This window comes from Dromaius novaehollandiae, chromosome 11 (assembly GCF_036370855.1).
Source record: "Dromaius novaehollandiae isolate bDroNov1 chromosome 11, bDroNov1.hap1, whole genome shotgun sequence".
NCBI classification, from domain to species: Eukaryota; Metazoa; Chordata; class Aves; order Casuariiformes; family Dromaiidae; genus Dromaius; species Dromaius novaehollandiae.
Genome location: NC_088108.1, coordinates 14,518,015 through 14,588,611, shown reverse-complemented (window position 1 = coordinate 14,588,611; position 70,597 = coordinate 14,518,015). Strand labels below are relative to the sequence as shown.

Below are 70,597 nucleotides of genomic sequence, written 5' to 3'. Positions count from 1 at the left end.
TGGGTACATGCCTGGCCTGATACCTTCATTTGAATAGGTTCGTCTGCAGGGTGCTTGGTGTCTCTTCTCTTTGCTGTGCTGAGAGCATGATGGGTTGTGCCTTGCAGACAACGGACAGGCGCAGGGGCAGGAGGTGTTGCGGCTGATGGCCTGCCAGGCCCAGCCAGCCCATGGTGGGTCTGACACAGCCATCCTCCCTGGCCTATCAGGTCTCTGGACATTTGACAAAATATGATGTATGTTGCATCTTTGAAAGTTTGGATGTTCCAAAACAGTTTCTAACAAGCAGAACTATCCTCCCTGTATCATCCCCTCCATAATGTCTTGTTGGCACAGGGAGCAAAGTTGTGGCTTGACATGGGATACAGAGGGCCAGAGAAAAGAAGCCTTTGCAGGCGCCTGGCTGTGGAAAGGAACAGGTAAGAAGGTGGAGAGTGATCCGAAGGGATGGCCTGCAGAGGTGTGCTCTGCCTTATCTGCCTTGGGATAAACTTGGCTCTTTTCACGAGTCGGTTCTTCTCTCTGGGCTTCTGTTTTCCTGTTCCTAAAGCAAGTGGAGGAGCATTCAGAGCCCCCTGAGTGAGCAGTGGTAAGAAGGACCCTCTAAGTGCTCCTTGTATCAGTGAGAACCAGTGGGTTACTAGCTACTACCATTTCCAAATCCTGCTCTGCTGTAAAGCATGAGCAGGGATCACTTGTCTCCTCCTGCCTGCTCTGCCTGTGAGGAGTCCCTCCGTCCCTCTGGGGTGTGAGTATAGCACCCCACCGGGGATTATTTCTCCTCTTGACTTTGCAAATTGCCAGTGAACCCACTGGGGTTTCTTTGGGTTTTCACTTGGTCAGTTCCTCCCTGCTGTGCTGCTGAACTGGTGGCACCAAGGACACTTATCCTGGGTGTTTGTCCCCCAAAAGGTTGCTCTGTGGCCTTGGGAGTCCCAGGGCCTTGATAGCGCCTTTTCAGGCGATGACTTCAGGTTTCCCAGCAGTGCGACCAAGGTTTCTCTTCCCTGTTTTCACCTCGCTCCCACCTACCCTGGCAGGTTTCTTCCTGCACACAGGTGCAGATGCTGCCCACGAGAGCACTTCGTGCACTGCCATTTTCACCAACATGCTGACGAGTAAATGGGTCACAGCCATCAGCAAAGCTCATTGCCAGGGCGAACCTGTGCTGATGCATCTGGCCAGGTGGCATCTCAGTGGAGCTGGGCCCATCAAACTGCAAGTACCTTTACAGAAATAAAAAGGAAAAACAATGAAAAAGTATAGAAAAAAATACACTTGCTTTTAAAGTCTGAATCTCAATAACACTGTGAGCTAATTCTTCCGAAAATAGGTGCTGTCAGTTGATGGAAACTCTTCCATAAAGGTGTTATGCTCACTTACCGGATCAGAAATATTTCTTATTGGAGAGTGCTCAAGAGATCATGCCTTGATCAGCCAAATTGGGGCTGATTTTAATGTGCGCTTCTACAAAGCCATCATTACATTTCTCTTTAGAATTCAAACGAACATTTCCTCCGTATTTCAGCTGTGCTGAACTGGCTTTGCTAAGACCCCTCCAGGCATTTGCTTAGGAACTGGTGAAATTACCCTGCCTAATGGCCTCCAGAAGTTAAGTTACCCAAGTGGAAACTGTGCCACGCAGATCCCAGGAGCTGTGTGAAGCAAACAGCGCGTTGGTTTCTGTGCCAGTCTCAAGGTAGCAGCTGAAGCATAAATTGGGGAAGCAAAAGGACTTAATATGCTCACTCTTTTCATTGTTTTATTTTGGAGGGTTTCTTTTTTGTTTGTTCATCTATTTGTCAGTGCTGTTCCTGGAAAATGCCTGGGAGGAGCAGCGTTTGTCCCTCTGTTCTGCTAACACCTTGGGTCGGGAAGGCTGGAGCACCATCAGCAATTGCCACGCTCAGAGACTGAGGTCATCGCCATGGCTGGGACTGGGTTAGCTGTGCAAGGGTGGGGAGACACTCCTGCACCCTCTCTGACCATGGGACCCTGGAACAGAAGTGCCCCAGGCTTCTTGCCTATAGACAGGAGAGATTTAGCAGTGCAGCCAGGTAGATTGAACCACATTTAGCTGTTCTACAAAGATTTTCCTTTGCTTGGAAACTGGTTGGATTAAATCCACAGGCATCAACCGCACAAATACCTGTCAGCTGGATTGGCAGCTTCTGACTGTGGCCAGATTAGTGGCTGTCTCCCTCCCAGCCCACCGCAGGCGGAGGAGCTCTCTCTGGGGCTAGCACCAGCTCAGATTTCCTTCCTCCAGGTTGAGTTAAGCTGTCATAAAATGTAACAATAAAAACAGCCTATATCAACCTCAAAATAACTAGCAGAGCTTCAGATACTGTTTTCTACCAAATTTGAATCAGATCAGCCAAAAGATATCTGAATTAAATTTCCCCAAATAGTCAGGGAGTTCTAGCTAGTGACTTACAAGGTGCTTACACTCCGGTTTGTCACTTAAAAAAAAATTGGGGAAGAGAAATTTTAGTAACCTACATCTTGTGACCAGCCAAAGCAGCTGGAGAGAAACCACCACTCCAAACACACGGGCTTCGCTGCGCTCCACTGGCAGCCACTGTCACCCCATCCACTTCCATGGGGCTTCTCGCACTTCCACCAGTGCAGGAGCAATGCTCTATATCTGAGTGGAGGCTCTTGGCTCTGCGGAGGTTTTTTCGACCTGCTGAGAGCTCCAGGATGTTAATAATGAATTAAGGATGTTAATTATGAATATCCATAGCTTCAGACATTTGGGCTTCTTGGACATAAGGTATCTGCTCTGGAAGGTCTGGGATCCTGTGCTCTTGGACCTAGTGCTCCTACTAGGGCGCAGTGGGACGCCCCTGTGAGCTTGCAGTGATTTTCTCCCTCTCAGTGGTAATGTAGCTGTAGGCTGAAAGGGTGAAATCTGCTCTGCACAAGCCCGCAAGGCAGGCTGCTCCCTTCTTCCCCTGGGTCGCTCAGCTCCCATGGGGCAGCTCCCTGCTTCGGCAGCAGTGACTGGCCCAGGGTCTCTGCCGCTTGGTTGGGGAGTGGAGGAGGTGCTGCAGGAGCAGCTGGCTATGGGTGGAGGAAGGAGGGCAGCTTGCAGGGGGACTTTGCCCCTCACCCTGGGGAGGTGGGTGCCCAAGCTTCCTCAGCGGGGGGCTGAGTGGCCCCTGCTGGTCCTTGGCTGGCAGTGGAGAGGTTAATGGTGGGCAGTGTCAGTGCTCCAGGGAAGGGGGTGGTTGGTTTTGCTGCTGAGGACTTTTTTTTCTTAAAGCATCAGTTGCTTGGGTAGATTTTGAAAGTACTGTTGTGAATACAAAAGAAGAAAGCATGATAAATCATTATTAGCGCAAGGTTTGGCTTATTGGGAACTCCATCACCAAATGTATAGATATGCTCCCCACATGGGTTTATACAAGTAGCTCTGAGTTATTGCAGACCTCTGAGATTTGCTTTTCTTATGTTTACAATGACTAGCTGTAAAATAAGACATAATTTTACTTGTCCTGTGCAAAGCACAAATGAAACGCTTCCCTTTTAAAAGCATTTTAAGATGAAATAATTAACAAGCAGGAAAACAACCGCCAGTTTGGAGCCATGCTACTCTGTTTACACTTCCCCCAGGACCCTTCCTCTTCTGGATCCAATTTCTGCAGCTTCCCTTGCAGTTTATGGACCTGAGCTGGTAAATCACATTCTGTCCTTTGCCTTGCTCCACATGTAGGTAGTGATGTGATCCTGAGGAATAAATGTGGGCCATGAGAGCTTCCTGCAGCCAGGCATCCACCCCAGCCCCCCAGTGCTTGCCCTCAGGCTTGTGAGGACTCTGCTTTTTGGTTTGTTCATCTGTCTTCTCGTGAGCTGTGTTCGAACCCGGGAAATCAACTCCATGGCCTTGTATTTCTGCACCAAATTCATGAGTAAGGACATGAGTTTCAGCATTGACTGATATGAATAGGTCTGCCTGCAGTTAAAAATAGAAAGCACAGAGCATCCTCCCTGCCAGAGCTGTAGTCACTTCCAACAGCAGGTCTCTCGGCAGCGGTTCCCATGGCGAAGCTGCCTTCGGGGTGGTGGAGAAGCCTGTGGCGGACTCTCAAGCCATTATTAGACAAGAGAGATTCCTGCTGGAAAACAGCTCATGAAGCACAAGGCCCAGAGGAAGCCAGGCTCCTCCTGATTTTGAGTTTTGCAGTTTCCTTCTGCCTAGTATGCAGGTGTCCTGCTCAGGAGAATTGACTCCTTGGCTGTGTTTCTCTATGCCTCCGTTCCCCTCTGTTAGGCAGGAGCAGTGCCTTTGGACATCTTGGGGACATTAGAAAGTATCTCAAACCCAGGCAGAGGAAGCCCTGTGACTGAGTCATAGGCCACCTACTACCAACCCATATTAGGGGAATCTGGTGGGGGGAAACCGAGGCACAGAGTGCCTAAAGGGCCTGTGGAAGTTCACAAAACTTGTGCTGCTAACTGCAGCTCCAAAATCCTGATACCTTACAGACCGGGCAGCTTTGGAGGTTGTGCAAAGTCTTTAACAGTTGTGGGGATTAACTTCCTTGCTGCTTGGCTTCTGAGACAAAAAGGAGCACTCAAGACATATTTCAAAGCTCTTCCCTGTACTCAGGAGGGGACAAACCTTCCTTTCTTCTCTCTCGGTCACTGAAAACTGGGTCTCAGGCACTGGAAGGCTGGCAGGCTTGCATGATCCCAGAAGCAGTGTCAGTGGAACTGATATCCAGGGGTTTGACCTGCTGCGTTGCGGCTGTGGCAGAGCAGGGGTGGCAAAGGCCCCATATGCTGATTCTTGGCAACGCTCTTCCCACTGGGCTGTGATGCGTGGAGCTTGAGCACTTCAGGGGCTCTTGAAATAACTGTTTGGGTGCTGCAGCAGATGTGTTTTAACTATGTGGTTTTACTGCTTTCCCTGCAGCCAGGGGCTGGCTGGAGTGCCTGGCCAGGCCAGAGACCTCAGCCCACTCTAGCAAGAGCTCATTCGGCTCTTCTGTCCTCCACTCCTGCCCTGCTCAGCAGCTCCCCCCTTCTGGTTTTAAACTGTCTCCTCTATGTTAAGTGCTTGCTCTCTCTCCCCTTCCAAGCCTAAGAGAAAGACACGTTTTCTTGGCACCCCTTGCTATTCTGCCCCAGCTCCCCAGCTCTTGCCCCTTGGCTTTGCTTGCAAGGAAGTGTTTCCTTCCGCTGTTTCCCTCGGAGAGTTGCGAGGCCAGACATTGTCTGAGCTCTGTAACTCTCCCTTCTGCATCCTGCTGAAGTTATTTCTCTGTTCATTAGGGTTTATCCGCTGTGCAAATCTGCTCCCCTCCCCAAACTCCCCTGGCATATCTGTGCCATCAGTCATGACAATGGCTTATCACAGTGCTGCTAATTGCAGTGAGTGGCTCATTGTCCCCTGTGCTGGAGCATATGGTCTCCTGCCTTAGCGCTGCCCCATGCAAAGTTTTCTGCACAAGGAGCAGCTGTGAAAAGGCTTAGCAGATCTCCCCAGAGAAAGGCAAGTGTAATAGCCACAAGGAAGTGCACTAGACAGCTGTGTGGCACAGAGGCAGCAGGAGGGCAGGGATGGGTCTTGGGAGCTTTGCTGTGATTCCAGAGCATCTCTTGTCCTCAGCCAGGTCTCAGGTGCCACAGTGCCAAAATACAGCTGCCTCTGGGTTGGAAGGTGACAGCAAAATGGCATGAATTCAAAGCTGAAGGAGGTAGGGGGAGGAGGGAATCTCAGCCCCTACTGTTGGGCTGACCTTCACATTTGTACAAAAGGAAAGTGCTGTGCTCCTTTGATCCTCGGCAGAATACCCTCCTCCTGCATCAGCCTGTGCAGTCCCTTGGAGTAGGGGTTGGTTTCTCTGGAGCGGAAGGGAGCTGTCAGGTGGGAGACTGCCTGGGGCTATTGCTTGGACTGCAGCGCAACCTGTGAGGACAGGGACCTTCATGTGCAAGGGTTCTTCATCCCTGTATCAGTGTGAGAGTAAGTGTAAACCATGAGTGCTGAGGAGAGAGGAGCAGTCCCTGCTCCCCAGGTGCATGACCTTGGAGGGGAGGGCAGTGCATGCTCAGGGTTGGGTCATCCCAACTCTTCCCTGCTGTAAGGCAGGCTGCTGGAGCAGCCTGCACGCCCAGGTCTCCCCTGGCTGCCCTGCTGGCGGGCTGCTGGATCCCCTCAGCTCACTGGTGGTGCAAAAGGGTAGCGCAAGTCTGAGGCTGCCTGGTCCCTCTGAGCCTCATCCCACCAACTCACTGACAAGCAGGCAGGAAAACAGGAGTTTTATTTCCATTTCAATGCAGTGCTCAACAGAAACAAACAATCCAGGTTTGGGGCAAAGGCAATCTGCCATGGCCTTTCTTGGCACAAAACATCATCCCCCCTCCCCAACAGTTCTTGGCTGGGGCTTTTTAGGTAGTGAAGTTGTTGGATCACCACGCAGGGGATTAGCAGGAGCTTAACAGGTGGGACTGATTCGACTCCAGGAGGAAAATCCCCCCTTCCTTATTTAATTTCTTTAAATGAGTGAATTCTCTCTCCCCCTACACTGGCCTTGGCTGTCCAGGGTGGTGCACAGCTGGTTATGGCTCATGCACCAGCACCCTGTGCGGGGTGGGAGTCAGCAGCCACAGAGCACTGTGGGTGTCAGGGCCACACTGGGAAGGGGTGATTACGGGCATGCTGTGGGTGAAAGGAGCACTTTAACTGGGATAGGGGCTCTCCAGATCTTCACTTGTCTGCTCCCTGTGTTTCTGGCCTGTTGCCTGTGTCCAGAGAGCTTCTGGAGAGCCCCAGTGCTGTCGCTTTGCCAATGCAAGCAGAGATCTTGCTGCGTAAGCATAAAATCCTCCTGTAGGAAGGCTGTCACTTGGTGTTGTGTTCATGGTCCATGATTTGATGCTGTCTCCTCCGCATGCAGATGAAAGGCAGGATGGAGATGTGCCTGTGGCTGCCTGCATGAGCCCTGGTTGCTTGCAGAGCCATCCCTGGGGCAGCTGCATTCCCCAGAGCCCCTGATGTGGGGCTGGATGCTAAGCAATAGCAGGGCCCAGCTCTGGCAGGGTGGACCTCCCCCGATGAGTGCCTAGAAGGTTTAGCAGCATCTATAGGGCATATTTTGATGCCACTAGAGATCAGGGATGCTACAGAATGAGCTTCTTTCGATTAGCTGTGATGATGGCTTTAGGACTGTGGCTTGCATTCTTTCAGTGAAAGGTGCACTGGGGGATTTTGTGTTGCCTTTTCTCTTGTTCTGCTCTGTTTTCCCTTGCTGAGAGCCTGCATCCTCTCCCATTTCAGATTATAGGGATCAGGCTCTCCAGCCAGCTATGAGTGGGCATGGGGTGGATCTGTGTTCCGGGATCAGCGAATACTCAGCTGCTAACTCCCTGGTGCCACTTCAGCTGAGCAGATACACTGATTTCCAATGCTAAGGCAGTGTGTGAGCTAGTATAACATTGTGATGCTGCTTGGTGTCTGCAAGGAGCAGGGCCAGGGCTGGAATAACAGGGAAGGATAGGCTGAGAGATGGAGAGCCACTTAGAGGCCTAAGGTGGTGGAGCTGCAGGCGCTGCGGGTGCTGTGGCTGGTGGCTAGGTTAGGGTACATGTCTGGGATGAAGAGCATACTGGTTTAATGTGGGACCTGGGCAAATCACTTGATTCTCCGAGTTTTGCATCTATATGGGTAGCTCCAGCAATAGGCAAAAGGTGCCCAGAGCAGTGGACAGCCAGTGTGGCTGCCCTGTCCTGCTCATGACAGAGCCAGGAAAGCTAGGCTGGCTGATGCTGATGGGAAAGGGGCTAGCAAATGCCAGAGGGGAGGAAAAGCTCCTTCCTCCTCTCCTGGGAGGAAATCCCTGAGGAAAAAGGGTGGTCTGGGAACAGAGCAAGCTTTCTGTGTGTCTGACACTGGCTGGTGAGTCCTGGGCTCTGACCAAGCAGTGGGGTCTTGGTGGGGAAGCGGAGAGGTGCCTTCAGCCCAGTCCCTGCTGAGGCACCTGCTGTCATTCTTTGAGCTTGTACCTGGTACGGTTGCCCTTCTGGAAGAGGGGCTTTAGCCTGTACAAACTCATGAGCTCTGTGTAGGAATCACTGGATGAAATTCCCTGGAGGAGCGGGGACGGGAACCAGCTCTCTTGAGTTTCCATCTAGCCTGTCCTAGGGCATAGGACTAAAGTAGATGTTCTTTCCATGACTTTTCCATCCTATTTTCTCCAGTTCTTTGCTCTCCTGCTGCTCAGCTACCACAGGTTCCAGCTGCCAGTCGCAGCAAAGAGCCCAAACCCCCTTGGGTTTCCCATTGCTACCCAGAGGTGGACGGGCAGGTCGGGGCTAGTGTGTGAAGCTTGCAGTGCTTTAGCATCACTGCATCTATAATGTGACTATATCCAGACTCTTAGGAACTCTCTTTAAAGAAGAACAAACCTGATATCATTAAAATTGATCGTCTGTGAGTCCCTCAATCCCTTTGGTGGCTTTGAAGGCTTCTGCTTTTATGGTCAGTTCAAAGAAGTGTTGCTATGCTGCAACTTAAAAGCAGCAACAGAGGGATGGTCATGAGGTGTCTGGGGAGGAACCCAGCCTTTAAACAGCTGCCAATGTAGCAAAGTGCTGTGAGCTGAGCTCTGCTGCCTGTATATGTAGATCAGCATCGAAGTAGACAGAGGCCTGGTTGTTTGCAGCAGTATAATTTGGAGAGCTAATCGTACTAGCTGAGTGCTTGGCCCACTGCATCCCTCTTCCAAGGCTGAGAAAAATGCCCAAACAAAAGCAGGCATGCAGGTGATCTGCAGTCTTCCTCTCTTGTGGGTGGGTGGTGGATTTTTTTTGTTTTGTTTCTGTTTTGTTTTATTTCTTTTGCTGGTGCGTGCTGAAGGGATTTGGATGGCTGACTCCCCTCAGCCTGCTGGCCTTGGCAAGAAGAGTTTAACTTCTCAGTGCTGAATAAGATAGCTGTGCAAGCTTGAGTGTTTCAGCCAGCTTGGCTGTGGAGCTGATTTATTGCTCAATAGAGCTATTGAGGAGCTGGAAATTGGATGTGATTTGTACTCAGGGCCAGTACCGCCTTGCTGCAATGAATTCTGTTCAGGGAGTCACCTGCGGCTGCAGCCTTCCCTCCGCTTCATGTCTAGAGCAGAAATACCAAAGCCTTTCCAGTGACTCCCTCTCTACAGTGGATTCAGGCAACAGTGGGATCCCTGCTGCTGCCCCCACCTTGTTTTCTTCTCCCTCCCTACACAGGATTAGCCAGCCCAGATATAATCTCTTCAACCCCATTGAACTGCTGAGAGATCATGCACTGGCTGCTTTTGGGCAAAGAAAGCTCTTTGCAAATTCTGAAAAAAAATGAAACCAGAGAGAATAATTGGCCAATTCCTGGCATCCTCGATGGCTGCTCTTTAGCAATTATGGGGACTTAGCAACACCCTTATCACAGCACGTTCTCAGAGATTAACTGTCTGCTCAGCTGGCAATTAGAGATGGTTAAATGGAAAGCTGACACTTAGATTTGACTTTGTGGTGGCTGTTTTCACTTCTCCAAGTCAAGCTCCAGACTCTGAAGGGAGGAGTGTGAATATGTATGGGGAGGATTAAGTGAGCGCAATCCTTCCTATGCTGGGAGAGAGAGGTCTGTGGATGGGAGGGGTGATGGCTGGAAGAGAATTAAAGCAATATATTTACTTCTTTGTTACCCTTCTTCTCAGTCAGCCTGGAAAGTACAGTCTGCTCCCCGTTCCCATGTTCCCTCTGGCTTTAGCTTTCCCTCCATATTTGCCAGCAACCTTGGAAAACCACTTAGCTCGCTGAAGCTATCTGTGAAAATACCAGTGCTAAGTGTCTATGTGGAGGCCTCATCTGCGGAGCGAAAACACTGAGCTGAGAGATGCGTGTTCAGCTTTCTGGCCTTGCCGCAGACCTTCTGGGTGACCCTGCTCAGGTCATTAGGGTGGACTGATGTGACTTCTCTGGTACTGAAATGACTTACAACAGTTCCTGCCTTTTGTGCTGTGATGCATGAGAGGATCTGAATACTAAAAAATCCTTCAGCCTGAATTGCTTGGGTGATGGCTGGGCTATTACTTTAGTGTTTAGCATAGCCTTGCTGGCAAAGCCTCAGCACTGGCCTCCCCAGAGCTTTTGGGATAACTGCATTAAGGCCGTACTAAGACTCTTGCCCAGATCCTTTGGTGGGGTTTAGTGTAGTGGATAATGACAGCATTAAAAAACACCTGGAGTACAGAGGCCAAGCCAAGGCCCTTCAGTCCACTTCAGCCCTGTTTGCATGCTGCCGGGAGTGCAGAGGCTCCGTATGGCTCAGGTCTGTGGGTTTGCGCTGCTCGCATGGTGCGTTGCAGGTTGGCCAGCCTCCCTGTCATGCAGAGCTGGTATCCTGCTCATGGAGAAAGCCGTGCTCCTGCAGCAGCCTGCTTTTCCTTGGCTCTAACCCATGCTGACATGAAGGGCTTTGGCAGCTGCCAACTGTGGCCAGGTGCTGGCCACCACTGCTGCTTGCCAGCAAGGCATCGTGTGGGAGCTGCTGGATCAGGCGGGAGCCAGCGCTACGCAGTGCCATTCCTGTGGGCTCAGCAGGAACCACGCGCTTTGGAATTAGCTTCATTTTTTTCTTGCCGATTAATCTTTGAGTTTTCTAGGCCAACTGTCCTCCTTTATTATCCTCATGCTACCTATTCATCTCATCTGCCCCTTCTTCCCGCTTTCCTCTCTCTGGTTGCCTCTCTGTTGCTGAGCTCCTGCCCTCCAGCAAAAGCAAGCCACAGCGGTGGAGCGTGACAGACCCTGTTGAGGACACATCGGGCCAGACAGCTGGGGCCAAGTCAGCAAAGCCATCCCCCCTGCTCACTCTCCCCCTGCAAGGCACCCTGCCTGTGAGTGGGAGGAAATTCCTGAGGTGCCCAGCCATGCTAAGTGCCTTGTCCACTTCAGCCTCCCTCCTGCACTGCTCCTGCCCTGAGTGCTCTGCAAGGACAACTGAGGTGCCCAAAGGTCACAGGTAATAAGACAGTTGCCATGTCCTCTCCCTCCGTGGCATGCTCAGGCCGGCTTCTTTTCTACTCTTTCCTCTTGCCTACACTGCCCGGACCTCCCCGCTCCCAGTTGGATGAAGGAATGAGGGGCTGATTCCAGCCAGAAACCACTATGTTGCAGATCATCCTTCCTGGAATTCTTTTATTATGGCCTGTGGGCCTCTAGATGTGGCCTCGTTGCTGACAGTGTGACCTCCTTTGCACACAAATAATAATGTTCTGCATTTTTATCTCAGGTTCTGGTAGTCAGGGCTAGTGTCAGAGACGGGCTGGAGGGGTGACCTGGAAGAGTTTGGGGACCCATGCAAATGAAATAGTCTTGGCTGTCCGCCCTGGAGTGGCCATGGATGTGAGGCAGCAACCAGGGGCCTATCACTAGGCCAGTCAAACCCTATAAAAGGAGCTATTGTAAACACAGCATTTTTCAGCACTCTGCTTTAGCCTGCCCCTTGCTTCCATTTCTACTGAATTTCAGCTGCCTTGCACAGCCCTGAGGAAAACTGCAGGAATCTTTAAGTCACAGGAGGCCCATGGAAGTAGATGTCTTAAACCCTGTCCCAAAATCTGCTACATATAATTTTGCTCCCTCTTATCCCAAATGCCAGCTCTAGCCCACAACAGAACTCTCATCTTAAAATCAAAGATGCTGATCAGAAGGAGTATGGTTCTTTAAAGATGTCCTTTCATTGAGACTGGAGAGGAAACCAACTCTTCATCGCCCATAGCTGCAGGACACAGATGTGCTGAAGCTTGGCCCTTTCCAAATACATATTGTGCCTGTGTTAGAGCTGTGTTTTGGGAAGCTTGGAGCTTGCATGTGTATTGACTGCCAAGAAAAGCCTCAGCACCTGCAGTATCCCAGGGGAGGGCCAGAGCGCTGACTCAGGTGAGACCTTGTATTACTGCTGACTTACAAGACCCAACCCAAGTGCAAGGGCTGTGCAAGCCAGTAAGGACGACTATGCCTCTGGATGTGTAGCACATCATCAACTCCTCTGGTGAGGAGAACAAGAAGGAAATTGAGATTGAAATGAACTTTCCCAGTCACACTCTCTCCTTCTTCATCTCCCTGGCACTGTCAAAATTTGTCAGGAATCGCCTGACAAAGTATTGGGGTGAAGGGAAGAGAAAGCAAGTAGTCACATTCCTTTTAACTCCTGGAAGCAACAGGAAGGCAGCAAAGCCTTGAATGTCTTGTTTGGCTCAGCAGCCAGAGCTGTTCCACATGCCTCTGACTCATCACAGCTGGAGCAGAGTACGAGCAGCTTCCATGGACCTCAGCACACCCCAACAGAAATACAGCAAGCACGGAGGCATGCAGTGTTCAATCAGCCTGGAGTTTTAGAGGAGTTGCTGAGGCTAAATCACAATGAATTCCATGAAAATCAAGAAAAGCTGTGCAGTGATGGCCCTTGCCTGATGCTTTGAAAATGTAGGGCCCTGCCTTGGATGGGCAGAGAGGGCTGGGGAGAACATGTGAAGCATTTGGAGACATGAGTTGTCCATCAGGAAATGGATAGACCAAGCCAAAAAGATCTGGAGGAGAAGCAGACCTCATTCTGCTGTACTTGTGTTTGCAGGGCAGCTAAAAGTAGAACACATGGTAACTGTCTTCCTAATCTCTAAACTAGGATTAAGTTTGGAATCTGGAGGAGGTTCCCCTGGGGAAGGCTAGGGTTTGCACAAGAGGATTTCTTGGCCCATGTAGTCCGGGGTCCACAACCCAAATTCAGGAGCCCTCACCATTCCAGCACTAACTTCTCATCAAGGATTTAGACTTCTTACCACTAGGCTGGGAATTGTTTTGGACTCCAATTACCAAGGCCTTGCCTCGGCCTGGAGTGGAGCATGGAGGTCGAGCCAGAGGGGGATGTCTGCAAGTTGCCTGCTGCTGTGCAGCTGTTCCCACCGGGCTGCCTGAACTCACCAGAGCCTGCCCAGGGATGCTCTGTGATGAGCTACTCTCCTCACCTTCTTCATGGGCACAGATGCAAACTCAACACAACCCAAATGCAGGTGAGGCTAGGGGTATAGCAGGGAACTTCTTCGCAGTGATAGTAGTCAAGCTTAGCTTTGTGGAAGTCGATTACCAACACGTTCTTAGCTAAAACTGTGAAACTAAACTGCACTGGGGAAATCATCTGGTGCTCTTCTGACATCTGCTCTTACCTGGGGTACGACACAGCAAGAAGTGTAAAAGATCAGGAGAAGAAAGTCAATAAAATGTCTGATTCCATATAAAAGACTGGAGCTGGATCTTTTTGCTGATGGACATGGTGGTCTCCATCCTCAATCCTTAGTCCTATCACCAGAACATGGTGATTTACCAATGCAGTTATCTTTTTGCAGATCACCTGAACATGATGGGCTGGGGCACCTGAGTATTAGCTTTTAAGACAGCCAAACTTCTACAAAAGGGGAGGGCAGATCCTATTTTAGCAGAGGATTGTGGAGGCTGTGGGTACCTGGACTCCTTGGTGCTATTGCCCTGGGTTCAGGATTGTGTAGTAACCACTAGCAGGATTAGAAAGAACATGGAAAGGAAAACCCTGCCTTTGGATTAAATATGTTTGAAAGTCCCTTGTATCAGCAAGCTCTTTTCTCTGGGAGAGATTAGGAGCACAGCTTCTCTCAGCCACACTGTTAATCTGGTCTCCATGGAAACAGGATGATATTTGTGGTGACGCACACCCCTATATTGCTGCTCAGCAGTTGGGTTAGAGGGGGAGTCTGGCTTTAGTTTGTCACCCACACCTGGTTAGCTTGTCTCTTGTTGGTCCCTGACAGCCAGTGGTACTGGCACCAGTGTCCCTGTGCTGCAGGGGAGTTTTGCTGGAGAGCTTTGCAGATTTATGCCTTCACACCTTACTCAGCCCAGAAACAGATGCAGATTTTAAGGTGATACCAATTTTGCTGGTGCTCCTGGATGGGAACAACTCTGGCTCCCTTGCAAATCGGGGAGAGCTGTGTGTCTCCTACCCTCCTATACTTCCCTGCTGACTGAGGTACCTCCTTGTTCAGGGCCATATTCAGGAGATTGCTTAGGTCTGCTGCAGCGACCACTCAGGACTGGGTATTGCACTGCAGCCTATGGACAAGACATCGGGCAGAAGTCAGGAAACTTGCCTTATCCATAGACAAATCCAGCCTTGCAATATCCAGCCAACAGTAGCCACTGTAGCAGAGCTAGTGTGGCTTTGCTTTGCGCCTTGTCACCTGCCTACACTGGGGACAGAGGAAATGTTTCCCTTCTTAGTGATTTGTCCTAAATCCTGGCCAGGCTCTAAATGCAAATGGGAGGTGCTGATGTGGCCATGGAGGCTGAGGGTGACATGGTGGGCAGCTTGTAAATGTTCCTTTTGTCTCTCTGAATCCTGAATCCCTTTTCGTCCTGAGCCATTTGTGGAAGAAGCGTGGGTGAGTACAAGTAGGCAGAGAGGGAGGGATGGGAGGGCTGCATGAATTTGGATAATGAGCATAAGCTATTGAACATAGAGCAAAATTGCTGTTGAAGGAAGGAAAAAATTACTTTCCACCTGAGAGTATTAGTCTTGGTACCAAGTCTACTAGACCTCAGAGATTCTCATTTTTGAGACAGCTCCATGGAGAACTAAGCTTCCCTTGCTCAGTGGAATAGCACTGGAAGCCCATGGGCTTTTCCTTTGAAAACCATTACTTTTTCAGCCTATGTGAAAGTTCTCACAGAAAACATGTCTAGTCCAAACAGTCACTTCTGATTTGTTTTATGAGAGAAGACTTAGGTAAAAAATGAGCTGCAGCAGCAGCACAGTGTGAGCTAGCCCCAGGAAGCCATTTAGAAAGCCAGCCCATTTGGCTGTGACTGAGAGACCCAGCTCTGCACACCCTGCCTGGGTGGCCCTTTCCCAGCTAGTGGCACCACGTGGCATCCCTGCAGAGAAGCCCTGCAGAGGAGTCCTGCAGCCTCGTGTGGTGCTTGAAGAGTCGTTCTGCTCTGCAAAGCAGGCAGCAGCTCCCATGTGTGCTATACCTCAACAATCTTAATTCATCCCACTTCATAAATAGGATGTTTTTCCTTAACCGCCAGGTCCCAGTGACATCTACAAGTCAAGCTGTGATCTCTGTGGCCCGTGAATCATCACAGATAATGGCGATCCTGCCAATCGATTCCTACTTTTGCTAGCTGTACAGCTCCAGAGTCTGTGGATAGTGTCTGGGCCACACTCAGCTCTTATCTGGCTGGAATCAAGGTAACATCTTGGGACTGCAGAAGGACTCTGGATAGACTTTGTCTCCCTCTTCATATATGGAGGTGAAACAAACAGTGGGAATATGTTCTGTTACTAGTGCCAGGAGCTGAGGGTTCATGTGTGTGCTGGGGGCACAGCTTCTAAAGAAAATAATGCTGTTTTTACAGGGGAACAGGCTCCCTGGCCCTTGGAAGGACAAATTAGCAAAAGGGGAAGATTCAGCACAGCCCTGTTAGATGCTCCCTGCTGGATGAGGTAGCATGCACGTGGCAGCAGCTTGCAACAGCTCCCAGAAGGCAGTCCTGCTCCCATCCATTGCCACTCAGCAGAGAAGTCTGCAGTCCTGCCCAGCCTGTGGACAGAAGCAGAGCAGCTGTTGTTAGGGTGATTAGCCAAAGAAGTTGTTTGGTGGAAGTTACCTTCTTTTTTTGTGCAAGAGCTTTCTTAGTCTGAAAGGTTCAAGGGGTTCCTTGCTGGCTATGAAACTTTGCGAGGCAGGGAGAGCTCCCTGGCACCATGACAAGGGAAACTGCCCCGAGAGGCTGCTTCTTCCTTCAGGATCACAGCCCAGACTGAGATGACCTGGGATGGATGCTCTTGGGGACAGAAGGGTGATGGAGCTCACCTGCACTCTTGATGGATGGCGTTCCTGCCTCCCTGACCCAGCTCGGGGAAGTTTAGTTCAGCCTTCCTCTCCCTTAACATTCATGCCTTCTCCTAGCATCAAGGACAGCTTAAGTCTGCATTTTCTTCCCTTTCACCACTAAACCTGTTCTAGCTGGGCAATTATCTCCAGCAAAAAGAGAAAAACTTGGGCTGTTCTTTGGCTTGCAATATCTCCTCATGTTCCTCTCCCTGGAGCATCAGTTTCTTGGCCTCCATCCCTGGGATATTTCCCTGCTCTGTTCAGAATTCAGGCAAGTCCTCCATTCCCTCTGCGCCTCAGTTTCCCCCTTCCCATGGTCATAAGAGCATTGCCCTTCTTCACAGTGAAGGTAGCTTTAAAGGCCATGTGGGGCTCAGCTGTAGTAACAGACACTGGCTAAATCTTGTAGGGTGAGAGACTAGAACCTGTGCATTTGTTGGGGGCAACACTCAGATGGCGCTGGAGGCACTGGCTGGTTGGTGAGGTGTCTCATGTCTTCTGCCTGCCTCTGATACATCAGTCTGGTGCAGCTGATGGTATGTTATTTAGTTGCTCTGTGTCTCCCTTACAGCCAGGATAACAACACCTGGTGGCGGTGAGAGTAGACGGTCACTGGCATTTATTATCCACTTGGCTGTCAGTGCCCTGGGGAGGCCTATGAATAAGTGAGGGGCTCTGATTCAGCAGCAGAGCAACAGCTGCCACTGTGCCCATTTCATGGTGGCTTTAAAGCCTAAACTCTCTTTTTGTTTCGTGTTTTTTTGCATTAAATTTGCAAGAACCCCCTCCATGAGTGGGGCAGGGGAGAGTGGTCTCCTGTGACTCTGAAAAGGGTGGTTTGGAGGTAACCACTGTGGTAACAATGCAGCCCATGAGGCTGATTGCAGGCTCCACCACAGCACCCTCATTCCTTATTGATGTGCACTTGCTTTCACGTTTCTTTCTTCTTCTGTTTGCTTGGGTGGATTTTTCTGCTGTCCGTCATTGCTGGGAAGAGAGAGGCACTAAAAGAAATTGTTTAGGTCAGGCTTCCAGAGAAGCATCCAGGTACCTGGACCTGTTATGAAGGTAGCAGCACTTTTGCATCTGCAAAGACAGCAATGCGTCCAATATGACACTGAGTGATCTGAGCAAAAAGCACAACTGTGTACACCTTGAGGCTCTGAGCAGCAAAACTGCAACTTTGTTTTTGGTTCAGATCACTCAGTTCAGCTTTGCTCATCTAACTCACACGGTGCTTTGGGATATCATTGCCTGTCATGCTCTTGTAAGGCTGCACGGGCCTGTCTCTGCTGGGATGTGCTAAAGTAAAGGTTGTTTTCTGTGTTCTCCTTGTGAAAAAAAGAGTTTCTGGTGTGTAGGAAGTTCTGTCAGCTACAGCATTGAAGCAGCTCTGCTCTCAGTGGCATTTTACAGGCTATCTGCTGCTGAAATAATCCTTGGCTTTGTCTCCATTTGGGAAGGAGGAGATATGTCCCTTCCTCGCATCAGGGTGTAAATGCCTGCAGAGTGTGATGGGGTGAAGCTTGTTGAGCAGAGTTGTCCATTTTCCCAGTGATAAGATTAGGAAGGTGTCCAGTGGGGCAGCGGGGAGGAGAATTGCTTGGTCAAGAGGGATGTGAACAATAACTGTGAGAGCAGGCATGAGACCTATGATGCCGTGGGAGATGCTGGTGACTCCACATGGACCCAACCATAGCAACACCAAGCTCCACCCCTGCTCAAAATCTCCTGGCCAGTCAGTCCCATGACGTGTCAAAGTGAGTTTGCACCTTGGTGAATGAAGACATGCTCCCTCCCCTGGAAGAGAATGTGGGGAAGCAGCCACAGAGGTATCATGCGGACTTCTCGTCAAAGCACAGCCTGTGCAGAAGGAAAAGCTCTCAGCCAGGTCACTCTGTGGCTCTCACCCTTCCTTACAAAGCCGTATTCCTGGGGGGCAGTCTTCATCATTCAGCTCTTCTGCTTTTAATTCAACAGATTTTTAAAAAAGGTAAAAAGTAAAGAGGAGGAGAGAAAGACAGTATGATATATTTTTATGCACACTCTCTCTCTCCCTGTTCATTCCTTTGAGCCATTTTTAACCCAGGCTAATTCAGCAGGAAATATTAATAACCCTATAAGGATGCCACCTCCTTGTAATGAAGTGTAAAGGTCACTTCTGCTCAAATCACACAATTCTTTCATTTTGTTCTCTGCGAGGAACAGCTCCTCTCTTTAATTATTCAGTTTGCTTTTATATTGTAGTCACTGCTCTCTTGTCTCTAATCTGTGACACTTCCCCATTACGCAAACCCCTGGGAGGCTGGGCAACACAGCCTGCTGGGTCACTCCAAGTGCTGGGCTGATGAGCAAGGATCTGGCCAGGCAGCAGCCAAGATTTGCCTGGATGAGGAAGAAGAGGCTGGATGCAGAGGGGGAGAGCTGATTCTTGGCTTTCAGAGTGGGTTCACTGATGCTGTGGGTCCACCAGCTTTTCTTCAGGGTGCGGGCATTGTAAAATCTTGGCTAAGTTAAATCCTCAGTCATAAGGTGCCACTGGATGTGATGGAAAGGAGGGAAGCTGTGCATTCCTGCCCTCTGGCATAAACCTCATGCACCAGAGAGAGAGCAGGAGGAGAAATCACAGCAGCATGCTACAAGCATGAATGCCGCTGGGATGGGCCATGGGGAATCCAGCACAAAAATAGGTGATGGATTTGGGGAGAGCAGTGCTCTGGGAATGATTTTGAGAGCACACTCAAGTTCTTCTTGGACAGGTGCTCAAGAAAGTGCTAGAGGAGAGGGCCAGCAAGACCAGACCATAGCTCCCTGTTGCCTTCAGAGAAGCTTCGGCTCAGCAGGTCCCTGTGGTCTTTCCCTGCTCAGTGCTGGCTGGCACCCAGCGAGCACCCCCCAGGAAAGCTGCTGGCATCTGAGCCACCTGCTCCCTTCTTCCCTCTCATGTGGAAATAGCTCCCATGACCCTCTACCCCAGGTCCCAGTTCAGACATCTGGTGGGTGGCTGGACCTTGGCTGGTATGGTTCCCTTCTGCTGTGTCACCAGCCTTTAATTTTCCAAGGGTGCATTAGGGAGTCTAAGACCACAGGTAATGAGGGAAGAGACTGCCTGGGAATCTGTGAGGCCCTGTGAGATGCTTTGGGGCTGGACAGGGCTATTTCAGTGGCTGAGGTGATTATTTAGGGATAATTATTACTGTAGCATCCTAAATAATTAATAATCTTAATTTGATGGACTTAAGAGAGGCAGAAACAGCTTTTGTGGTGGCCGTAACCCCTCCCTCCCCTGAGCACTGTTCCGTCTAGAACTTCTCTGCTGTATTTTATATCCCTGAATGTTTAAATGACTTGAGTGATGTGGGGTTTCCCCTGTTTCCCTGTGGGACTCTTCATTCTCTGGTCTAATTAGAACACCACTGCAACTATTAATGCCCACAAACAAACACAGGCCCTCAGTAGCTTGGATGAGTTAAGGTTTATATAACCATGTGAAGATTTGAGAATAGAAAAGCCTTCCACTGTGCACTCCATTAATCATTTAAAAGGAGCCTGACTGATGGTTTTTGCATGCATGTATGGTTGTTTTCTTTTTTCCCGCTCCCCATGGAGCCCAGCTGTTGGCTGTGTGTGGTGCACTCAGCACCAGCCAAGCCATTGCTAAAGCCAAAATGATTTCTGCAAACCTGTGTTCACATTAACCTGGTGAGTGCTGGCTAGTGTGCCAAGTCATGGACTGTGCTGGTAGTAAAGCACACCAGAGCCTCTGATGAGAACATGCAAGGGTTTTGCTTGTTCATCTAAGAGGCATTTGAAGCCCTTAGAAGTCTGCCATGGAAATGATGGAACTGGCACGGGCATCTCCAATTTATAGCAGGCAGCCTAGGCATAGAGAGACAAAGCACCCCTGTCACAACCACATGGGAAGTCTAATGAGGAACATAGAACTGACCAGCTCTTTGGCTGAAGATGGAAATGTCCTCTTCCAAACTGTGTTAGTGGCAGGGGTTTGTTCTCTCATTGCCCCTCCTAGACATGCTGTGGGAGCAGTAGCACTCTGGTTTACTCAAGCTACCAATTTAAACTTTGAAGTTATATCCTCTGATATTGCCTGAACATGGGGATTCAACAGCACCAACCTTGATATAACTAGTTGCAGAGATAGTTGTAGCCCATAGCCTAAACTGTGAACCAGCACCCTCCCTCCCAAGATTGCTTCAGCAGACTGCTAGCAGCAGGGCAATGCGCAGGGGTGCAGACTGGAGCAGGGCACAGTTTGCTTGGTGCGAAATCCTACTGATGCAGCTTGGTTCCAGCTGACAGGCTTACATGACCTGGAAGTGCCTCTGTAAAACCTGATGTTAAACATATATCATTCATAAGCATTCTCTAAACCTAAGTACAGCCAGAGCCTGAAGTTACGGTGTAGAACAGTCCCTTTCACTTCCCTCCTCAGATGAACCGATGACACTCACATGTGAAACGCAACAAGGACATAAAATCCACAGTTCAAAAGCTGTAACTGTCCAGAGGTAAGAGAGGGAAAAATAGCTGTGAATTTTTAGTGGAAAATCCAGAACCATTTGACTGTGGTTTGGCAGGTGCAATTCCCATGCTGCATCCCAGGAGGAGCTGTGGAGGGTACAATGTAAGAGCTGACAACTCTGCTCCTGCCATTCCCAGTCCGAGCCCATAAGCATGGCTCATGGTAATGTGATTCAGAGACAGCACAAATTCCAGAAGAGCAAAGGAAAAATGATCAGGAAGAATGTGCTGAAAATGGGGGATGAGGCTGAAAGTGGAGGTAGGGAGGCTGGGGTGGCAGAAATGCCAGTTTCCAGAGTCATCATGAAGGCAAATCCAGTCTTCTGGTTGAAGATGTGGACTGTTTTAATAATGCAGACACTGGGATTAGAAACAGAAGCTAAGAAAACAAGCGGACTGGCTTAGGACTATAGGTAGTAATGCTCTGGGCAATTCGTGTACTAAACCTGTTTGTTTGAAAGCATCTCTGCTGAAACTGATACGGCAGGTATTCCTACAGTAACCATATGTTACTATGCCTTCTGGCCCCAGCCAGAGGCATTGCAATTAAGGAAACAAATGACAGCATTTAGTTTTGGTCTTGTTTAATACCCCAGATGTCTAGTGCGGTAGTATCTCGCTCTTTGGTGGATGGTTCAGGCTGCAGAGTGACAGCCCTCACCTCTGTGCTAAGGCTAAGCTCAAGCATGCAAGGGCTGGTGTAGCTGTCTGTAGCTGGAGGGAACAGATGGCACTGCCTGACAAATACAAACTGCCCCCCTCCCCCTTCCCTGCTCCTTTCTGCTGCAAATGGAGGCCTTAAAAAGGATTGATGGGGCTAACAACCGCCTCATCTAGGATGACTCTTTGGGGGATTAATGACCAGTCGTGGGGGGAAAGGTTTAATGGTCCAAAGAAATCAGCAGTCTTAAGCCAGTTTATTAATCAGCTGGGGCTAAGGCCATTACAGTTTGGCTGGTCAGCTTGGTGGGGGTGGAGGAGATGGGGGGTGGCAGCGATCCGTCACTGCACAGAAACAAACCGAACCAAGCAAGGGCATCCCTGGACCCCAGTACAGAAACTCACTGATTGTAAGGTACAAAGATCTAGCAGAGAAATGCAGAGCAAAAGGGAGTAATGTACTTATTTCATTTTTGCCTGCAATCCACCGCATTCCCTCTCTAACCCAACAGCTCCAGAACAAGCCTGTGGGTTATCCAGTGAGCTTTGCCTCCCACAATGACCACTAGCAGTGGCTAGTGGCCACTAAACCCCATGCTATGGACTGTTGGTGACTGTTACTAGGAGAGGAAATTTCTTTCTAGGACCTTGTTCAGAGATCAGGTTTCTGCCCTGGCACGTGAGAACTGAAGGCCTTATTATTTTTATCACAGCACGTCGAAGTGCAGAAGCTATTCTTATTCATACAAATGTCTAATCCTACTCTCATTCCTCCTGAGCTATTGCATTTGCTTTGATTACATTTCCCAGCTGTAGCTAAAATAAATTCTGCAATGCAATAATCTCCCTTTACAATGCAGCAGTCCCTGGGACGAGGAGAGGAGTCACTGAGCAGGTCCTGTTAGGGACTATGTCCCACCTTGGGCTCCAGGAAGGCTTGGCTGTGTCCTGGCTGCCCCAGAGAAGTTAGGTACTCCCTACACTGTTCATATGGAAGAGGGAGTAACCACTGGGTCTGGACTACCTGTGCCCCCACAGCTGTGTCACCAACAACATATTCTGTAGGTACATTGCTTTCCTACACCTTACCTACTTTCCCTCACTGATGTGCACATCAGAGTTCCTCAGAGCTGGCTTTGGCTGGCCCAGCAGTGTACTTTCTCCTGAGCAGACCAGTAACATTAACCAGATAAAAACTTAACGTGGGGTCTCAATGCCTGAATCAAGTCATTTGCTCTTCAGTTTAGACCCTTTGGAGGTAATCTAAGTGTCTTCTATAGCAGGATATCTGAATGCAGCGTAGGGATGGAGTGATTTGGCCTGGGTCAGCGTGTGAGCCTGCGGTACAATCCATGGGGAAGGAGACATGCTCCCAGGTACTGGGAGCCTCTGGAGCAATATTCAACTGTCTCTGTGCAGTGGGAGAGGGTAGGAGTCACTGCCTTTTGGCTGGGCTGCGGTCTGGGAAACATCACAGCATAGTACGGGCAGGCTGGGGTCATTAGGGTCTTAACCTGCTTGAAAGTGAGGTCCCTGTGCTTCATCCTCACAGAGTCTGTTTTAAGCAGCCTACAAAGAGTTTGACCTTCTGAGGAGAGGTATGGCTTTGCTGTAGAATCTGATCACAGTGAGGATTAGCTTCTATTTTGACTCATTTTTAGGTAGCAGAAATTTCAGATTATTTTTGGATTTTTTTTTTTTTGTGCTCTGCTCTCTCCACCCAAAGTCATGAACTGCATGCCAGGGCAGATGTTTTTCTGCATTTATCAGCTGCCTTTTTGGTTAAAACTTATTTTAAGCTCATATTTTGCTCTTCCTCTGGCTTTCCGTAAATCCAGGTGTCAGCCATATACCTGCCTCTTCCTTGAGATCTCACTGAGCCACTCTTGTTTCCCTCAGGAGGGCTCCTGGGGAATCTGGAGCTCTGGCTGATCCATGAAGGTGAAATACAGAGTACTCTATACTCCAGTGCCCGAGCGTGAACAACAATCATGTACAGCACCACAGTTCTCTCCTGACCTGGCATTTTGGAGAGTCGCAGGGACAAACCCTCTGCTGGAGAACAGCCCAGGTAATCAGCAGGTAAAAACTGTTTCTGCAAGAGCTAGTTGGTGGCAAAATGTTATGGCACTAGTTCAGTTTCAAAAGTGGCAGTTCTTCTTGGGGTCTTGCATCATATGGATGTAGAGCAGGATAAAGTCTGATGGAGGGCTGTAATAACTGAGGAGGCTGTAGGAGCCAACAAGTAACTCCTTAACACCAGACTGGAGTCTTTTGTGTACTTTTTTTTTTAAATATCAGCTTGGAAAAAGTTATTTAATCTTCCTTTTTGATCAATGAAAGTTGATGGTCAAGCCAAAAATTGGAATAAATGGTAGGATACAACAAAGTCGATGCCATTGAAAATGCCTTGTGTTTTGGGCACATAGAGCTGAACAGTTGATAAAAATGTTCTCTGTTCCACAGGCATTGGGCTGCTCTCCTTTCATTTGACTTCATATATATGTAGCCACTCTGGCTTCTTTTGCACTGGTCAGAACTGCTCTTGTCTTCTCTTTGCTGTATTCGTTTTTTTTTTTTTTTTTTTTTTTTCATATGTGGTGTGATGGTGAGTGCTTTGGGTGAGGGAAAGTTGTTTTATTTCATGTACATGGCATAATAGGGCCATCAAACTCTGCTGAGCATGTACAAAGTGCATTAGTAGAGAGAAACTGAAGATGCAACTGCTGTTTCCTTCCATTACCTCTAAAATGAAAATAAAGTCTAGCCTTGTTTAAAAATCCTCTTCTTTCCTCCAGCATAAAGCAGTTTATGCCTGCAGCAGAAATAGGTACCTTCTTGTTCCAGGCTGCAGGGAACAATACCAGGGCTATCAAAAATGTTGGAAAGGGAGAGGGAAAGCAGAGAGGATGATTACTCACAAGAAGTTTCCCTGTCTGTTATGATTTTGCTTTGTCGCGTTGTGTTCTCTGGATGGCTTAGGGAGAGATGCTTTTCCCTCATCCATAATTTGCTGCCATATGAACATACCGAGAGGCAGAACATTGAGAAATCTTGGGAAGTTAATGAGAAATGCCTCATTACACCCAACATATTTCTCCACGGAGCTTTTAGGATTTGGTGGTCCAGTGGTACTGGGCAGCGGGGGCACGCAAGGGCTTTCAGATCATTCCACAAGACTCATGACGTTCCTTCTGCTTTTTGGTTTAGTCTTTCTGCTTAGCCAAGGCACCAAGATCTGAGCTCACTTGGAGATCTAGTCACCTAGCATTGTGCATATTCCTTTTTTAAGCTGTGATATTTGTACCTCACTAAATTCTTCCTACAACTTTTCATTCTTGTGCTTTGCCTTGACTTTTTTCCCTGACCTGTTGCTCTGTGTTGTGCACTGCTTGGAGTTGGCTAAAGCTCTGTGAAAGAAGGGTTGATTGGTGAAGGATACTTATGTGAGAGGAGCAATATAAGACCTCTATTAAGGCAAGGAGCACCTACCATCTTTGAGCTGTAGACTGAACTTCTGTGTAGGGTTTTCTTTTTTTCTGGCCTGACAAGTCACTGCTGTCATATATTCTCTTTCAGTCCACGAGATTTCAGTGGCTAAAATGGGAGAAGGGTGAGGCCTCAGATTCTGCCTTAGAATTGACTTGGTCCAGTTTTCAACATGGTAAAAGACACTTCACTTTATGCTAGGCACAGCTGAAAGCATGGTTGTCAGCAGCCCTGAAGTGTGTGGTCTTGAAACATAGATTCTAGACTGGATGCCTGAAGTGCTGCCATGGGTATTTCTTTGACCAGATCTAATGTATTTCTCCAGGAAGAGTGACATGTATGCAAAGAAGCTAGTATTCCATTCCCAGTTGTGAAGGTTCATCTCAAACTCAGCTCTGACTCAGGCAGTTTTTACCCTGAGGGGATAAAAACACCAAGAAAAGCAGAATAATGTGATGGAAAGGGGTGTTTCACTTCACATTTGGAAGGAGGAGGTGTCCGAAAAGATTGTCTTGGGAGGGTTTGCCAGGGTCAGTAACATGAGAGGCACAAATCAGCCCAATAACAGTCCTGAGGTAGCTTAGCCTCTTCCCACAGCTTGTTGTTCTTGAGTGTGACAAAAGCTATTGTTAAGCTGGCTGTGTTAGTGTCACACACCAGGGACATGTTACCCTCTGTGAGCCTCTTATGCTGGATACTGATGAAGGGCAGGAAGCTTATGGCATTAGAACAAAAGTCATGTTTCAACAATCACAAAACACAAGCAACTATCTTGTTTGTCCCTGTGGTTTGCGACTGGCTTTGAGAGAGCATCCTGACATCTATGGTCTCCATCTCTTGTCTACAGTGGTAACTTTCTCTTGGAGCCCTACAGACCGCTTACTGCATAGGCATCATCTACAAACATCACTCAGGGGCACCCATCATATGCCCGATGGACTTCACATCACTTGCAACTCGTATTGGTAAAATGGGCCTGTGCCTTCTCCCACACCCCAGGCAGATGGTTGGTACATCTTTGATCTGCCAAACATCCAAGTGCAGCAAAGGGCGATCTGATCACAGGAGCGACACTGCAGGGTTGTGCAGCTGGCAGGGTAGGAGTCTTCCCTCCAAGGCAACCAGATGGTTCTGCCATGCAACTCCAGAACTGTCTGCCTTGAAGTATGATGTCCTGCACTTTGGGTAGTCAAGAGGCCTGTGTTGTCTCAAATAAGTGGCTCAGCTTGAAGCAGTGTGGCTTGATGTTCCTGGAACTACTAATCCTAATTAACAGCTTTTCTGAGTCCATTTTAAAGCACTCTAGCAGCCCAAGTGGACTTTAAAGTGAATGGAAATGACCCCATGGAGAGCTCTCTGGAGATGTTGCTATGCCGACCTGCTTAGAGCAACTATTAAGGTTTCGGTTGTTCTCTTCCATCCTGCAGTGTTGTTGTTATCATACTGGCTGAGATGATGCTGGAAGTGTGGCTGGGATGGATGAGGCCTGCCACCATTTGGAAGATGTGGGGAGAGGGTGAAGAAACAGGGAGAGAGAGGTAAACTCATGCCATGCAGAAATTCAAAGAATCAGCATCAGTGACAGGAATAACTATGTAGACCTGAGATTCCTCTGGCAAAAATTTGGGTCCATTTTCTCTTCTACAATCCTTAGAAAACAGATTTTCTTTTCCCAAGCATACCTCTTTGCACAAGGTCTGCAGGCAATAGGGCATTTACCCTGGTTTCCCCACCCAGTCTAATGGGAATGGCGTAATTGCAGCCATGTTGTGCCCCTGACACTTCCCAGAGTGTGCAACTCCCTACCTCCTGACCCTAATGGGCTGACAGGGGTTGTGCTGTGCTGTCAGGTAACTGATGCTATTTCTCCATGAGCAGGTTCTGCTGCTGGGGTGAAAAGCTTGGATCAACTTTCTCCAATAACACAGAGCTGGAGCAACAGAGACAATGAAGGTAATCGTGTGATGTAGCAGTCACGCTGACACAGGTCTGGGATGGCAGCACCCAACTTGAATGATGCTGTGATTGCGGTGGCAAAAGCCTCTATGCCACCCTTCTTGCCTTGTGTTTCTCCACAAGAGCTTAAAAATGCTAGTCGAGCCTATTCTCCTTAAATTCAATCTTCCCAAGACCCATAAATCCAAGGCATTAAGAGAGAGAGAGACAAATCACAATGAATATATTTTAGGAATGCAGAAAGTAACATCTTAATATAGTTTTCTTTTCCTTCTCCCTCCCCTTACCAATCACAGTTTCATGTTTTTAACATTTTGGGAGCTGTCAAAGCTGGAAGTGATATAGTTTGTGCCAGAGAGAGAAGAGAGGTTTCTCCCTCTTGAGGGCTGAGTACTGAGCTGGTATGAAACAAGCCGGAACAGAGTTTCTCCTGTTCTTGTTCGTCCTGATGGAGCAGGAGCAGCTGGACATAGACCTGCCAGAGAACACTGACCACGCATTGTGCCCGCTCTGCTCATCAAGCGTTGGACAGAGAAACAGTGTGTTTCAGCAGAAAGAGGAGCACATTTCTCAGGACTTGTTTCATAAATGGCCTCTGAAGACTCTCAGGTAGGGAGTTTCAATGGTGGAAAAGGGCCCTTGGAGACCAAATGTGAAGGCTGTGTCCTTCTGTGCCCAGGTGCAACCGCCGGAGCTGTAGCACCCATGCTGGTCCCAAGGTCTAGCTTCAGATAGCTCTTGGGTACAAGCCTCCCTGGGGCTGAGGCCAAAAAGCAGTCATCTCAGCAGCATTTACAGACCAGCCTCGCAGTAAAAAAAAAAAAAAAAGTGAAAAAAAAAATCCACACTACTATTGCAGAGCCTTCAGTGCTTGACTTGTTCTTTGGGATATACTGTGGTGTCTGCCCTGGGAAGGGACGCCAAACGCAGGGAAGTTCATAGAGCCTGAGCGATCTCCCCAGACGCACCCAGGAGACGTGGGGCTGAAAGGCCGGGCCTGTGCCCCAGCCTCGCTCGGAGCCCTTGCCACCGCCCCGTTGCCCAGCACCCCTGGGGCTCGCGGCCGTTGCTCAGCTGCCCGGCGGCTCGCGGCCGGCTGCCCCGGAGGTGCCACGGCCGGGGCTGGGTGAGGGCTGCTGACACCGGCACGCTGCGCTCACAGCCGGCGTTAGTCAGCAACCGGCCTCGCGCGCCCGGTGAGCCTGCTCGCTCACTGAGCCGCAGATAAACACAGCTACGCCTCCTGTGAGCACTCGAAGCGGGGTGTGTGTGTGTGTGTGTGTGTGTGTGTGTGTGTTGGGGGGGGGGGGGACGACAATCCCATTAAAAAACACTGCGATTTGGTAGTTGGAGCACTGGCGGCCTAGCGGTTTCCTTGGCGACGGGGAGCTGCCGGGCGGCCATGGGGCCCTTCAGCCAGGCCGGGTACGCCAGACGGGCTCGCGTTGCACGAACACCCAGGCAGCGCAGGTGGAGCGGGGCTAGACGAAAGGCGGGCGAGGAGCCCCCCCCCCCCCCCCCCGGCCCATGAAGGATTAAGGAGAGGCTGTAGCGTGGCGTGGTGGCAGCCGCCCAGCGAGGCCCCAGCCCTCCCTGTCCAGCGGGCGAGGCGGGCCCGTGGCAGCAGCGGCCCCAGCAGCGGGGACATGGCGGCGGTGGCAGCGTGTCCCCCTGCTTCATACAGTGCAGATGGGACAGAGGGTTTCGAGACCAGGCATTCCCAAGGCGGGCCTTGTGGGCTGCTTTGTGTGTTAAGATGGTCTCTTGTAGGGTTTTTAATGTGTTGGGGGGACAATAACTTTTAAATTATCCTCAGCACTCCCTTTCCTTCTTCCTCAGTAGCTCAGCTGCTTCGACGGGTGTTGGGGGGGTGTTGGGGAGCTGCCGGCAGCGTGGCGGGGCTGCGTGCGGCGCGTCGCGGAGGGGGCAGGTGGTGCAGGGAGGGCAGGGTCTGCCGGGCAAGGGCGGGGGCACCAACTGTGGGAAGCCAATTAATTTCCCCAGCATGTCCAACGTGACTAACGAGTGCTGACTTTGAACAAGTGACAGGTTTTACGTACCCTACCATGCTGCGTGGGCCTGGGGATGGGTTTGCAGCAGCATCGATGCTGCTTGCAGCAGCTCTTCACCCCCGGTTCAGGAGCAGGAGGCTTGCTAGCCACCGGTGAAACTCTTTTCAAGAGCTGGGATTTTCCTTTTGGACAGCCTGAGCGTCCCAAAACTCACTGTCATTCTAAGGGAGAACAAAAAGAGCAAAGTAGCCCCCCTCCCCCCCCAATCTGCTTTGTAACTGCAGCATCTTCCTTGCAAAGGAAACGAGCAAACAGACTGAGGAGACCAGGCGCAGGTTTCGCTTGCTTTTGAAACACTGATCTGAAATGGCAGAGACCGCTTTTGAGGGCTTTTGATTTGCAACAACTTTTGTCTTTCTTTTCTTACAGAAAAAAAGAAGAGAAAAATCTCCTCCCACTCCAAAAATATCAAACCAACATTTTTCCCCTTGGGAAATATCAATATGCTGAGAAAATTATATTTTCCGATCATAACTTTTTCTCTGGGGAAATAAAAATATTGCCCAGCTTCAGTAATCACAATGGGAGGAGAGCGGGGGACATTTTTTAACCTGCACACACGGAGTGGATAGACAGTATTCTTGGAGCCAGACAGTCCATACTGTTGTTTATTTTCTATAATAAGTAGCATCCAGAAGTCTCAGCTAAGGATCAAGCCTTAGTGTGCTAGGCCCTGTACAAACACACAGTAAGAGTGTCCCTGCCCTGACGAGCTTACAGTCTAAAAATGATCGCCTATATGGCATCATTCGGAGGGGAAGGATAGGAATAGGACGAGACAGAGAAATGAGAAATCAACCTTTTTGTGACTTCCTGTCGTCTTCTAAACAAAAGCCATAAATGCTGATATCATTGTTTCCAGCCCAATCATTAGCCAGATGTTTTAAGGCTGTGTTCCCTGGAGTGAGCTAGTCAGACACCAGTAAAAAGGCAGCAGCTGTCCCAGTCTGAAAGCCGCTGCAATGCTGTAACCCATGCTGGGGCGATGGCAGAAACCACAGCATGCGGGGAAAGGTGGGTGGTTTATGCTGTCCTGGGCAGGAGCCATGGGGTTGGGCTCCCACTGCCTTGCTGGGCAGAACAGCACACAGCTGCTGAATGTCTCTGTGCCCTGGGATCCCTGTCCGTAGCAGGAGATCCTCTTTTCAGGAAAATTGAGCTTTGCAAAGTTATTCCAAACAATGGTGGATCTTTCTTTTTTGCTTTTCTTTTCTGAGATACTGTAGAAACTTAAAAGCATGACTGAATTTGTGCGTGCCTTTATTTATTGAGCTATTTATGATGGGCACAGATTTCCCCAAGCCAAAAAGACCCCCCCCCCTTCCCCAGCTTTAGTAATCAGTTCCCTTGTGCTCCAACCCACGCTAAACTATTTTCTTCTGTCAAGTCACTCTCAAATCTTCCATCATCAGTTAAATTACCCAGGTATATGTTAGTTTTATCTTTTTTGGTGAAATCTTATAATCTTTCAAGTCTACTTTGCCCGAGTCTCTGTCATCCTTTTAGGTCTCCTGCATACCTTGCTGCTCTCCTGGATCACTCTTTAAAAGGTCTAAATCCAACATACTGCTGCTCACAGTGCTGATGTCTTTACTTTGATGTCCACGATAATCAGCGGCGTCCATCAAAGCTCCCAAGTGCTCTGTGGCCTCAGTGAATTGGAGAGGTTTGGACTCTTTTTGCACACATACATTAATTTTTTCCATCTACCAGCCCTTTCTCAGAAGCTCCCCTCCAGATTTTGCTGCCTGTGTTCACCACAGCCTACATTGCCTGCGTACCTTTTATACCACCATACTGTTTATGAACATGCTTGGCATGGGCCCTGGTTTGCCCCCAGGGTGCCCCCTCCTACCCACACAGTAGCAGCTGCCTTCTGACATGTGAAGACACGCTTCACTCAGAGTCTGTCACGTGAGCCAGTTTTAATCTAGGATGCTCTTTCCTCTTGGCTCCCTACAGAGATCACAGATCCCTGTCTAATCCAGCTCCCTGTCAGCATACAGTTGAGTCATAGGAGGTTTTTCTATTGCTACATCTAATAGTGCTTTGCTATCAGAAGCAGAACATCAGCCCGCTTGGCTGGGCGTCAGCACCATCACCAAGCAGCTCTCCTTGTCTGGAAGTTGTTTTGATTCTTTTCTTAGACTTCTCCCTCTCTCTGTCTCTCTCTCTAAAACGTTAATTTCCTCTAATTAGAGCCTCCTTAACAATTCTTTTTCCCCCTCTCCTCAATTAATTTCCTCTAATTAGAACCTCCTTAATAATAATTCTACTAAATCAATTTCCTCAGTTAGAACCACCCGCCATAATTTCTTTCCATCCTTTCAAAAGCTGTCGGAGTAGCTAAGCAAATTATGCTTCTGAGTAACCTTTATCTCTTACTTGGTGTTTTAAAAGAAGAATTGTAACAGGTTAGACAGGCACAATTTCCCCTTCCAGAGCTATGCTGGTCTGACCCCATTAGGTTGTACTTAGCTGAGTGTTGTACTATTGTGTACTTAATTAGGCGCTCTAGCTCTTCCTCTGGAACCAAGGTAGGTCTGTATTTATGAATGAATTAAACGTGACACTTCATTACTCAGATCAGATTTAAGTGTCAAAATTCATCTTTAAACCAGATCAAATTGCTGTCTAAGAATATATAAAAAGGCCTCGCCCTGTTAGCTGTCCTGTGAGCCAGCCATTCCTAACCTTTTCTCTGCAGCCATACCAGCTTTCTTTTTGTGACAAGCCTTTTAAGTAACAATTGTTTCTAAAACACACTGTTCATAAAAAGATTTTCTGTTTTTAATTTACACAGTAAATATTCATAGTACACTGCTTTTCATGATCACTCATGCTGTGGGCCAAATCAGCAGTTAGTGTCATTGGGGAAGCAGCTGATTTACACCTTGTGAACCTTGGGCCTGAGCTTCCCCTTCTACATTATGCAGTTTCTTCCCAGTTCAGACTGTATTTCACTTTTCTCAAGCCCTTTTCTTTATATGTCGATGGTTCCTGTCACAGCTGACAGAGACCTGGCAGGAGAGCAAGAACAGTAGGAACCATCTCTGTCTGAGCTTCCTGAGAGCTACCAAGGAGGGCAGATGGGGAATGCTATGCATGGCTTGTTCCCCTTCCTGATTCTGGGAAGAAAAGGGGCATAGACTGGTGGCAAGTGGGAGGAGGCATACAGTTTTAGTGACGTTTGGGTTTTAATTTTAATATTAAAAAGAAGAAAGTAAGGAAACATATCTGAGCTGCAGGAACTCTTCCCCACCACTGGTAGGTGCAGGGTTAGCTGCTAGTATTCCTTTCCCTAGTACCCATTTCTCGGGTTAGCACCTACTACTGTGCACAGATCTGAGGATTTCAACACTTGTCCTTGTGAAGGAGAGTACTGGGTCACTGAGACAGGCTGAAGACAGCTACCTCACAACAGGCATATGAGACACCTTCTGGTCTTTGTAGCATAGGGGCTTTCTCCACGTTTTGGCTCTGCCCAAAGTTAAGCTGCATACTCTGGTCAAAGTCCTGACCACATGGCAGAATGCCACCATGGACCCTTAGAGATCCTGTCCTGGTAAGACAGCAGACCATTTAGACCCATGAAATGCCTTTCATCATCTGATGAGTCGGATCAGCAAAGCCTCGCTGGGTAGATGATTTGGGTGCCATGTGGTGCAAGAAGCAGAGCAATCCATGAGGAATGCTCCCCAGGTGTCCTACAGGATACCCCTGTCTGTGCCACAACCAGCTTTCTGGGCAGGTTCAAAGCATTTTGGCCAATCCCAGCTCCCAGCAGAAGGAAGGCTGTACAGCCATCCTCTTTGGCCCCTCTCTCCTTCTGACCTTTCCATGTCTCTAGCACTCCCACAAAGTCTATATTGGTGGAAGTGGTGTAGAAGTTGTAAAATCTACTTTAAAAACTTAAAAACTATGCAGAAAACTTGATTTGCCATCACTTCCCATGGAATTTTGGAGTGGGATTGGATGGAAAAATGAAACACATTCAGGTTTTTGTTCTTGACAAAATCCCTAACCTTTTGATCGGAATAGGACTTTTCTGGGCTATCTTACAAGGAGTCAAATGCTGGTGGTGTTGGAGAAAGGGTGGTTTGGGAAGGGAAGATTCTCTAAAAAGACAGGTTTGGGAGCTAAAAAATAAAAGCTGTCTGGTTCTTCTCAGAAGAGATGAGAGCATGAAGAAGGAATCACCGAATTGGACTGTTCAGACTGATGATCAACTACAACAGGAAGAGACGCTGTTTGCTATGCTCCTTGAACAAACCATTTTGCTGGCCTCCAGTCTATTCCAGTTGAGGACAAAGAACAGCTACAGATACAGATAGGCAATCCAGTAGACAATGTTGAAGAGCAGGAAGGCGGTGGGAAAGAACACGCGGGAGTAGGAGTCCAGGCGGGAGATGTGAATGCGGACCCTCCCCTCCCGCCACATCCCTGTCTGACAGTCCTCAATGCAGCAGAAGAATCTCTCGCATTCCTTTCCTTCCAGGCATGGGGAGCCAGGGTCTTCATCCTCATCCTCCTCTACCTCTGGGGGCCAGTGCATGATGTTGTTGATGTTGATGGTGGTGAAGGATGGCATCACCTGGACACCAGCAGATGGCTGTAACAAGGAGGGAGAAATGCAGTATAGGGAAAAAAAAGGCAAGAAAAAAGTGTTCTAGACAGAAAAACTCATGCAGCTAGCAATTAGGCAGTTCATAGCATGGGCACAACTCAATGGAGAGAGATGACTGATCATTCCCCATCTCTGCCCCTGGTTTTAAATCACCACCTTGGCATATTGCAGGAACTGACAGCTCCCTACATGACTGCAAGTTACCTCTCTGGCATCGTATGGCACAGCTTTAGACAAGAAGATCTAAATGCTCTGATTCCCCATCTCTGCCACTAATACTCAGGACAGCAAACTGGGGCTGTGTGGTTTCAGCTATGCTAGCCTCTTCCCTCATTCCCCTGAGCTCAGCTATCCCTGGAGACACAGCATGCAGCCCAGACATGTCCTCTGGTTGCTTTCAGCTGCAGGAGGAAACCTGGGGCAAGGCTGTGACTCATAACCTCTTGCTCCAGCAGATGAGGCATATCATCAGTTTTATGGAAGGGCTCTCTCCACCCATGCTGGGAAATGAGGCTGGCTAGGAAGAGATCTGGCTTTTTGTTTTTAGTCTGGACCCAGTTCAGAGCCCTGTTTCAACTGATATGTCAGGAGTACCTGCCATGAGCTTGAACAGATCTCAATGGCATAAAGGCCACTTTGGGTTTACTATCCCCACGCTCAGCAGGTCTTCTTATGGATAGACCACAAAAAAACACTAGGTTTGTGGATCTCTGCTATCTAAGATGCCTCCATAGTCCATGTAGATCATATCAGTACAGGCTGGAGAGCCTAGATGTAGATTGCCTCATCTTAAAGCAGACGTTTGCATTTGGTCACGAGTCACCCTAAACTGTACTGACAAGCTCTCCAGTGACTTTGAAGAGAGGCAGGATGACTGGCTCTGACAGGGACGCCTTTGTTGTAGGGGAACCTCAGTGGCTTTTTCTGGTTGTGTCTCACCTTTCAGATGCTCTCATCCAGCACAAAGCAGGGTGTGAGGGCCTCATGTACACTGGATTTATGTGTAAAAAGCTAAACAACTTCAGCAGTTTCCAGTGTAGGCACAGAAGGGGTATTCCTAAATGGCTTGGGGTTCTAACAGCATCCACCTCTGCTGGCCCCTTAGACCTACCAGCCTAGTTTTCCTGCTGTTGTGCTCCAGTGGTTTCTTGTTTCCCACCAGGTAGTTGAGTGTGGCATACTCCATGAGAGCTGCGAAGACGAAGATGAAGCACACAGAGACAAAGAGGTCCATGGCTGTGATATAGGAAACACGGGGCAGGTGCTTGCGGGAGATGGTGCTCAGGGTGGTCATTGTTAGCACAGTGGTGATACCTAAGAGGGAAAAGAGTTGATTCAGGTAATGAAGAGGAGCACTTCTGTCTTCTGCATGCTCTGGGTTGCCAAAACATCCCCATTTTTCCTCTCTGAAGGGCCTTCCTGGACTGTTTGGGGGTCCCTTTTTCACTCTACTCAGCCAGACTCTGGTCCTGCAGTGCCCTGTGACAATGCTCCATGGAATAAGATCTGTTTGAAATCAGGTCACACAAGCCATCAATGTGGACTGGTACAGAAATGGGGAACTCAGCCCCTGTTTAACACTGTACACAAGGAACAGCTGCTTGGGTGACAAGAGGAGAATCCAAGGGAAGGACATGCTAACATGGGCTATAACAGTGAACAGATGGCTTTGGACAGTCAATGGATGAATTGGGATTCATTGAGTGATGTCCAGCTGAGCCAGCAACAAGTGTGACAATATTGCAGACATCATAGCACTGCTGTTTCTGGCTGATGTGAACCATGGCCCAGAATGCAAAGGGCCAAGTTTGTGCCCTCCCTTTGCCTTTGAGTGTTTGCTCCCAGGATGAATTTGGCCCAATGCAAAGCTCATTGCATGGGCAGAAATGGTAAGGAATTTCTTTTGACTTGAATGGGACTTGGAATAGCTTTTGAAACAGCAATAATGATCATAAACTTGATCTCTGGAAACAGGCATCAAGAGCCAACAAAGATCAGCTCCAAGAGCTGGTATCATGATCTCATCCACTGCTTTTAGGATGTGGAGAATGAGCAGGAACTCTTCCTGCTCCTCCTCCTCTAGCACTGATCTAAATATGCCTGCATGTCACCCTCTCCTGTGCTCACCCCAGTGGCCCTGGGATGGGAGCACAGAGAGAGATTTTCATATTTTCCTGCTGTATTTGCATTAGCAGCTGTGATGTGACTTCCTATATATTTGAAATGCTGATGGAACTGGCAGGGTTTACATCGCCCTAATGTAGGCTGATGGGCTTGAAATGTACCGGGAATCATTTGTATGAAGTACAACAGGGGCCGTCGAGAGAATACACTATTCTTGACACGCTGAGGTCTCTTCGCACAGAGAGCGTCCCTCTCCTGGGGGAACCTGCCTGTGCTTTTCGAGGCAGCCACCATTGCGGTGTCAGCCATGTAGAACATTTTACCCTTTGCTGTTTATTCCTTCTCCAGTCACAGACTATGGCATACCCTCACCTCCATTGGAAACGACACTCAACTCCTTCTCCTCCTTTCTCTGGGGGCACCAAATAAATTGATTTTGAGAGCAAGGTGGGGAGAGATGGTTAGAACAGAGGAGCTCAGATTAGCCCTGCCTGATGCTGACAGCCCCTCGCCTCTCCCCTCCCTCTTGGCAGAGACCTGCAGACAGGGCTGGCAACACTACCTCCAATTAAGGAGGGCTGAGGCAGCGCTGGGAAGCAGAGCTTGCTGCAAAATACAGATATGGCCAAAGTGTGTTAAAACTGGTGAAGAACTCTCTAGCTCCTATAAGAGAGCAGTATTTGATCAACATGAGCTTTATCCTGCCTTGAAGAGCCACTACAAATTACTCAGCAATAAGCAGGGCTGTTGCCACATCCTGGATTCACACTGTGGTGTGAGTGACAGAGAAAACCTGTACCTACTGGGCTTCCACCTTCTGACAGTGCTTGGGAATCTGATATGGCTGAGCAACTTTGCTCATTGACCCAGGAACCTTCATGTTGCTGGACATACCCTGAGCCCTTGAGAAGTCATGAGGAAATGCAGAATACACACCTGTGGCAGGAGACCTTTGCACAGTATTGCAATGCCACAGCATGCCCCTTCCCTCTCCCCTTCAGAGTGTGAGAATACCACATGGTCAGCCTGGAAGAGGCTGTCACAGGGGTCTCAGATCAAGATACATGAAACTTGTGCCAGCCTGAAATAGTCCAGTGATCCAGGCAAGCCCAGGTGGGGACTCAGCTGAGCTTGAGGAAAGAGCGTCACAAACAGGAAGATGGAAGAGTGCACTATCTTCCAGAAAGCCAAGTAACATCAAAAAATGGTGAAGTGCTTTAGGAGCTTTCATTCTTTAACACTGCCAGCCTGCTACTCTTGCAGAGTTCAACAAGCACCAGACATTGAACAACCTGTCTCTTACCCAGAGATGTCCGGGCTGGTGTAGAATCTCTCTTGATCCAGAAGGAAACCCAGGAGAGAACAACGGTCAGGATGCAGGGAATATAGGTTTGAATGGCAAAATAACCCATACGTCTACTGAGGTCAAAAGAAACTGTCATCACCATGTACTCCCCTAGGAAAGAGCAACAGACACATTGAAATCATAACGTGGCTTTCTAGAAAACACAGAAAGTGGTGAAGTTTGAGAATCTGGAGTGTTTCTGTTGAGGTTTTCTTGTTTGAAATGCCTGGCTGGCTGATTTTGTGGCTGGCTTTGTGATTGCCCAGCTGGTTAGCTTCATGGACAGCTGTGTGGCTAACTGAATCGCCTTTTTGACTGGCTGGCACTGTGGCTGGCTTGCTGTTTTTGTAGCTGGCTGGCTTTGTGGCTACCCTGCTGGCTACCCTGGTGCTGTGGTTGCCTGACTTGCTAGATTTGTGGTTAGTTTTAGGGCTGGCTTTGTGGTTGTCTAACTGGCTAGCTGGCTTGCTGCTAGGCTGGCTGTGTGGCCCTTAGTCTGTGTTTGTGCCAGCCTGACTGTGTGGCCAGGAGCACTGAAAAGCACAGGTCTGGGAAAGTTTCAGGGAAGAAGAACTCAAGATATCTCAACAGAATATTCATCTTCAGCTGATTGCTTTGGGGGTTCTTGTTCTATAGAAAGCTATTGAGCTGTAACAGGCTACATGGCCTACTGGCTGCCTTGCCAACTAACTACCTGAGCTATGACAAAGGTGTCCTTCAGTAACTTTTTCTGAGTCTCTGGTCTTATCCCTGAAAAAGGCCATTTGGTGCTGCACATCCTCATTGCTCATTTGACAACTTACAGCTGAGGTTCTCTTTTTCAGAGGCTCATAGTGAGTATTGAACAAGAGCAACCCAGCAGCTCTAGAGTTAAGATGAAGCTTTTAAGCAATTACTGAGATAAGATGACAAACATCAGCCAGCCACTGGTTCAGCAAGAAGGGATCTGAGCTCCACCTCCTCTCCCTCCTGAATCCTTTGATTAGGGACAGCTTAATTTGCAACAGCATTGTTCCTCCACAGATGTCAGCAGTTTTGACCTGCCCCATACTCTGTTTCCCCTCATCCTTCATCTCCATCCACCTCTACTCCCTATAGCAAAGGCGCATTTTCTCATTCTTAGGTTCTTCACATCAGGTCTAACTCCCCTTAGCTCTGTACTGTTGTGGCGTCCCTTCCTCACCATCATGGAGCTGCCTGATAAGTCTTTTGTCTCCCATAAGGTATTCAACATGCTGGCATTTCTGTGAGCTGGCCGTTTGCCTCACCTGCCCCAGTCCTGAGGACTTCTGAGGTGTTCCTCAAACCTGTGAAGTCAAATTGATAAAGCCTCCAGGTGCGCTGGTCAGAGACCTCAATGGAATAGCGCCTCCAGCGATAGACAATCTCCTCACGTGGGTAGCCATCTGGGAAAAGAGGCAGGGACATCAGAGGAGAGAGTACATGATGTGCCTGTATCCCATCCCCTGCCCTGATTGCAACAGCTTTGGCATCTCACTGTAAATGCTTTGTAAACATGTCTGAAGCCTTTGAGCAGATATTTTTGATGCCCTTTGGTAAGATAGGAGTAGGGACCTAATCTCCCTTTGTGGGCAGCTTTTGAGCCCAAGGAATGGGAAAAGCAAAGCCAGAAATAGAGCCTTTCTAACCACAGGGTTAGTGGGAAGGAGACTTGGGTCTGTATAACAGGATTCCCCCAGCGTGAAGTCCTAATGGGTTTCAGCTCTCCTTTCCCCCTCTTTTCAGGATACTTCTTTTCTAGGCATTTTTTGCTGGGCATAGGAACAACCCTCTGTGAGGAGTGGAGTGCTGACAGCAGGGCAGTGAGGGGCCTTTGCCTCTCCTCATGGCTACCTTCCCTTTCCAGAAGTGAGTACACCAGGAATGCAAAGCCACTGGAGTGGATGTCAGTGTGGTCGTGGCTGCCCTGCAAATCTCTGTGTCCCTCACCCTGGGAGCTGATCTATGGAGAAGAATTGGTGCACTCCCCACGGAGGAGGAGACCTGGCTCCTGCAGGAGGGAGTGTGGCTTCTCCAGGCTCTGCTTTCTTGGCAAAGATACAAGCCTAGTGTGAAGCAGGGACCTTGACACCTACCAGAGAGCTCCTCAAGGGAGGGAAGGAGTGAGAGTTTGACAGCTAACTAAAACTGTGCTTCTAATTATCGAGCATGTATGGCATGTACTGTTAATTAGCAAAAAATGAGGGATGGCAGGAGACTAGCGGACATTATCTCCTCAGCATGCTGCCTTCCTCCAAAGCATCTCCGAGCCACGTGAGCTGCATCTCTTCAGTGGCAGGGAAAGCAGGAGAGGCTGAACCAGCATAAAGATGACTAAACCAGTTTTCCAGGGGGAAACGCAACCCCCACGCATGGGGTTGGGAATCTCTTGGTGCAGACAGGATCCCTGCTAGGTTACCAGTGGAGATGTGCCAGCATCAGCAGCCGTCTCTGCAGATGAGAACAGATAAATGCGGATGGAGATGGGGGATGTGAGTTTCTCCCCTTCTTGATGGCCTTGGGTACAGAAAGTAGGCCTGCCTCTGAGGCTGAGGCCTTTCTTGGTCTGGAAAGCCAAACCAGCCCCTCAGAGAGCAGGAGATGGGGGGGAAGATGCTAAGCAGGACTGGTGCTGGCTGAAGGGATGCACTCAGGTTAGTAAGTCAGAGTGACAGAAAGTGAGTAAAATAATCACCTGCAACTGGCCATCCAAATTAAGGAGAAACTCGGATGCTGTGAATCTTGCCCTGAATTCCTTCCTAATCCAGGAGTAGGAGGATGCTCCAGGACCTGGTGGATATTGGCCCAGGAAGAGGGTCATAGAGATTAGGTGAAAATGTAGCTTAAAAGGGAGGATGGTGTCCCTAGGGGAGCATTTTACAGTGCTGATGTTTCACCACTTGCCTTCTAAAACTATTTTTAAGATATGGATACTCACAACTGGAAAAAACCAGAGGGCAGGAGTGAGTGTCCATTGGGAAATTCTGCAGCTGGAGCAGACATTCAGCCTCAATAGTCAGTCTGCGAGAGAGAGAAAGAGAGAGAGAGAGAGAGAGGGAGCCTGAGATTTTCTGCTGGTGAAAGTGGTTTGATTCCAACACCACAGTGTAACAGAGGGATTCTTGCTTCCTTGAAAGAGAGACACTAATTTGTTGAAGCTCAGTCTGTTTGCAAAAACATTTCAGAACAGCCGCAAAACAAAACGTACATTTGGATATTTTCAAAGTGAGGAAAAAGATCTAATTTTCGCATTCAAAATAGCTTTTTGTTTAGTGAGCTTCTCAGATTCATTTATGGGAATTGGAATTTATGGGGACAAAAGCCAAATGTTTATTATCAAAATGAAATAACTGGACTGATCAACACAAATATTTAAAGGATTTTGGTCTGGGAAACTGTTTATACTTCTAACTTTTTTCTGGGTACAGTTTAGAAAAATGCTTCAATTTTTCGGGAGCCTTCATCTCAGGAAGGGGAAGCCTGTTTTGCAACAAGTGCCAGATGTTTGGAAACATCAGCACCATGAGTCACGTACATCTCCACTATTCTGTCTCAGGGCACCTGAAAACCTCCTTTGCCTTGATCTGCTCCTCCTTCCCTCTTTTCAGCAGCCAGCTATAGTGCCTGTTGGACGTACCTGAGTGTATAGAGAACTTTGCCATCATTCCAGATGCGGAGGAGTTGATTAGGAGTGGTTATCCAGTGGGAGTCAGCCCGCTTGGAGTTCCTGAAAAAGGTATCTGGGATCCAGATGCGGCTCACCATGTTGGTGTTCAGTGTGAGGGCCTTGAGGGTGCTGTTGAAACGAAGACGCCGGTCATACCATGTCTGAGCAAAGAAGATATCAATGGTGTATTCCTGTCAAAGATAAGAAAGAACATGTCTTTCCGAGAGGGATTCAGGCAAGGCAGAACCGTGTCTCCCAACTTTGAGGCTACTGGTTTGAAGTTACAGCCAGAACATTTGCCTCTTAAGCTTGGGAGCAGCTGTTGGTGACCACTGAAACCTTTCCTAGCCTGTGGATCATCTTTAGCTAAGGGTCAGGACATCCACAGTGCATATAAGAAGAGCCGAGCACTGTGTGTTGGCTGGTGGACAGAGCTGTAGCATGTTTGGCCTGACCCTTACCCAGAAAGCCAAGATGGTATGAACAAGGACCTCGGCTTCCTCTTGCCAGACAGCTCAAGCTGAGCACACCTCTTGGCACAGGCATGAATGTTCAGCACGGGCACTGGCTGAATCCAATCCTAAGTTCCACCCTCACTTTCCTAATAGTTCAGCTACATCTTTCAAACACAGGCAAGGAAGGCTGCTTGCCAGCTCACCAGGGAAAGCAAGCGGACAACTCTTTCTACTACCTGTTAGGATACTGTCCAGCAGTGATCCATATACCTAATTTTTACAAATAGCAATAGTAGTGTTGTGCATAAACCTGGTGAGAATCTGTCCTTGCCATGCAAGGCTTAGACCATAAATTGACTGGCTAGCCCAGGGCACAGTGTTATCCCTAGTATTTATATGGAAAACAGGGGCATTAAAGGCTCCTGGGCAGATACCCGTTGCTGAATATTAGAAAAGGAAACCAGCCAGGGCAAGGCCCGCTATGGGCTCAACTCTTCTTGGTGCAGCCAGCTCAAACTTTGCTTGAGCCTTTTGCAGTCAGAAAACAGTTTGCAGCACAACAAGGACCTTTGATTTTGGTGAGAGACAGGGTGTCTCACCAAACTATGCTCACCCATAACTAGCAGTTCCGGGAGGCTGCTCCCAACTTGACTAGGCTGGCACTGGTCCACATCATCAGCCCACTGTTCTGCTACTTGCTGCTGCAGTGAGCCAGTTTGCTCCTTACCCTTTTTCTTAGCCTGCCTGTAGAGGTGCTAATTAGTGCCATGCAGGAGCATGCCCAGCACTCAGTGGCTGTCTGAAGTCAGACCCCCAAATTCAATTCCTCCAGTTCATACTAAAGAGCCGCTCCTGACAGCTCTTCTCTGACTTCTGCTCCCTTTCACTCCTGTTAAACCCCCAAGACAATGGAGGCACTGCTTCCCTTCCTTTCCTATGGGCAGAGATGAACAGTGTCCGACTTTGCCATCTCTCCCTCCTGCTCTCCTCCTCCATCTATTGATTTATGTTGGTGGAATTTTTATGACTGCAGTGCGTCCTCCCTCTGCTGCCCTCGCCGCTGGTTCAGAGATGACTTCCTCAAACAATGCCGTTAAAATAGATGCGGTGCTCTTACAGCACTCCCTTGGACAGTGTGTCCTGCCTGGGGGAGGCAGAGCGGGGCAGTGCACGACTCCCTGCTTCATTTTCCTTGCCCTCACTCCACTGTCAGCCAACTGGTGATGAAAGAGATTGGTACTGAAAACATCCCTTGCATAAGAATGAGATGAGAAAAGAGCATTTGCTGACAGGCAGTCGATTCACTCTTTGGGCTGACTCCCTCCACCCTGATCAGACACAGGGATGAGCCAAGGTGACAGGGATGAGGTCCTAACATAGCACCAAGTGGGGACAGATGCTACACTTTAGGCTAAAGCATGTTCAAAGTGAAGGCATCACCTCCACAATTCATTTAAAACAGTCATGAGGAGGCACTAACCTCCCTTTTGGAGGCAGAGAGCTAGGATAACAGCAGTCTTCAAAGCCAGATGCACAGCATGTCCACTGCCCGGAAGGAGGAAGCTGGGAAAGCTCACTCCAGCATCTGGGTGCTGCTTGGAGATGGGGTATGTGTGGGCAGTGGAGGCATGGCTCAGGTTGTGAAGCAGCAAGACAGAGCCCACAGGTGGGCAAAGAAGTGCTGGCACAGTAGGAACAAGACAGGGTAGTGGGAGCCCAAGAAAAGGAGGGTGGTGGGGAGGGTGACTTCCTTCTACTTGAGGCCATTTTCCTTTCCTTGCCAGGTGTCAAAGTCAAAGTAATAAAGCCTTTGACACCCCCCCCCCCCAAAAAAAAAAGCCCTCTGCAAAACCCCATTTGAGCTGCTATTAGCCTACATTGCTCCTCCCCAGCAACACTTCTGTCGTAGGAGGAAGCAAGCAAAAATGCAATGATAAATCCATGTTAGATGCCATCATCAGTTTCAGCTCTTAATTGGGATAACCTACGAGATCTCAGTTCAGAGCTGGCAGCCCAGGTCAGATGTCCTGCTGTAAAATTCAGCATTCAGGTCTTGGATAACCAATGCTAAAGCTTCTGGAGAGTTCAGGGTCAGATATCACAGGTTAGCACTTGCTGTCAAGGCCAAAGTTTCAGAAGGCACCAGCATTAAAGAGCTCCTCTTGTGCCATTCATAGCCAGCCTTTGCAAAGACTGTAGCACACAAGCCACTGAGCTTTTCTGAAAGTCTGAGTGGCTATTGTCCCTGTCCTGTGGTTTGATCTAATTTCAGTGGCTATTATAAGCACAGCCATTCATGGGGAAGAACTTATTAGCTGAGCTGAGTCCTTTCCCTCTAGATGGGAAACCCATTGGGAAATGTTGGTATTTACAAATGTATTTTCATTCAGAATTTTCTGAAGCAAGATTTATACAGAAATGCTCTGGCCTTCAGTCCTTTCTCCAATAATTCTCTCTAGCTATTACTATTCACAATTCACTGCCTTCTTTGGATGGCCAGTCCTCTGACCCATTTGATACTGTGCTCTTAAAATTCCTCCTTCCCTCAAGGGCAACAAAAGTAGTCTAGAGTGATGGGGTTTTTTTGTTTCCACAGATCCTGCCTCAGAAGCCTCACACTGCAAATCTCATCCCCTCAGCATTTCAGTGAGATCCATTCCTCCAGGCTGGACTGCTAGGCAACAACATGCTCCTCTCCTGGGGACCTCAGGGCACAGCCAAATCCACACTAGCACCAAGGAGAAAACCCTTTCTGCTGTGGACTTTTCACCTGAACCCAGGCTTTGGGTCCAAACTTGGACACATCCCAGTTTTACATTGTTCCTGGAGACTTGAGCACCTGTTCCCATCTGGAGCTGAAATACCATTTTCATTGTTGATGAAGTACCTTGCATGACTGTGACTCTGCGCCGAACAGCTGCTGGCCAGTGCTCAGACCTTTCTGTGAACATTGATCAGAATATCACAGATTCATCCAACTTAGCTGTAGGCATCTAACTGAGCTGATTAAACTAGGAGGCACCTGACCATGGGGAGGATGAGGAGGGGTAGGCATTTCTGGAGGGAGCTGCCAACATGAAGTAGTGCAAGTCATCTTCTGGAGATGCCTCACACTATTCCTGGCCTTAGAAAGAGTCCAGGCTGACATAGGCGGAATATCTAAAGTTTTGCAAGATGACTTCAGGCCATAAGACTTGTAGAAACACTTTTTCTTCAACTCCTGCACCCCTAGTTCCTCTCTGCCACTTATTCATTCGCTGGCAACAGGAAGAGGCTTCTCTGTACCTCAATATTCCCATGTGGAAAAAGGTTATTACAAAACACACCTCCAACATTACTGCACCATCTGCTGTGCAGCACATGGAGGCTGTTAACTTGTCTGTAAAAGCATGGGCTTTTGGGCTTTCTTAACAGAAGGAGCTAAAGAAATAAGAGGTGTCGCTCCAAGAGTTAGCTGTGCCATTTGGATCACATTTGGAGTAGCACGCACATGTTGACATGCAAACAATATTACACGAAACTTCAGTCATAAAATAACAAAGCAAACTACCAGTAAGGCAAATGTTGAAGACTGCCTACCCTACATATTCCCACCTGTATTTATCCAAAGCTAAGGCATGCCCTGCAGCATCTCTGTTGCTAGCTGTGTGGGCTCAAATCCAACTCAGCCTTTCAGCATGTCCCCAACGGACCTTGGTCACCCTTATCATCTGGCACTACTCCACGTCACTGATCAGTCCTCATTTTTCTCATATCAACAGCATAGACACTGGTGGAAACTTGTTTCCAGAAAATGGTAAAATTTCAAAACAATTAATGAAACACAATCTGTCTCATAAAAGAGTGTTTGCGGAAATATGGGGATGTGGAATTGACAGGAATATGCCATCTTGGAAGAAAAAATAAGAAAAGCCCACAAAAACATTTTAATCCACTTTCAAACCCTTCCATTTTTAAAAAATTTGTTTAAATGAAAAGCTATGGAATTTTGTTGTGAAAAGTTGTTTCAAAGGAAACCCCCCAAATTTTCATTGCAAAAGAAAAATAAAAAAGAATTCAGAAATCAACCTGCCCCCAGCGCAGGACAAGTGGGAGCTGGCCACTGTTGTCATTGTGCAACACCAAGCAGTGCCACCCCAACCCCTGCTCCTGGCGTCATCCCAGTCCCAGCCGCTTAGCCCTAACCTTCATGGCCCTGGAGCACCTGACTGCTTCCCATTCCAAACGCGGACCTGAAGTCTAGACCCTGGATCCTATGCCAATGCCCTGAAACAGCCAGGACTTCCAGCCTAGCCTTGGTTAGCTCCTTCCTGTGCCTTCTCTCTCACCGCTGTGCGTGTGTGGGGAATCAGCCAGGACTTCCAGTTGGGTTTGGCCCCAAGAACTCTACTCCAGGTTAAGTTCCGGCCTGCATTCAGAGTTGATATGGGTTAGGGCCACCCAATTGCAGACTAATGCCCGAAACTCACAGGGTTAGCATGACACAACCTGAAACCAACAGCATGTGTTTTCAGGTTACCTTGTACACCAAATGTACACAGCTCTGCAGTGCTAGAAGATCCTTGTGGTGTGTAATTTGTAAATGGCTCCAAGCAAGTCTGTATGCAATTCAGCTGACTCCCCTCAAGAGCGAGTTTAATGAGGCGCTGAGGAATCAGCACTCCATGGCTTCTTTCTGTTCATCCACAAGATCTTTTCTCATTTTTCTTTAAGAGCTCAGCTTTCTGACAAATGCCACAGAGGATGAAGCAAGGCCACAAGATGAACAGGTCTTCCTCAATTAGGTTAAAAATTAAGGATCTCAGGATGTGGTTTGCAACTTCTTGTGCATTCAGCAGCACCAAAAAAACCTCCAAATAGAGGAAAGAGAAGCCTGGAAACAGATTCCTCCATTTTCCTTTACAGGAGAGATATCTTGGAAAAAATCCTATGTAATGGCTGGGATGAGAGATTAATAGCCCTGCCAGTCTCATTCTAGGTTTTATTGGTTTTGACATTTTTCTTTATTCACGGAGTCCCCTTCCCTTTGCACCTCCAAGTGAGGTCCCTCACAGTGGTACAATCAAACAGGCTGCTTTCCTGGGAAGGGTGGCAAGCATTTTAGGTGGGGTGATGTGAATCTGATGGGTCCACGCTATTGCTTAACCACAGAGCTGAACAAAGTGAGTATTGTGGGCAAACCCTTAGGGGCGCTGCAGTTCAGGAAAATCGGTGGTGGTGGGGTTATCAGAGAAGCCTCAGGAGCAGGGTATATTTCTTTCGAGGCCTGGCTAGGTGTCCCTGTGCAGCTCATGGCGAGCCAGGAAGCCACTCCTCCAGTCTCCCCCTTTTTCTGCAAAACAGGGGTCAGCCCAAGCGTTCCCCCTTCTGGCAGCACCACGCTGAAAATGCGCTGCCCCCGCACCCTGTGCAGGTGAGGGCTTCCCCTCTGCAGACATCATGCGCTTCCCTCCACGCCTGCAAGCAGATCCGACAAATCCTGGGCCCGGGCAGCTCCAAGGAGCTGGCTCCATGGCCCAAGGCACATGCTCAATAACAGCAAAACATCTAGAGACACTCTCTGCACTCTGATAAGTAAATAAAATAACCTTGTTTTAAAATAATCTTCAAACCTGACTTACAACTTACTGTCCCCACAGTTTGCGGGCAGGAATATGCTTCTGGCATGACATGTGCAAGCACTCTTAAAAGGCAGCAAGCAGGGAGGACGTCTATTAACTGTGTAAGCTACTGCCTGACACCAACTACTTTAACAAGTGGTGGAGCAGTGTTTGGCTTCTCCCTGTTCTGCCACTGACCCACTGGTAATGTGAGACACCTAGCTCATGGATGCCTGTCCCCATTCCCTGTTCTGGGCCAGGTGCTCTCTCTTACTGTATGGTTGGACAGTGTTGAGTCCCAGTGTCAGCTGGGGCGTGCTGGGATGGAAGGAATGAGACTTCTGGTTAACAAAACTGTACAAAATGCAGAGTGAAAGGAGAGTGAGTTTTATCTTCCCAACACAAAGAGCAAAAGAAAGGGAATATAAGTTTCCATTATGCTTCTGAGGTCCTCCTCTCCCCAAATTGGACCCCAGAGAGCTTTCTGCCTGTGACGCTGGAGTGATGAGGGGAGCTTGGGAGGACAAAAGGAACAGAGCTCTGATGATCTGTGTTTTCAAGGTGACACACTGAACTTTCCATCTGTTTCACTTCTGCAGCAACACTGGCAGCACTGTCCTTGTCTGAATGCCTTTCGCCTCTGCCCAGGGAATCTCAGTAGAGACAGCGTTCTTTTTATAATACAAAATTCACTGTTAAAAATCATTGCTCTTGCCAGAAGCCTTCAAACAGGACATGCTGTACACGCTACTCTGTCGACTGCAAACCCCCAATCATGGCTTGCTCACCCTCAGAGTCTCTGTAAGTGGGAACTGGACAGGGGGCTTTAAAAAATGAGTAGTGGCTTCTGAGATCTCTACCTGCATGTTCCCACACACCTCTGCTCATGCCTGTTCCCATACATGTGCAACCAGGGACATCTGCCCCAATCACAGCTGGATACAGAGAGACATACACTCCCAGGGACAGCCATTCCCTGGTACAAGTCCCTGTCCCATTGAAGCTTCCTTCACACAGAACTAGCAACGAAGGTGAGAATGCACCGTAGAGGTACAAACTCAGAAATGGGTAGCTGCAGTTCTGGCATCCTCCAGGACCCTAGCTGTAGACCGTCCTGGTGCTGGGAAGATTAACTGCTTTGAAGTTACAGAGTGCTTTGAGCATGTTCGAATGTCAGCTGCTTTCCCTCCATCCTGCTTCGGAGTACCCCAACACCAGCTCCCTGCTAACCAGGAAAAGCCAGCTTTTATGTCCATGCCATCCAACAACCCTAGACTATTTCTCTCCTCCAAATCCTTCCTTTTGAGCTGGTCCCTTGTAACACCACTTCCTGTCCTTCAGTGATGTTATCGGCTCACGTGAAACTCTCAAGACAGCTCACAATTTCCATGGTGTCTGTTCCTCTTTTCATGGAAACATAGCCCGGCACATGGAGTCTGTCACTGTGAGCTCCAGGAGCGTGTGACCTAGACGTGTGTGTTTTAGCATCTGATTAACAGTTATTACCCAAAGGATCAAGGAAAGTCCTTGAGTCGAGACATGACATCAGCCAGACTCTGGTTTATAGAAGCACAGTCTGTCTGCGCTCTCCCTGACGAGGTTATTATTGAAAAGGCAGAGGCATGGACACAAGGCACTATATGCAGATGGGACAGCATAATTAAGGGGGAAGACGCTAAATACTTTAACAAGGTATTATGCAGAGCAGCATAGGGAAGGAGCTGCCTTCTTTTAGTCCGTTTTTTCACCACCCCCAGGACAGGACACGCACTGGGTGGAAAGTCATGTGTAAGCACCTTCCAATGCAAGAAAGGATGCAGCCCAGTTACTGTGGTCTCTAGAAACTGCCAAGACTGCTTGCAAAGCAAAGCCACACGTGTCAGAAGTCTTGTTTGCATGTCAAGCCTTACTGCTGAATGCTTAAAAGCTCCCTAGAGTGCTGGGCTTGAAGCAACTCTGTGCGGGAAGGTGAAGGGAGTGGGGGGAGAGAAGAGATGAGGACCAAGGCACATCAGATAACTGGAAGATAATACTTAGCACTTCGGGCAAGTGCTCTTGTTTCTTTGTCCTTTAAGCTGATGGGGTGTTTGACAAGACAAAAAGAAATCTCCTTTGAAAGGGCTGGAAGAGGAACCAAACAGCCTCACTGCATGCAGTTACCTCCCCAAGGTAAGATGAGAAGCTAGTATTCCTTTAATTACACCTCACATTCCTATGCACCCACTGGGATTACAATGAAACCCCAGGGTGGGCAGTCTGATACCACGCAGGACTGAGGGAGCAACTGCAGCTCACCTGTACAAGGCGAGGGCAGATGGGAAGGCCACGGGTCCCTCAAGGTGTCCAGTCCTAAACGCTCTTGGAGAAGGGGGATTGGGGATGGTCAGCTTGCCCCAAGGAGACATCTCCAGGGACATCACTGCCTGGGAACATGATCTATTCCTCCAGCTCTGACCTGCTCCTTGCTCCAAATCTCTGCCTCCCCTCTGAGCTCTGTAAGAATTCACTGTCTGGGGGCTGCTGGGTTCCCCCAATGCTGTTTGCTGAGCTCCTGCTCAGCTTCACCACCTTCTTCTAGGAAGCAGAGGCAGGAAGGAGAGCAGTATCCCACCTTGGTGGCACTGAGATTACAGGGAAATGGCCCTCAGGTGAAGGGAAGGATGACAGGAGATTCCTCCAAATGTCCATAAAAGCCCTGAGTGCCTGGATCCTTCAGCATGTGGCTATGTGGTTTCAAAGCAGTAGAGCAAACACTCTGCTGGGTTTAGGGCTCACTAGCTGGGCATTTCTCTCCTTCTCCAAGCTGGCACCTGATACAGAGGGGACCTTCAGTTTGGCAGCACCGCTGGGTTTGTCAGACCACAGCACAGCCTACCTCTGCTGCCAGATGGTGGCAAAGTCAGCTGCCCCTCTGAGATTTAGGGTCTGATTCTCATTTACATCCAGTCCCTTGTGCACTCTTTGGGGGTGGTTGCTGAGATAAAGCAGTCCACTGTACACCTTGTGGACATCTTAGTGCCTTCCCTTCCTGCTCAGGGACTGAACAGTCCAGCTCTGCTGCCCAATTCCCTTTGCTGCTATTTCGTCCTCCCAGGCCTTTCATCCTCCTTTTGTCCCCTTTTTCCCTTTTCCCCCACTCTACTTTTCCTTCCTCCTGCTCTCCATAACCCTCTCCACACTCCCTTGGGTCTGTTAAGTCACCACTCTGCTTCTCTGCCTCAGCAAGAAATGTATTACTATCCTTCCCACACCCCCACACAAACAAATGGTTTCAACCCTAATGGCCCTATTCAAGCATCCCATCATTTCCCACCACCTTCCCACCCTCTCATGGGACTTCACTTTGTTTAGTTAGGCTGTAGGCTCTTCAAGGCAGGAAGGCCTGTCTGTAGGGACCTGTGACCTTGTATACTGATCTCAGCTGGATGCCAATTGTCGTGGAAAGAGAACAAAGTCCCTCCCAATTCAGTCTTACTAAGAGGAAAATTGCTATAGAAGCTGTGTTTTGAGGTCAAGTCAGGAAGGAAAGAGTGGCAGAGAATTGGAGCCATAAGAGCTTTGTTTTCTGCACAGTTTAGGCACCGAAGTGCCCTTCCAGAGCAGGAACTACCTGGCACGGCACAGCAGTGTGCAAAACCAGAGGGGGTAGGAATGGCCAAAACCACGTCAGGCCATGTCCCTCTGTCCCAAGCAGGCTCTGACAGTGACCAGTTACAGAAACTTAGGGATAGAGCACAAGGAGCAGGAAATGCACTACGGCCTTCTCCTAATTATGCCCTCCTCCGTGAGAACCTCTCCCCTCTAATGAGCACTGAGCGCCATGCTGCACCAAGGAGGTTAACCACAGGCTGCAGACAGCTGATGGACCTCCTATGGCTGCCGCACACGGGGAGCTGTGACACAACAGAACATGTCACGAAGAAACCGGCCTCACCATGTGATTCAGCTTTCCAAGAACCAGTGAGACAGGATGATACCTAAGATACAGGCGCACCTCCTGAGCCCTTATGTTACGCTGTCCACTTCTCACAAAACAGGTCTGAGAAGACACAGTGCATCCGTACCACCCATGTCCCTGGGATGCTGGGATTGCATGAAAACCCCTGCACTGGCCAGGAAGAAAGCCAATGTTTGCCTGTATAAATCCCTTTCTAACCCTCACTCTCAAGGAAAAAAGCAAATTAAAAAAAAAATCTGAGAAAGTTCTGCTTTTGCAAAGTGGGAGGGTTTTGTGCCCTCTGCAGAAATCCTTACTCCTGACACTGTTCTCTCCTGGCCCAGGATGAAGAGGAAAGTGGCCGGGAGCATACTGTGTTCCACTGACTCTTTCAAGGAAACCTGTTTCATGTTGCTTCTCATGACCCCTTGCTGTGCTTGCCAGCTTTCTCTTCCTGTCCTGCCAGTGTCTCAATTTAGCTCCTCACTACTTCACTTTGTTTTTTCTTTCTCAGTCCTTCTTTTCATGCCACCATATAATCACAGTCCAGCCCTAATGAGATTTCAAGGGAGCACCAGGCTGAGGAAAGCAGCTGGGAGAAAGGAATCAGGCCACAGAAAAGGGACAGCATCTAAGCAGACCTCACCACTACGAACTGGACTGAAGTTTGCAGCCAGCTCTGCAGGAAGCTGAATGCAAAGCTCATGTGCAAACAGTTGTGAGCGGTGGGAAGGGAGGTTGGGTTCACGCAATGGTTTACTCCTTGCAGTGCAAACAGAGGGCCTGACATTCCCATTCCCAGTATTCCTTCCAGCTCCCACCCTATCTGCAGAGACCCTTCCTCCCCAAGCCTCTTGCAAGATGTATCCTGCAAATCCCTCTGGCAAGCTCTGTAGAGCAGTTGCACTGCAGTTCAGGGCTCTCAGATCACCCTGGGCATATTGGCTTCTTCCCAAAAAGGGGTTCACATATGTCCTGCCACATGCTAGAGCAAAGCTTGTCTGTGTGCGGAATAACAATAAGTAACTGGACCCTCACCTAAGTTTCTGAATCATTACTATGTGGCTCAGTCTGGCAGCAAGCAGTGTGCCGGCAGACATGCTGCTGCCAGCCCCATCACCACCATGGGTCTTTGCTATGGCACGTGGAGCCAGGGGCTATCCTGCCTTCACAAGAGGTGCAGATTTGCGACACAAACTAAGGCTGCAGCCTCCAGACAGGTCTGTCAATCCACCACTGCCAGACCATGGAAGGAAATTATCTTAAACCTTATGGCTGCCTTTGCCTTCAACTCTGCTTTCTAAGGAACAAATGAAGAGAAGACCATGCAGCTACAGTCTTAGCCTTCCTACCTCCCTGTGGTGGCAAGAACAACAAACCTAAATCCCATGAATATTTCCCATTTCTCTGCCCCATGTCTCCACGGAACATCTTGTCTCCTTGTCCTTGCTATGCTACTAAGAAAACTTTGGTGTCTCCATGGAGGAGTGTGAAAGACCATTCAGAGGACACCAGTCTGGCATGGGAGATACACACAGATACATGGGCAAAGATAGGGGAGAAGGAGGTGAATTAGGGGAGGAAGTGCCTGAAACAAGGCCTACACCATTTGCAAAGTCTCTGCTCTGACCTTCCCTGCTCCCATCCCCATGTGGATGGGGTGTTCCCCCACCCACACTCCTAAGTGTTTTGATTCACACATCCCATGTGCTTCTGCCTGGGGGTGAACCATTATCACAGCATCTGCAATCCCCCCGCTGAGCAAAGCTGATCAGACAAACAGTTAAAGCCAGGCTCCCCATCTACTGTCAGCTCCAAGTCCCCAGGTGCTGTCAGCCCATGCAGAGCCTGAGACTCTGCCCCGTTGGACTCACCGCCCACCTGCAGTGCCCCGTGCAGCCAGCACTGTTGCTCTGGGGTCTGGAGGAGCTGTCTCCTGGGGCATCGGCGGGGCCGGTCTCAGTGGTGGTGGTGGGAAATGGATGCAGCGGTAGGAAATCTGCAGCAGGAAAGACTGAGCTGCTGCAGACCAGAGGGAGGCATCATGTCAAGCCACTTCAAAGACCTGCTTGCCAACCCTAAAACACATCTCTGACAGGCACAGAGGACAGCAGTTTGCATCGCAGGTGAATCAAACACAAGTTTAGAGCCTTGTCTGCTCCGGCGGGCGGCCCCCGCTGCACGTGAGCACTGCAGCGCCTGGCAAGGTGAGCAGCCCCACTCTGACGGGGAGCAAATCCCACCTCCAGCCCAGCAGCTGGCTACCAAGCAGCTCATCACCTCCACCACTCTGCGCGGCCAGAAGAGGACTCAGCTAGAGACCTGTGTCTGTTTCCATTCACTCCTTTCAGCTCGGTCTGAAAGTAACCCTTCCTTTGCACAGAGATGGGCTGCAATACTCTGAATATTCAGCCTGTAAGATCAAGGCATAAAGAGGTCCGTGATGTAGATTGCCTCTGGTCATCCACGACCGCTGAATGCTGAGAAATGGTCTCTGTTTCATCAGACTCTTAGAGCAGCTTTTCAGAGGAGATAACAGGACTGCTTCGTTTGGGGGTGTGAGAAACAGAACCCACTTTGAAAATAAACTAAAAATGTTACAACCTAAAGTTAATTATCTCAACTTCGTTGTTTCATTCAGAAGCTTTTTCCCTCTAATAACAAAATGTTGTGTTTTATCATTATCTATCTGATTCATTTCACTTTGATTTTTATATACGAATACTCATTTTGATGCTATAGTTATAGGACAGAATTTACCACCACATGAAAATCAAATAAAAACAAATTGATGGTACTAAAACTAAATGTTTTGATTTCCCATAAAGCCCTTTTTCCCCCAGAAATGCTTTATAGCTGATCTCAGAACTTTGGCTGTTCGTCCCAAGTGGGAAGAGAGAGCGAGAAACCCCCTCCCCAAGGATCCTGGCTGTTTGCCCTCCCTGGTCTGGAAACCTTCATTTCTGACCAGCTCTTTGACTTTTCCCTCACGCACCTTAAATATCCTGAACTCTCCCGTGGAGAGATCTAAAGCCTTCAGGTCAGATAAATCAACTCTGCCTTAAAAATAATTCAGCTCATCAAGTGACAACTATTGGTACAGCTCAGAGCCTGTATCTTTCAAATTTGACACAGTAGTGCTTTCCCTTTGACTTGGAAGAATCAATTTAATGAGGTTTGGAGCACAGATTACTACCAGAAGCAAACACACGCTTCCTGGCCTGTCCACAAATACACGTCTCCGTACTACGGAGCGAGAGGCATTCGGGTAACCCGAGAGCAGCTCCATTAGCTAACGCGCCTGCAAGAGAAACGGCTGCATCGGCACTTTGCTTGGTGACACGCAGCTGCCCTGAGCCCGAGCCCCTGCACGCGTCCGCAACAAGCACTACGAGCAAAGGTGCCTTCCCACCTCCGTGCCTGGGCATCGCGACAAAACCTCTTTTAATGCCCTAAAAGAGGTTGCCAGGAGGGGGGATATCGCTCCAGCCTGCCTGCCCAGGCCTGGGTGAGGGTGCACAGGAAAGCTGTCCCCAAGGTCCAGTAAGGGGCAGAAACCCAGGGGCTGGCAGAGGCACCCGGAAAGGGAGACCCACATGCAGCTGCTGCGGTCACAAGCTACGTTAGGAAGATTTTCTGTGGGTAACAGTGGGGAATTAAGAGTTATAGCCGCTCACCGATGGGCACAGCGAGGATGCATGCTGACTTTGGAAGCGCCTGCAGAAAGCATCCATCTGCGACTGCCTGCAAGGGTTCAGAGTAATCGCAAATCCACAGAAAGACTGGCTGAGGAAATGGGAGTTTTCTCTGAAGACTGCATGAAATGAATGCAGATTTGAGACGTTCCTGCCAGCAGAAGGCCGGAAATCGTGTCTGCGAAGGAATTTACAGGAGCCACTTACTTAATTATGAATGTTGACTCTTCCCATATTGCCTGTGGTCCAGAGGCCCTGCTGGAGCCGCGGGTTATGCGAAGGCACCTGTTTGCCAGCACTGATATTGCAGCAGCAAGTTTAAGAAACCCAAGCGAATCCAGCCACATTCCCCATTCACTGTCTGGCGGGGGAGCACAGATATTAATTAACTTCGGGGCTTTGCTCTCCAGAAATACCTCTGAAGAAAAGCACTTTTCCTCCCAGGAGGCAGCTGTCCAGATTTTCATATTTTATTTAGCGCCAATTTTAGAGGCAAAACCCCAGCTTTCTGTTCATCTTTGCTGATAACAGACTCCTGTTTTCTGCACAGTAAACAGCCTATAAATAAAATACTGACACGGATGTCACACAGAAAATATCTGGAGGGGATTAGTATATGTTCTGGATAATAAATGGAGCTCGTTGAATTATTCACAGTGAATAAATCAGCCCTTTTCTGGTTTGGGAGCAGACCCTGAATCTTGTGAAAGCTCTTGGGATATGTTCAGGATGGGAATAACTCATTTGTTTCATTAGGGCTGCTTCTGTGTGGCTCATGATTTGTCCCACAAGTCATATGTGATTGGTGCTATTCCTCAGTGGCCTCATGACTTTTTTTCCTTAAGGCAATGACAGACGATGGCTACAGGTTGGCTAGTGCCTTCTCTGCACACCCGAGCTCCCTTCGACGCAGACACAAGCAGCTGCATGAGGAAGAGTTGCTCCTCCAGCACCCGGGTGCACAGGAGCTGGCTCAGGTGAGTGCTCTGGACATCCAGGAATCAAGAGATACGAGCACTCTCCAAGCAAACGAGTATATATGAAGGTGCTATAAATGCACCGGCAGCTCCAGCAAGGAGCGGGGCTGAGCCATCACTCAGGCACAGAAACCAGCAGGCAGGAAAAGCACTGGGGCCCTTAAAGAACAACACTCATTTCCGACCACTTCAAATTTATACGGTATTCATCTTTATCAGGGACTGAAAACTGACCTAGCACATTACGCTAGTGCGTGCCCTGTGCACCTTCAGGAGATTTATGCTGAAGCCTGACTCAGTGCACGCGGGGCAGGCCAAGCCGAACACTGCCGTGTGCTTTAGGCACTGCAACGCACCCCAGACATGGGTGCACCAGGGCTATGTGCTTCCTAGATAGATGATTTGCAAAGCATTTTAAAGTCCTTTCAGTTGAGAAGTGCTGTGCAGCTGCTGGAGTCTACTATCAGGAAAGTGGGGAGGGGGGAAAGGGGGGGTGCGCAACAAATTTCCTTTACCTATAGGCTTATCTTGTGCTCCAGAGCAACATATTCAAGCATCTTAAAAAGTGTGCCATTTTCATTTCATTTCCTTCCTACTTATTCCAAAGCAGCCAAAGCTAAGTATAATCAAGACTTAAGTGTTCCTCAGAGCCAGACAATTATTACTGGCCTTGCTTTCCCCATCTATTAAGAAGAAATGAAGATATTAACTCAAGCCTCGCAGCAAGACAGCCCAGGCTGTAACCTAGGGCTTCCCGCGGCGGCCCACACATTTACTGCTTCCAGCAAAGCCCAGGCGCCGTTCCTCGGCACGCGGCTCCGCTTCAGCGCGGAGACGGTACGGACTGCCCAAGGGCTCCGAGCAAGGGCGGCTTAGCCCCGCACGGCTTTTGCGGAGCCCAGCGCCTCTCGCTGATCCTTGCCCCTGCTGCTGGCACAGTGTAGCTGTTCACACGGCAGCCGTGGACTCAGTGCACACCGATAACACAGCATCGACAGGGATTTTTCCTAAAGAGACACAATTCAGCAGCTATTCTCCCAGGAGCTGAAGAGCCTTGCAGAGAGGGCAGCAACTTCTGGGAGGGGGTTGAGCAGCCACCTCTCTGCCCGAAGCCGTCCCTGTGCAGGCAGATAGCATGGCTGAGTGCCCCCACGCAAGGAGAGAGCCCCCGGCTCTCCCCAAACGGCTTGGCCATAGCAGCCCCTTCCTCACAGCTCTCCCTCTGCCAGCTTTAACTCCGAAACCCACACCCTCTTCCCCTGGCTCCGTGGGATTTACACGAAAGCAGTCAATGGGGAGCTCTCTTCATTCATGCTGTGCTTATACTTCTAAATTATAAAGTGTGTCAAATGAGGATTTAATTTATATTTAACAAGACAAGTTTTGTAAATTAATTATTCATCAACTGATAACGAATAAACATTTCCCCCATTCTCTCCCCCCCACTTTTTTCCCAGAGTTCTCACAAATGCACCATACAGGCAAATCTATTAAATCTATTCTGCAACACTCCAGACACGAGAAAATGTGTTCTTCATCCTCAGTTTTGTTAGTGTGTTGCATGGTAACTACTGCAGCCAGGCAGAGCATTATGAATTTAATGGTGTGCAGCATCTCTTGAAGAGGGGAATAATGAACATGTGTATTTGGACATACCACCCTCTTAGGGATCCGGTCCCCCATTCAGAGACAGAGCCAAGAAAAATCATATGCTACAATAATGGAGGCAGGAGCTTATTCCTACCCAGGAGGAGTCACAGGCACTTCGGAGGCAGCAGAATTTGGCCCTTGGTGAATGACAAGGGGCCCATTTTGCACTTTCCATGTTTTTGTATCATGAAGCAACAGGACCAAGGTGGTGCACAATCCCAGCAGAAGAGCCTGTTTTGCTAGAAAGCCTGGCACACAAGGGCATCTCCTCTGCTCATAACACCTTCCTACATACCAAAGAGAGGAGTCACCAGCCTCCAAACCAGCCCTGGCTGCATTGCCTCTGCTCCCAGACACCTCAAGCAGGTAACCATGGCAGGCGCCTGGAGAGAGTGGCAAGTCCCTATTCACTTTGGCCAGGAGGCCACCGCAGCGTTCGTGCTACGCTCTGGGTACTCAACTACAAGCCTTGCATTTTGTTTCCACACGATAAAGGAAGCAAAAGACATAGCAGCTCAAGTCTCTGGGAGGAAGCTCGGAGCAGGACTTGCTCCATCCCCAAGCCAGGAGTAGAAATACTTTTTCACTCCCACCCATGCAGACTCTCATGGATACTTCATGGACATCCTCAGGTCTGAAACACATTCAGCCACAATATTTGACAACAGCTTTACTTCTACAACATCATTTCCTGAGAGTTAAAAATCCCTAAAGGAAGGTGATCCAGAACTCAAGGTGCCCTTGACACCAGTTAAAGCTATAATCTATAGCAATAATGCCATTAAAAAACAAAACCAGGAGCAAATCCCTCCAGCAAACAACCAGTCAGCAGAAAATTTGAACCCAAAGTCTCCTCCCCTGGCCCCCAGTGCTGCAGCCCTGCCTGGGCACCTCCTCCTGCAAACACACAGGGAGAACCAAGGTTGTTTCTTATCACCATATCAAAGCACCAGGCTCAGATTTGTGATGCGCCAAGGAGACCAGGATGCCTGAACGCTGCCTGTGTAACGGGAATCTAAATGGGCATCCAGACCCCCTGCACAGCTCGGAGAGCTGGGTGCTGTGCGCGGTAACTCATTTGGCCCGCGGTGCTGCTGGCCAGCCCCAGCGGCAGCCGGCGGCTTGGGGAAGCTCGTGGCCTGGTGCATCCCCTCCCTGATGGCCGAAACGCAGCCACCCCGCTAGCTGCTGGTTGGAGCCAGCTCGCCTCAGCTGCCTGGGACAGGCCAAGTGCCCCAGTCCCACCCAAAGACAACGGGTTCACGGGAATGGGGAGGCTGCTTACGCCGGCGGCCCTTTGAAACCCCAGTGCATGCAGCAAGGGGAGCAAACAGCACTCAGGCCTCTGAGTGAAACATCACGTCTTCCACAGCCCTTTCCCTCTCAGCCCAGCCTCTCCTCTCAACCAAGCCCAGGCCCTGTGTGGCCCCTGGGACAGGCCCCAACACCCACTTCACTTAATCCTCCCGTAACCACCTCCTGGCGGTACGCAGCCCTCCCTCCTGCTGCGCCCTGCCGGAGCGCGGGGAGCCGGCTGCCCGGCTGCCCCATCGCGTAGCCGCGGGCAGTTAACCCCTCCACAGGCAGGTTTGCTGCCAGCTCAAGCCTGGCCCGCTGGCTGCTGCGGGCAGCCTGGCGCGAGCACCGGCCATCCCACCACCCGCTCCTGCCCTGTGCGCAGCAGGGAAGCAAAGCAAAGCAGAGGAATGGGGCAGGAGGAAACAAGAGCTCGGGTCTTCATTCAGGTTGCTGCCGTGTTTTCGCTCTCCCTTGGGACAGCGGGTCCTTTTCACGGGGAAGAGAGGATTTCGAATTTGCCTGAATACCTAAATGGGAAACAAGACAGCCACTCTCGTCTACAAAAGATACCAGGAAATCACTTTGCCTTTCTTCCCTCTCCAAACCTGCCTGCTTTCTGCTGACTCCTGAATATTAATGTTATTTATGACAAGTGATCGATGAGGGGGATGCCGAATTCACACCCAACGCAGGGCATTTTCAAATCACCTTTTCATTTCTAAGGACCTGAATCAGTTTTGTATCCTGATGTGATTTATCACTTTGAGGTTGAGCAATGGCTACACAGGACCAGCCTCCAGGCACTGACAGAGTATTGCTAGGCTGAAGGCAGCAGTGAGTAGTTAACTCCTTGAGGGGAGGGTGAGAGATCATAGGACACCCAATATTCAGATGCACAGACAACACTGGGCTATGCTATAAGCCACAGTAATGGTGGTATATCCTCTAAAAGTAGAGCTAGGTTTTTATCTTCTACATGGCCTGGCCACATGAATGACAAATGCTTACCTAAGATGCTGTCATCGTAATGCACCTGAAAGATCAAAAGGGCATCTCCCCTCCAGTGGGCCTGTATCTGTATGTATACAAGGCTCTGCATCTGCAGCAGGGACTACAGCTGCTCAGACAGAACATCTCAGAGAAATCTCACCAGAGGCTCTGGAGAGATCTAGCTCCAAGTCAAATCCTGGTTCTCTTCCCTCGGAAATACGCATTGCCTCAGGTTGTGTATGGGAAAAGGGAAAGATCTGGCATTCAAGACAGGCCTGAGGTCTGAAAGGAGGCAGAGTTTCCCAGCTTAAAAGAAGCTTTGTAAAAAGGGGTAAAGTGCTGGGGAAGAATGGTTCCCACTGCCAACAGTGACAATCTGGGCAGTACCTTTGATGCCAGCACTGCTGGCAGCAGGACCCACAGAATGGCTTTACTTGTTGCACAAGCAAGAAGGGGGGGGGGGGGGGAGAGGAGGAAACAAAACCAAAAAAAGGGCAAGCAGCTGAGCCCAGCAGCAGCACCATGGCCAGCCACAGTGGCTTTACTGCAGCCCTTTTTAATTTCTTTAGGAGAAGCTATAGCAGGATGCAACCTGTCATGAGCAGGGGAAAGCCTTCAGCCACACAGATGGCAGAAAGCTGCCATCCAAAACTGTAAGACCTGGGCCTAGCCTTCTTTAGTATCTTTAGCATCTACCCAGCATCTCAAGGAGAAAGGCTTTCAAGCTCAAGGGCATCACAGATTCAGAAGTTAGTAAAGGGATGGTGAAGGAACAAGATTCATAGAGAGTGTGCTTAGGGATGCCAGTGCAGAGGTGTCCTTAAATTATTGGTCACTGCTGGAAGATCTGCCTTTCTAGCTGACAGGAGGCACTGCCTCCTTCAAGGGGCTCGGACCTAGCAGGGACACCCAGGCTGGCAGCATCCAAGCACCCTGGGGAGACTGTGCAGCCAGTTGTGATTGACACAGCAAAATACCACAAGTCTAAGAGTCCTCAACTATCTGGGCCGGGTGGTTTCCTTACCTGGCCAAGCAGCTCCTCACTACAGTGTTGCCATCAACAGCAATTACTCAGTGCACCAATATCTTCCTCAGATAGGGAAGCTCCAGCCGGGTAACGTGGGTAAATCAGCTCTGAGGCAGCAGCTTCCCCAGTGGAGCCCTGCAGGTGCAGACAACTTCTGAAAGCCAGTCACACCTTAATGCTCTTGACTCCCATTAAGTGCCCTGGGACCACCTGGGCATCCTGTGCAGTCATGGAGCCCCATTTCACACCAAGTAAAAGCTTCTGCTGACTCTTAGAAAGAGCCAAAGCACATTGGTTCAGCTGCTTTAGGAACAGTCAAGCCTGTCTTCAGCAGCATTCTCCCATATGAATTCTCCGGTGTCTAGTAAGGACTGAGTTCACACAATAGCTTTTCCCCTCAGTGGAGATGGCTATTGTCTCTGCCTGGCATCCTGTTTTCACAAAAAAACTGGAGGAACTGAATATGTATGATGCCCATATCCTTGCTGCCAAATCTAGCTGATATTAGGCCAGTGGATCAAGAGTCATTGAAGTGCTGGGACGGACATACATACGTTTGTTCTCACATACACATCACCATTGCATAAGCTTTGTTTCTTAGGAAACCAGTCTAGCAGCAGTGCCTGGTATCGCTGTTTGGGAGAAGAGATGAACTCTGAATGCAAGACTGGATTTTGTAAGCCATTCTCTACTCCTTCAACATGTACGGTCATGCAGTGCTCCTATAACAGGGAGGAGAGCAAAACATCCAAGGGGGATGGAAAGGGGTAAACAAAACAGATGAAGAGGAAAGAAGTAGGAACAAAGAAGTGCACAGTGGTTTTGCTTTGTATTCCTGGCATATCCTAGGGACACTACAAACCATACTGGACAGCCACCTATAACGTGACTCCCATAGCCCACCTCCAAGCACTGCACTTGCTGAGGAGGCAAGCACACCCAGCCCCACACGCTTCCCCTCTGCATTGCTGCTCCTAAGCCAGCCGTGGCTTCGGGTCCACACAATGATGCTGCATGGAGGAGCTTGCAATATCTGCTGGCAGCCTGGGGATGACCTGATCCACATGGCCTGTGCTAAGGTATCACGTGGCTATGGCTCTCCTCCCATCCTCCTAGAAAGTTCGAGCACGAGCTTACGTGAAGGGAGACATGAGGGCCTGAGGGCAGGTCCTACCCTGCAGTTACTGGATGACCTACTTCAGTCTCACAGGGGAGGCACTGGCTGCAGTACCACTCAATAAGATGTGTCACTCAAATCACATCCCTGATCACCCAGCCCCTTTCAAGGGGGCCTGCTCCCCACCCCCTCCAGGTAGCTAGTCCAGTTCAGATGGCCACAGTGGAAAGTAGCTCAGCAGTATGATGGTGCCTTCCCCCACCCCATTGCTCCTCTCCTCCTTTGCAGGGCTCAGTCAAGAACTTCAACCCACACAAAGCCACATCTCCAGGAAGTGCCAGGCCCACAAAAGCAACCAAAGGAAACTTTCTGACTTGAGGCCTTCCCCGCTGGGCCTCCTGATGGTGCCTTTGTCACACAGGTGAGCGCCCAGCCAGGGCCCTCTCTGGCTAGCCCACAAGCAGGCACAGTGTGGAGGCACACGCTCAGTCACAAAGGTTGCACTCATATGCTTTTTGGAGGGAAAGAGGTACTACCACTACAATGCCATTCCTCCATCCCCCAAACGGGTTCGTTCAGCAGAAGTTTTCCACTTTATGAAAGTAAAAACACATCCTTGTCTTGCAGACTCTCTCTTTTCAGGTTTGAGGGAGATCCTGTTTTTTTCTGCTCAGTTTTGCATGAAGAAAGACAAGAGCAGCCAAATTGTCCTGGCTACCTCTCCCCTGCTTACCCCACCACACTGCCCAGTTGCCAAAAATGGTTTTCAAAACCTGACAGCATCATCAGGTTTGTTTCTTGATGAAAAGGGGGAAGAAAAAAAGAAAGGCTTCAGAGAGGAATAGAAATTTCCCATGAAAAGTAATCGACAGTTGTTCTCCAGTGCTGCAAGGCCTGGAGGCTCTTCACAGCAAAGAGCATCTCTATTGAGTGTTTCTACAACTCCTGGTGCAGTGGGGCCTGAGCCATGAGCAGAAACTGCTGAAGTCCTGGTGACGTCAGTCTAAGATGGTAAAGTATAGAAATACAGCCTTTTGATCCAAGCCACCCTGTCTGCCTCTCCCCAGCACAACAGGCACAGGCCTAGGCACCCAAGTTTCACACCATCAGACCATTACCATGGCAACCATCTCCAGATACCTATTTCAATCCTCCTGAGAACTGCACTGCTCCCCCTCCCAGCTGGCGTGGCATCGCCTCAGCAGGAGCAGTGCAGTTCACCCCGAGCATCCCAGCACCCATGTGCTCGTGCTCCCCCAGGAGTGGGGAGGGCAGTCCCCAGTCCACGTAGAGATCTCCATGCAGAGATCCTGCACGTTGCAGGCAGAGAACGGAGAGCATCATCACCACTTCCCCAAGCATGGCTGGCCACTGAGCCCACCTATGACATACGGGGACCTTGCTCCTAACCAGGGATGGCAGTCAAGCTTCCCTAGCTCCAGCAGTCAGCAGTTGAGAGCACGTCTTCTCAAAGAGGGGACACAAATCCACCACTTCTTGTGACAACACCTCCTTCATGCCACGTCTAGCCAGTAGGATGCAACGCACCAGGCAGCAGATGGTCAGCTACGTCCTATGTTCTCAGGCTTTGTACACCCATGACACTGTAGCAGTGATGTCCACTCACCATCTGGATGACAGATACTGGCCCGATGCTGTTCACATAGATATCCACATCAATAAACGTGGGCTTGACTGTAAGGGAAATAGAATGGGTATGGGTAAGCAGGAGGCTGGGGTCATCAGCAAAGGACAGAGGACTGGGGGCTGAAGAAGTCGGGGAGCATTCAGGAGCAGTGTGGCTCCATCTGATCAGAAATCCCAACTACAGCAGCCAAAGCCACATGGGAGAACATGGGACACCCCTGGGCAGGTCACCACCCACTGCCCCGCTCCCCAAAGGGTGGCTTTGAGGGACACTTACTGCCAATGTCAGGCCTCAGCTTGTTGTCATAGTTCTTCAGGAGTGAGTTGAGGATTTGCGTGGCATCAGTCTCCTGCACCTTGGGGGTGAGGACCCAGGTTTTATTGATGCTGAGGTAATCGTAATCATATTCCTCTGTGCTTTCACACCTGCAGCAGAGAGACAAAAAGAAAGACACTGCTGTGGTGGCATCTCTCTGGTGCACTGTGGAAGATCGAGCATAGCCAGGTTTCACAGAGACAGAAGCAGGAAGGCGCATCGTTGTTCAAAGGAGCTCAGGGATCGCTCAGCGATGCTCCTAAGGTGACACAACTTACCTGGTACCTTTACTCACTTCAGGGTCCCCAGAAGTGCAGGGTCCCTCCCACCAGCAGCCAGGATTAGCCAGCAGCAGACACAGGACACTTCACATTCTCCTCAGATTCCCTCTGGGGACATGTTGCTCATCCCCAGAGCAGAGGAGCCAGCCCTGCCCTCCTCAGCCTGCTCCTCTCTGCCAGCCCTCCACTGCTGCCAGCGCCGCCAGCTCCTGGGGCTGCCCTGTTAACCCCAATTACCTCAGCTGCTCTGACTTACATGCACACCTGAAGTTTGCTTCCTCAAAGGAAGAGGACAGTGATCAAACAGCATTTTCAGGCAGTTCTAATAAAAGCATTTTGGAGAAAAAGAGGTCCTAAAACTACCAGGCACACAGCATGCATATCTTACTTACCAGGAACCCAGCCATCTGCCCTGCACAGACCCTGGGAAATGAAAGCCTTATGCAAACTCCTCTGCCCTGCAGCCAAGAGCTGACATAACCCATTCCCTGTACTTGCTAACCCTTCCACCCCAACCTCGGGCTTGAGCTCCCATTTAAAGCCACAGTTTTTTTTGATCTTCCAGTTCCGAGCCAGGCAGGAAAAGCTCACATCCTCCTCAGGACATGATCCATTGAGCTAACAGCTTCTCTCACCATCTTTCAAATATGCCCTTCTCTAAACCTTCTGCTCCTTCCCTTTTTCCCCGAAGGAGCTTTCCTAAACCCTCTAATTAGATTAGGTCCACATGGTCACGCGGGAAATTCTAACCACCTGCCACTGCTCTGGGCAGGTCATTCACAATATTGTCACCAGAATGACATAGCCATACGCATGAAAGGATGCTGAGCCGTCCTACACCCGGCACATCCCCCTCAGCATTTGCTGTCAATGTGTCACCTGCTCCAGCGCCAGAAAGGGTCTCGCAGCAGGAGCTGCCACTGTGTTGATGCATCCCAGCTGGAGACTTGCAGCCTCCAAGGTGTAATCAGGCACCACTGATACACATCTCCCTTCAGTACCAGGGGAGGCAGAGCCTGGCAAAGGTACTTGGAGAGGAAAAAAAGCATTAAATTGACACGTTGCAGTTAATTTGTCAGAAGCTCCTCTTTTAAAACCCCAGATAAAACTTGCTTTCACAATTGCTTTAGAGCTCTCTGCATCTCCCCAGCTCCAGACGTGGAGATGTGTCCCCCGACAAGGGATCAGTTCTGTGCAGCTGGCTGCCTGCCGCCGCACGTTAGCTGTTGGTACATCAGCTTGTTGTTGCCTGTCTGATTGTGCGCCGCACTTTCTAACGATGTTTAAGGAGTCTTAAGCAACGCTGTCAGGATGTGCTTCCCTATCCGAGCAGACGCGGCACGGGGCTCACTTGGCCAGCTTGCTGCAGTATGCCTTTGAAATGCAGCTGAGTGGACAACTCCTCAGGATCCTCAGGCAGTGGCTGCATGAGCACAGGACCACCACTGCACCCACCCGAAACCTGGCCGGAACTGACATCTGGGGCCAGCTGTGCTCCTGTGGGACTAAAGGAGTGACATTTGCTTCTGCTCTCAGCCCAGCTCAGGGCAGAGGAAAGCAATCCTAGCTGCCTTCCCTTGCAGCAAGCATTTTGGATGATGCTGGCTACCTGCAAGCCTTAGCAGAGTGGGAACAGCTTTACCTAAACCTCATTTCAGTGTTTGCTGGACCCTAGTGGAAGCCAGCCCAAGACAGGTCACTGGCCGGCACTGATCACTGCATGTCCTGCTGCCTGGCCAAATCCACTTTCTGCAGCTGTAAGGCTGCACTGGAGTCCTAAACACTCCTCCTGAGCATAAGACCAAGCTGGTTACTCTGATTTCAGCCTTAGACCAAGCTTAACTAGCTTTGCCCTGTCTGGTGTTAACACCCTAGGGTCTGGGGTAGCATTTCCAGAGAGTCACATCCCTACTACAGATGCAGAGGCACTACTAGAAAAATGCTTTTTGCTAATGCAGCTAATTCTGGGCCACTAAACCAGAATAAACCATTTTAGCATAAGCAAGTCCATTTTTTCTTGGTGAAAACACACTTTTCCTGCACATATGTGCAGCCCCCCACCCCAGCTGTTGCTGGTTGGGAGGGAAGGTGACTCTCAGAGGCCCCTGCCTCTTCCTCAATCTCTCTTCCCAACGGCCCCACTTCAAATCAAGAAGAGAAGAGCCCAAAAGTCCCCACACCTGCTGATGGAAGTGTCACACAGCAACCTGTTGGGATCACGAACGTGCCGTGAACGTGTGCTGGCCCGCGGCTCTGGCTCCTCACACGAGGCCACTCTGGCTCAGTGGCAGGTGTAAGCCGGTTTCCATATGTCTCCATGCAACCCAGACGAAAGGCAGAGCCACATTCCCTCACCTCTGCTTGTTGAAACGTCAAAACATCCACCCTGCACAATTAGGGACTGTGCAAGGAAACTCCTGTGCTCGCGAACACGGTTGGGGCTGTGGCAGCCCCTGCCTGGTGCCTGCACAGCAGCCAAGTGTCCTTTCAGCAGCGCTCACGTATACGGATGGGGTTGGACAACCCCCCCAGGCAGCCCTTGGCGTTCCTGCAGGAGGACAGAAATATTTGCCTTGCCTTGCCTCCCTAAGTTGGCTTTACTCAAGCACACACCCGCTTTACTCAGGTGTCCAAGCGTATGGGTGAGCACGCTAAAGCAGGGCCGGGCAGGCAGCTCCCAGGAGTTACAGCCTCCTCCTCCTTACTCACTCAGCAGCAGGTTCTCCAGGTCTCAACACCTGGTGTACCAAGGCCCTTCTGCCCCTGTGCTGGGGAAGGTCAGCCCTGTCCTAACCTAGTAGTGCAGGCTGGGGAGCTGCAGGGAGACCAGCAGCCCTGGGAGCTCTTTTCAGCCCTGCATTACCCTGCACAGGCATCTCAGCCTCTTACCTAACCCTTCATCCCTCTCCTCCTGTGCCTCAGTTTCTTGCAAGACAAGGACAGTGTTACTGCTGTGCCTGGGTAAGACGCTCTGCATCACGGCAAGCGTTCATCACCGTGCACAGCGATGCGCCCTAGACCCAGCTGGCGGCACCAGCCACCCAACGTGCCAGCAGGCTGGCTCTCTCCCCCAGTTTTCAAGCTGTCCTGAGAAGTTTTCCCTTGGCAGCAGGATGGAGAGAGTGACTGTGCCGTGGGATCCCAAATATGCCAGTGCTCCGTCCCTGGTATGCCGGTGAAGGGTGCTTGACCGGGATGTGTATCCACTCCTATGTGCAACCTGGTGCATTAGCAAAGAACGAGACTGGTAAAATTTTATACTAAAACCTGCACCAGCTGGGGAGGTGACGTGTCCTCTCAGCCATCCTTAGTGCAAAAGCAGGGACATCCAGGAAGAGCATCACATCCCCTGGGGATCTGCCCTGCTATCAGCCTCTGCAAACGCAGATCCAAGTCCCCAAACCCTGCACAACTCTCACTTGCTCACCAGCTCCAGAGGAACAGGCAGCAACACAACGCAACGACATTTCACTTAGTTAAAAAGCACTCTCGTCAACCCTAATTACTGCATGCTAATGTATCCTTCTTGCCACCCATACCAATGCCTCCAAGGGCTTGTAGACACAGGAATGTTTAGGCAAATTAATTTAAATTAAAAGCAGGCAGAGGATTTAAGGACGGCGGCTCATTAAACTGCACCCTACCCCTTTCACACGTCTTCGTACCTCTCCTGCCACAGCATGCTCGGTGTAGCCCTGTCGGTCAAGCCTGCATAGTCTTGACCAGCCACTGAGCTGGCTTTCTGGGTGGTGCAGTGCTGCGCAGGGATCCTGCCTTCGGGGGCTGAGTGCGGGGCCCCTCGGTCGAGTCGTGGCAGTGCCCTGGTGACGCTGGTGGGTTTGCCTCGGCGGCGGGCACTGTCTGGGGAGTGCTGAGTCACCTCGGCACAGAGCACCCAGCCAGCTCCAGCACCGGCTTCGGCAGCGGGCGCCGAGACGCGCTCACGTGTGCTGCCTCAGCTCGAGCCAGGCTCCGCGCCCGCCACGAAGCGTGGGGCAGGGGACACTCGCCTGTGCCAGCTGCAGTCAGGGCAATGCAGGGAATGCAGAAAGAGACCCTGCGATAACTCGCTCCCTTTTTTTTTCCCTCCTTCTTCACCCACAGGCTCCCCTCCTCCTCCTCTGTCAGCCCCCAGCCCACAGACTGTGCTTCGTCAGAAGCTCAGTGAAGAGGCAGAGATGAGAGACGGGGGAGAAGGGAAGTTGGGTTAGCTTTGGGGTAAAGCTTCTCACTTAAAGACAGGTGAATAAAGGATTTAACTGCTCCTCCGTGCGATATTGCGGTTTACGACTCCCCATCTCAAAACGCAGTGCTCACAGCAGTGCACTGCGGAGACAGCAGCGTGCAGGAACCGGGACCGACAAGGGTTCCCCCCGCAGCCCTCCGGCACCAGGGTGCTGCGGAGGCCGGGTGTCGGGCTCCAGCCTGGGGCAGGTCTCGCTGCCTCGATGCAGGCAAGGCCGGGCCCCAGAGGAGGATGGCAGGGATGGTCCTTCTGCCAGCACCAGGGTTCAGGAAGCCTTGGCAGACCAGACCTTTAGTAGCAGGATTCATGCTCCCTGTCCCTGAATGCATTTGTAATGGGATTTGATCAGCTTTAAGGCAGCTTATTCTGCCAATTAGCTTCAGCCAGTAAAATCCCTCTTCCTCCGAGCCCTAGGGGCAACAATCTGCTGACAACATGTTCTTTCTCCGATCCAGCCATTAAACTCAGTAGCAGGACTAGAAATTGTTAAAAAAAAAAAGGGGGGGGGAGAAGAAAAAGGAAAGGGAAAAAAAGGAAAAAAGAAACTTGGAAAAACCCTTGTGCGCGGGCCTTTCATCCCTGTTTACGGCCGCGCGTTGCGAGCTGCCGGCCCTGGCAGAGCCTCCGACCTGCCTCGCACCGCGCTCCGCACCGGCGGCACCGCGCTCCGCGCCGCGCAGCAGCCGCCAACCTGTGGAGCGCGGCGGAGCCGCCGCCGCCCTCGCCCCTCGCGGCGGCCAGCGCGGGGGTTCGGGGTGCCGCGGACGCCAGCGCCGTCCCGCCGAGCGCAGCCCAACCCGGCGCGCAGCCCCCGCGGGGCTGAGCATCCCCCGCGCTGCCGAGGGCGCCCCGCGGAGGGCGCAGCGCAGGCGGCACCGGCCGGCGCGGAGGCGGCGCGGGGGCAGCGGGCGGCCCGGGCGCCGGGGATGCGCGGCGGCGGCGCGGGGCTCCGGCGCGGAGGTGCCCGGGCCGCGCTGGCGGAGGGGCGCCGCGACCGCCGCCGCTGCAGCCCCCTGCCCCCCCTCCCCTCCCGCCGCCCCGACGGGTAAACTGAGGCAGCGGCGGGCGCGGGGACTCTGCCCCGGGCAGAAGCGGGGCAGCCCCGGCGCGGACGCCCGGCGCTCACCTGGCGGCGCGCAGCGCGGGGCCGAGGGCCAGGCAGAGCAGCGGCAGCGGCAGCAGCAGCGGCCCGGGCATGTCGGCGAGGCGAGGCGAGGCGAGGGCCGGCCCGGGGGCGCGGCGGCGGCGCGCCCGCCGCGGCGGGGCTCGGCGGGGGCCGGGGCGGCGGCGGGACCCCCCGCTGCCCGCTGCGCTCCAGCCCCGCCGCCGCCCGCCCGGCTCCGCGCTCCGCTCCGCGCCGCGCCGCCGGGAGGCAGGGGGAAAGTTGGGCATTTCTTCTCCTACTCCGCGGCGGGGAGGGGGAGGAGGGGCTCCGCGCAGGGTCCTAGCTCCCTCCGGCTGGGGGGGCGGTTAACCCCTTTCTGCCCCCCCGCCACGGGCTCAAGCACGGGCGGCCGCAGCCCCCGGAGCCCCCAGCTGCGCAGGCGGCGGGGGCATCCCAAAGTCAAAGGGGGACGCGCATCTGCCTGCCACCGCGTCCCCGGAGCGGAGAGAAGGGACACGGGGATTCATTAACTTGCGTAACGATCTCCTTCTCCCTCTTTGTGTAAGGAGATGGACAAGGTCTTCCCTTGTTAATCACATTTTTTGTTTACAAATGCACAATATTCTTAATAAAGACAAAGGAGCAGGCGCTCCTTTTTAACAATATTTTAACAATATACAAGGCATCAGTCCGTGCTGAGGAGAGCCACAAGGGAGATGCAGCCAGGAGAGGGTCAGGCCCTTTTCCACCTGTTAGGGCTGCTGTCCCATGAAAAAAGCCGTGAGGATGCACAGGGCAGGAACTGCAAGGCAGCCAGGCATGCAGGGGGACCACAGTGCTGAGGGCGGGCCGTGCACCTTCAGCCTCTTAGCTTGCTCCCTGCTCACCCTGGTTTACACTGTGGCCTTGAGCATCTTTTTGCTGCGGGTGCCCAGCTTGTGAACAGGAATAAAGGATTCATTCTTGGGGACTTTTGGATGGAAGTTACTGGGAAACTAGTTTGTTATGGCTACGTACTATGCAAATAATTATCCTTCATCATCTGGTTATGCTGCCTGAGTTGCAGGAGCCTGTCCCCCAAGGGGACTGATCCTACCTCTCCCAGTGCAATCCAGTAACACTGATCGCAAATGGGGATTTGGTGTCATCCTTTTGGTGCTGGAGTGGGGCCATGTGCAACTGGCCCTCCCGTCTCTGCCACAGCCTTCCCCACATGAGGTGGGCAAATCACTTCTTTGCTGTGATTTGCAGCGTGCTGGTAACCATCGTCTCATTTGCTCAGCTCGGCAGCATGAGGAGCTGCCCTGTCACTATGCATGTTCAGGGCCTGACACCCAGGACTGATCTCGGTGGGGACTAGGAATGTGGCAGGAGTGCAAGCAATAAATAACAGCAGCACACCTGGGAGATTTTTCAAGGCTCTTCCTACACAGGGCCTCCCTTGCTGATTCTCGCAACGATCACCCTACGCCCTCAAGCATGAGATCTGCGTAGTGAGGAAACCGTAGGAGCCCAGCTGCAGGCACTGCAGCTCCAAGATGGAATTTCCTTGTACGAAGCAGTTGCAGATTATGTTTCTTTTAGTGCATGCACAGAAGCCAGCTCAGGGATGACAGGGTTTGCAGGAAGCACGTGTCAGAAAGAGTAAATAATGAAAATCAAAGCAGCAGCGAAGGTGGAAAGAACCCTTTAAGCTTCAGAGCAGTGGATTTCCCCAGAAGCTCTCCAGAGAAATTGAAGTTGGGAACGATACAACAGCAACCACAGGGAGGATGTAGCTGTCAAAGGGTTACGGTCTTAGACAGTTCACAGAACGTGCAACGGTTTGTGCGTGTGCTCTCGGCTCCTCCTCAAGACGCAGG

General features: G+C 50.1%; 1 protein-coding gene across 1 annotated transcript; it reads right to left on the bottom strand.

Moving 5' to 3' along the window:
• Positions 1 to 29,224: 29,224 nt before the first annotated feature.
• Positions 29,225 to 68,844, bottom strand: GABRE (gamma-aminobutyric acid type A receptor subunit epsilon). The gene is made up of 9 exons (XM_064518273.1): positions 68,757 to 68,844; positions 63,065 to 63,213; positions 62,768 to 62,835; positions 40,364 to 40,584; positions 39,665 to 39,747; positions 37,995 to 38,132; positions 36,685 to 36,837; positions 34,369 to 34,571; positions 29,225 to 33,242 (listed from the first exon to the last, which is right to left on the bottom strand). Exons 1-9 carry the CDS (start codon positions 68,825 to 68,827, stop codon positions 32,949 to 32,951), a joined length of 1,380 nt encoding a protein of 459 aa, XP_064374343.1. The 5' UTR covers positions 68,828 to 68,844; the 3' UTR covers positions 29,225 to 32,948.
• Between the last annotated feature and the right edge of the window lie 1,753 nt (positions 68,845 to 70,597).

Bases quoted from the DNA above. Each gene is read 5' to 3' on its own strand.
- GABRE (XM_064518273.1), bottom strand. From the start codon at position 68,827: ATGCCCGGGCCGCTGCTGCTGCCGCTGCCGCTGCTCTGCCTGGCCCTC. The intron at 38,133-39,664 runs GTGAGTATCCAT...CTCTTTTCCCAG, and splicing joins CCCTCTGGTTTTTTCCAGTT to ATGGCTACCCACGTGAGGAG. The intron at 33,243-34,368 runs GTAGGTCTAAGG...TCCTTGTTACAG, and splicing joins ACAGCAGGAAAACTAGGCTG to CCATCTGCTGGTGTCCAGGT.